Source organism: Phascolarctos cinereus, unplaced genomic scaffold (assembly GCF_003287225.1).
Source record: "Phascolarctos cinereus isolate Bilbo 61053 unplaced genomic scaffold, phaCin_HiC Scaffold_1;HRSCAF=81, whole genome shotgun sequence".
Lineage (NCBI taxonomy): Eukaryota > Metazoa > Chordata > Mammalia > Diprotodontia > Phascolarctidae > Phascolarctos > Phascolarctos cinereus.
Window position 1 is genome coordinate 275,131,863 of NW_027555514.1, and position 72,089 is coordinate 275,203,951.

The window sequence follows — 72,089 nt, forward strand, 5'->3', positions numbered from 1 at the left end:
AAATTAATCTATTTATTCAATGCCATCCAAATTAAATTACCCAAAAAAATTATTTTACTGAATTAGAAAAAAGAATAACAAAATTCATTTGGAAGAATTAAGGTCAAGAATATCAAAGGAACTAATAAAAAATATAAAGGAAGGAGGTTTAGTAGTACCAGATCTTAAACTATATTACAATGCCATAATTATCAAAAACTATCTAGTACTGGCTAGGAAATAGAAAGGTAGATCAGTGGAAGAGAGTAGACATAAAACATACAACAGCAAATGACTTTAGTAACCTTGTGTTTGACAAGCGTAAAGACTTAAGTTTTGGGGATAAGAATTCATTATTTGGTAAAAATTGTTGGGAAAGCTGGAATGCAGTCTGGCAGAAATTTGATACAGAGCAATATCTTACACCATTTACCAAGATAAAGTCAAAAGGGATATGTGACCTAGATATAAAGAGAGAGATTACAAGAAGATTAGAAAAACATGGAACATATTACCTATCGGACTTATGGATAGGTGAACAATTTATGAATAAACAAGAGAGAGAGAGCAGTGTGAGGAATAAAATCAGTAATTTCGATTAATTAAATTAAAAGTTTTTGTACAAATAAAACCAGTGTAACCAAGATCAAAAGGAAAGCAGAAAATAAGGAAAAATGCTATAGACAGTTTTTCAGATAAAGGTCTTATATTTCAAATATATAAAGAATCCTGTCAAATCTATAAGAATACAAATCATTCCCCAATTGATAAATGGTCAAAGAATATAAACAGGCAGTTTTCAGATGAAGAAATCAAAGCTATCTATAGTCATATAAAAGTGATCTAAATCACTACTGATTAGAGAAATGCAAATTAAAACAATTCTGACATACCCCCTCACAACCTATCAGATTGGCTAATATGACAGAAAAGAAAAATAATTATTGTTGGATGGGATGTGGAAAAATTGGGGGGCACTAATACACTGTTGGTGGGACAGTGAACTGATTGTTCTGTGAAGTTTGGATTCAGTCAAAGGACTGCACTCAAGGACCTACAGGGCCACACGTGGCCTCAAGGCGCCAGGTTTCCCACCCCCGGTTAGAGGCACATCCTAGCTTTGTTCCACATTGGTGATTTCATCTGATCCTCTAAAGTCCCTTCTATTTCTAGATCTTACATCCTATGATGAAGTCTTTAACATCCCCGGGCCTCAGTTTCCTCCTCTGTAAAATCAGGATATTGGACTAGATGGCTTTCGAGTTCCCTTCCAGCACTAAGTCTACGATTCCACAAAGTCAGAGTTATAAGGGTCGACACAGCCTGAGTCAGATACCGCTTTGCTGGTCGACGCCTTCTTGAATCATGCTAAGGGGTACCCCAACACTAGCTGCAAGCATTGGCCAGGTCCTCTCCAGATGGAATTTCCATCCCGCCTCTCAACTCCAAACATTCTAGTTCTGCCTTTCCAAAACACCAAAACTGGGAAACCCTGCAAATGAGGTTTGGTTCCTTAAAATTGTTTCCAGCCTGGTCAGGACTAAGCATCAGCAGGGCCTGAAAGGAGATTCCCAAAACTCAGCATGCCAGGCACCCTCCTGAAATGCAGACGTGAGCCCTAACTGGGACATGTGAGCCAGAAAAGGCTGTTCTGAGGTTTTGGCTTTTTGGGTTCAGTTAGGAAGGATAAGGCCCTGCAAAGGGAAATTGCCCATCAGCTGCCTTCTTTATTCCTGGTTTCTTCCTTATAAAGAGCTAGAGCTTCTCTGATGATCTCAGTTGACTCATATCTGAGGGTCCCCTCCAACCAGCCCTCCCTCTGACAAACAGCTTCCTTGCTCTGGCTTTTTAGTTACAGAGCTAGCAACATTTTCATCTGCTTGCTGTATCAAGGGTCCTGCAGACCGGTGGGAAGGGCCATATCAAGGGGTTCCGTAGAGTAGTGGGAAGGGCCATATTAAGGGGTCCTGCAGAGCAGTGGGAAGGGCCATGTCAGGGGTCCTGCAGAGCGGTGGGAAGGGCCATATCAAGGGTGCTGCAGAGTATTGGGAAGAGTATTTTCAGAAGCAGATGACCTGGGTTTGAATGTAGTCTTCCTAGCTGTGGTGACTTTGAGCAAGACAATGATCCTCTGAGCCTCAGTTTCCTCATCTATACAACAGAGAGACAGTGTGGCACAGTAGAAAGCACCCTGAACTTGGAGTCATACCGTCTAAGTTCCAATTTCAGCAGTAAGAGCACTAGCTCTAAAGTTAAGAGGACCTGAGTTCAAATCCCACCTTTTCCACTTCCTACTTGGGTGATTTGGGGCAAGTCACTTAACCTCACTTGGCCTCAGTTTTGTCATCTGCAGGACAGACATAATTCCAGCACTTACAATTACTACAGAGTTGTTGCGAGAATCAAATGAGACAATATATGAAACACTTTGCCAACCTCAAAGTGCTACATCTATGTGAGGTATTATTATTATATTACAATGTAGCATGCATAATGGAGGTAGTAGAATGTAACATCATTTACATTGGACAGCACAGCTCTGCCTCACTTAAAACCAAGAAGTGCACAAGCCAAGACATCGCCCTTGTGATGTCATTGGTCCTCTCCCAGAACGAAGGACAAAAACTCCGATGATAATTGAAAGACTAAAGTGAGTGAGCAGCTAGATAGCTAGGTCTCTGTCTTGGAGTCAGGAAGACCTGAGTGGAAATCCTCCCTTAAACACTTCCCAGCTGCATGAGTCTGGGCTAGTCATTCACTCACTATCTCTCAGCTTCAAGTTTCCTTATCTGCAAAATAAGGATAATGATAGCCTTTGCAACCCAGGGCTGATCCTATATGTACAGTGCTTTGAAATCGTATAGGCTATGGAGATCAAATGTTACAGTGTTGTGGGATGATATAGGTATAGTAATTTGAACTCATATATACTGAGATCATATATGTACAGTGCTTTGAGATCATATATGTAGAGCTTTGAACTCAGATATGCTGAGATCATATATGTACAGCGCTTTGAGATCATATGTAAATACTAGCTATCATTATTATTATGTTTGTAAAGCCCTTCCCCTTCAATTTAGTAGATAGGTCCAAAAGAGTTGTCTGAAGTATCAAGAGGTTATATGACAGCTGGTAGGCATCAGAGTCGGGATTTGAACCCAAGTCTTCCTGACTCCAAATCCAGCTTGGACTTTCAACCTCAGATCTACTGTCTGTGACCTTATGATCTCTCCTTCCCGCTCTGATTGTCTCCATGACCCTGTGAGTGGCACTTTAATACAATTCCATGTGCAAAAATTTCAATTTACCCAACAGACAAGTTAGGAAGAAAGAACTCATCTCCATTGTCAACTAGCATTTATTAAGCACCTACTATATGCCAAGAAATGTGCTGAGCTCATCTCATGAAAGAATTCTCCATTTAACAACGAGTTCCCCATGTCTATTTAAGAATTTGATTTACAAAAATTTTCTGGGAAGAAATGATTGCATAAAGAACCCAAGTAAACTAGTCTGCATTCCCAGATGTGGACACCAGATGGCGCCGTTTTCTCATTTCAGTTTGCAGATTAAGTATCCGTCAGTAAGTTGGAGAATTTGAGTCTTAGGTATATGTCTCCTGATGTCTTTGTCTAAAAACAACCAGATTTTAAATGGGGGCAATAGAGAGGAGAAAGACAGAATGATAGCAGCTGGCCTTCTTGTCAGGAAGACCCAGGGCAAATCAACTTAGCTCTCCATGCCCCCAAACTCCCTAAGACTAGAATGGCAATGTAGAGGAGATGTCCTTACTGGGAGTTCCCTATGCCTATTAAATCACACACCCAGACCAAAATAAAAAGGAGCCCTGATCCTGCTCCGGTGTATCCTCTTTGTATCCCTAAGCTTCTCATAATGGCTAGCCCATATTAAGTGTTTAGTACTTGTAACTATTACGTTACTAATAGTAATGCTTGTTGACTGACCATCTAACCACTAGTGCATTGGAGCAGGGTGGTACAACGTTCAGAGTCCTAGGATTTGGGTTATATTTGGTATCTAGGCAATCACCTCATCTTTCTTAGCCCAGTTAATATCCCTTTCACCTTTAAGCAATCTGTTGGTGGAGTTGTGAACTGATACAACCATTCTGGAGAACAACATGGAACTGTTCCCAAGGGGCTGCAAAACTGTGCATATCCTTTGACCCAGCAATTCCACTACTGAGGTCTGTATCACAAACAGATTTAAAAAAGGAAAAGAACCTATATGCACACAAATATTTATAGCAGCTCTTTTTGTGTTGACAAAGAATTGGAAATTGAAGGTATGCCCTTCAATTGGGAAATGGCTGGACAAGGTGTGGTATGATTGTGATGGAATACTGTTGTGCTATAAGAAACGACAGACAGAATGGTTTCAGGAAAGAAACACTGGGAAGACTTACATGAACTAATGAAAGTGAATTGAGCAGAGCCAGCAGAGCATTGTACACAATAACAGTAATATTGTACAATGATCAAATGTGAATGACTTAGCTATTCTGACCAACACAGCGATCCTAAGCAATTCAGAAAGATTTATGATGAAAAATGCTGTCTACTTCCTGAGAAAAACTGATGGAGTCTAGTGAGGATTGAAGCATAGTTTTTTCACTTTCATCATTTTTCTTGCTTTTTTTGGCAACATGGTTAATATGGAAATGTTCAGCATTATTTCACACATATAATTGATATTATAATGCTTGACTTCTCATTGTGTAGGGGGGAAAAGGAGAGAATTCAGAACTCAAAAAAAATTAATGAATGTTAAATAATATTTTTAAAAAGACATGCTGCTCCTTTTCATTTCAATATAATGTTTCCATGGATCTGTTATTTCATCAAAATGAGTCATCCTTCCACCAGAGCAGATGGTAACCAACCCATGCCTGCTCATTCTCTGTGATTTTTGTCCACGGCTTCCAAAATTCCTCTGTGGAGGATCTATCTACCCAACTTGCTGGAGGCCTTTCTATCAATTAAAAGTATATAATGTGAGGTTACCAGGGTAGCCCCCCTGACTTCTGTCATCCCTCTCTCCAGAAGCAACCTACACAGAGATCTGAGCTGGCAACTGTAGCAGACACAGACTCTGAAGCTATGCTCGACACCAAAGGCCTTGGCCCTGTTCAATGGCTCAACCTCAAAAACAGACTTGGCATCCATCCCACGGAAATGGAAAAGACACTCAGTAAGGACCACAGGCCCCTTCTAGCTGCCTTGAGGCTGACACCTCCTTCTATATATTTTTTCTCCCACATTAGAGGGGTTCTTAATCTCTGCTCTGTGAAGTTGTTTATATACATATATACATACACACATATGTATATGTATGTATGTGTATATGTATGTATGTGTATGTATGGTTGTGTGTGTGTGTGTGTGTGTGTGTGTGTGTGTGTGTATACAGTTAGCTGAATTTCAGTGGGCAGCTAGGTGGCCCAGTGGATGGAGGATTGGGCTTGTAATCAGGAAGATTCATCTTCCTAAGTTCAAATCCAGCCTCAGACACTTACTTGCTACGTGACCCTGGGCAAGTCATTTTACCCTGTTTGCCTCAGTTTCCTCATCTGTAAAATGAGCTGGAGAAGCAAATGGCAGACCACTCCAGGATCTCTGCCAAGAAAACCCCAAATGGGACTGAATAACAACAAACCAAATGTCAATATCCTGGATTTCCTTTGTAACTGCATGTATTTTATTTTATTTTGTGTATTTAAAACTTTGTTCTGAGAAGGCGCCCATTACCTTCACCCAGTTGACTGCCAAACATGGCCGTGGCCCAAAAAGAGGTTAAGAAACCCTACCCAGTTAGAGTGTAAGCTCCTGGAGATCAGGGACTGTCTTGCCCTTCAATTTACATCCTCAGCGCTTAGCATGGCACATAATAAGCACTTTAAATGCTTTTTCATTCATTCAGTAATCATAATAATAAGAAATATAAAAACAAATAATAATAAATAGATGAATAATAAAAAATAACATTTATATAATGCTTTATATATTTATAGAAGTTTATCTATAGAATATATACTATTTTATTATGTATATGTATATATAATATATTTATGTAAGTTTACGAAGTGCTTTACAAATCTTATTTAATCCTCACAACAACTCTCGGGGATAGGTGCTATTATTACCCCTACTTTACAGATGAGAAAACTGAGGCATACAGAGGTTAAGTGACTTGCTTAGGTCACACAGCTGGTAAGTATCTGAGGCTGGATTTGATCTCAGGTCTTCCCAACTCCATGTCCAGCACTCTATCCACTGCCCCATCAATGGGTAGGACCAGATGACTTCTGAGGTCATCTTCCAAGTCTGATCTCCATAAGTCAGAAAGCCTGGTCTCAAGTCTTGCGTTAGGGGGGCTATATGTCTTTGGGCAAGTCATGTCACAGACTCCCCAGCATCCATCTGTAAAATGGGCATATTTGGAGGGCCCTTGGCTCAATCAAGCTAATGGATAGTTTCCAGCTTCCTTTTGCATGTTGCCCCCCCACCTTCCATTAGACTGCAGGCTCCTTGAGGGCAGGGACTGTCTTATTATTTATATCCCTAATGCTTAGCAGAGTGCCTGGCACATAGCAGGAACTTAATAAATGTTTATTGACTTAAATTGAAAGCACCATCTGAATGGGCCTCTTTTTTTTGTAATGCTGTTTTATACTAATTAGTCACTAGGTGGAAGGTTTTAGCAAGCTAATCTTCAACTCATGGCCTGTAGTACAGATTTCCATCATAAGGGCTGGGAAGGTTTGTTTTCAAATAGGGCTGAGCCACCATGGTTAAGGAAGCAGGGTCAGGGCCATCCCTTAGAAAGACACGGAATGATAATAGTAACAATCACTAACACCACCATAGTTATAGCTAGCATTCATTTGGGCTTTAATTTTTGTGCTGCAAACACACTGTCTCATCTGATCCTCACAACAACCCTGTGTTGTAGGTACTATTATTACCCCCATTTCACAGATGAGGAAACTGAGGCAGCAGTTAAGTGACTTTTTCAGAGTCACATACCTAGTAAAATGTCTACGGTGAGATTTGAACTACTGCTTTCCTGAATCCATTACATCTTACCATGAATTTTTTTTTTAAATAGGTAAACTGTTTTTTTAACAGATAAACCCAGAATAAACTGAACATGAGGTGTGCCTTTGAAGGTCACTTGAGAGGCTGGAGCTCAAAGCCCAGTAGACCGGGCAGCAGGGGAGGAGCTCAGAGGCCAAAGCTATGGCAGAAGCCACACCTGCCAGGGAATATCTCAAAGTGCTCCATCAGAAAGCTGAGATAGCAGAACCCAAGCTCAAGCAGATGTGGGAAGAAGTCAAGGGCCAACTGATGTCACCAAATTGAGATAAGAAGTCAGGTCAAATCAGTGTGCATTTATTAAGCACCTACTGTTTCCCAGGCACCATAATAAGCAATGAGGATACAAAGAAGAGCAAAAACCGTCCCTGTCCTCAAGGGACTTACACTCTAATTTGGAAGACAGCATACAAAAAGTTATATAATACAAAATATATTCACGATAACTTAGAGATGGTGTTATCAGAGGGGAAGATGGCACCTCAAAGGGTCAATGTGACAAAAATGTTTTAGGAACCTTTGAGGACTATCTAAACATGAGCACTTAGAATGTTATTATTGTTATGAGGTCTGCATTTGTGATTTCACTGGTGTAGCGAATTCCTAGCAAGGAAATTCTCTCTACTAAGGCACAATTGCCTTATCTATATCATATCATATCATATCATATCATATCATATCATATCATATCACATTATATTACATTATTATATTATGCTATGTTATGTTATATTGTATTGTATTATATCATGTCGTGTCGTGTCATGTCATGTCATCACGTCACGTCACATCACATCATATCACAACATATCATATCATATTATATCATATCATATCATATTATATAGCATTAGCATTGCCTGAATCACTAAGAGATCAAGGGATATGTCCAGGATCACACACAGGATAAGCCAGCTTACTACCCCTTTAGAGAGGTTGCCTGGCCTTCATCCCCTCCTCTTTCTCTTTTTCTTCTTCCCTTTCTTTGTCCTTTTCTGAGGAAGATCAAAGTCTGGAAGGGACCTCGGAAACCATTTAATCCAATTCCTTCACATTAAAGTTGAGGACAGAGAGGCCCAGGGTCACACAGTGAGTAACTGTCAGGGCCCTCTGACACTAGAGGCTGTTTTCTCTTCTTTCTCTACACTGACTTTCCATTGCTATTTTTTAAAAAAGACTAGGCCTCAATTTAAAAAAAAAACAAACACAACAAACAAAAAAAGACTGGATCTTTAGCTGTGCAAGGACTCCTGGGAGGCCCCACTCTGATGGAGTATCCTGGGAGCTTCAACCTGCTCCATTTCAGATCTGAGCTAGTTTCCTCCTCCCTAGGAAATCTGGTCCTTCCCCTGGGACCAAGGGGCTTATATTAACGCCCAACTCAGTGTAGACACTTAATAAGCCTGACCCACTGCAACTCAGAACTCCCAAGCTCAAAAGACGTACCAGTTTTAGCCTTCTTATAGCAAGGATAACCCCTGGCCTCATTTGTTGTTATTAATTAATATTAATTACACTATATTATTTATTCTATTACTGTGTTGTTATAATATTAACATCATTTGTTATAGCAATGGTGTCATGATATAATAATATTGACATTGTTAGTGAGTTGGGTCTAGAGTTAGGAAGATCTGAGTTCAAATTTGGTCTCTGATGCTTACTAGCTATATGACCTTGGACAAGTCACTTAACCTTGGTTTGCCTCAGTTTCCTCATCTATAAAATGAGGATAGTAATAGCACCTAACCTCTCAAGGTTGTTGTGAGTATCAAATGAAATAATAATTATAAAACTCTTAGCACAGTGCCTGACCCATAGTAAGCACTACATAAATATTGGCTGTTATTATTATCATCTTCATTATCACTGTGATAATATTAATATTCATCATTATCATCTTCATAATTATAATGAAAGACATGGGTAGTAGAACACAGTGGTAACAAACTCAAATGGAACTAGATTCCTGCAGCCACATATTGACTTAGAAAACTGCACATTGACATCATCTATGTTGTATTATATTTCTGGTTTTTTTTTTATTTTGTTATTTCCCAATTACATTTTAATGTGGTTCCTCCAGGTAACCACACTTAGGAATTTTGGGGCCTGGACAAATTTGACACCTCCAGTATAATGAATAGAAAACTAACCTCCAGGTCAAGAAGATCCATGTGACCTTAAACAAGTCATTTGACTTCTCAATACCCAAGGCATCTCTCTAAGACTCTCAATTGCAGAAGAGGTGCTGACCTGCATTGGGAGAGAGAGTTTCCTTGCCTGTGAGTTCCCTATATCAGTGGAATCACTGATCTAGCCCCTGTCCCTAATAATAATAAAAAATCATGTCCACATGGCCCAGGGAAGAGTGGGCTATCCTTGTGGTCAAGCAAGCTGTGCGAACCCGGCCAAGTCAGAGGACTCAATAGTCTGTATCAGTGAAGAGCACTGCCACACCAGGAGTTCCCTAACACCAATGAATCACAGGTTCACACCATTACTTTTAAGATCATTGAAAATGGAAGTGATTCCATCCAATGCATGAATGATGTTCGCACTGGAAATAGAACCCAAATGGCTGATAAGCAGTTGATACACAAGAGAAGCCAGGAAGTCCCAAGGGAGCACCTAGCTGCCCTCCACAAATCCCACTCACCTGGCCCAGATGACTCCACCCCGAAGATCTTAAAGAACTGGCAGGTGTGACTGTTGAGTCACCAACACTGACATCTGAGTGTGAAAAACAGGGGAGGTACAGTAGGGCTGGAGAAGGACAAATGTCCAGATTGTCTAAAAAAAGGGAAGAAAATAGTCTGCAAAACTATAGGCCGACGATCTTCAGTCAATTGACAAGCATTTATTAAGTGCCTCCTATGTACCAGAGACTGTGTTAGGTACTAGAAATACAAAGACCAGAATACAACAGTCCCTGCCTGCCCTCAAGGAGTTTATATTCTATCAGGGGGAAAACACATACGAGTAACTTTAAAGTATAATCAAGGAAAATTCCATTTCTGTAATTGATCGTTAAAGTCTTGCCTAATGTTGCTTAGAAAGGAGATGGTGACAGCAAAGAGCCAGCCAGCATCACTTCTTCACTGAGTCATGCCTGACTAACTTTGTTTCCTTTTGGACAGAGTTACTAAAATGATACATAAAAGGAATTATGTTTATTTGATTCATCTACATTTTCAGGAAGCATCAAAGTATGTTGTGTTCTTATGGAAAAGATGGAAATATATGGCTGGGTTAGCAATATAATTACATGGATCCTTAACTATTTGAAGGACTGGGCTTAAAGTAGTCCCCACTCCATGAATTTTCATTGGCCATAATCCATACCTGGCATCCTCTCCCTCCTCACCTCAGCTTCTTAGCTTCCTTCAACTGCCAGCTAAAATGCCACCTTTGATGAGAAGCCTCTTCTCTCCCCGTTACTGTTAGTCCAGTGGTCCATTATTTCCAATTTATCATGTCTATGTCTCATTTGTACATTAGTGTTTTCATGTGGACTCCTTTATTAGACTGTGAGCTCCCTGAGAGTAGGGACTATCATTTACCTTTCTTTGTATCTCCAGCACTTAGTACCAATGCCTGGTGTATTGTAGGCATTTACTAAGTGCTTGCTGACTTGACTGGTTCAATGTCTGTAGCTAGAATTCTCTAATGGAGTGCCAAGGGATTTTTGCTTGGCCTCTTCCTGTTAAACATTTTTATCAGTTGTATAGATAAGACATAGACAGCCTGCTCATCAAATTGGCGGATGACATAAAGGTGGAAAGGATTGCTAACAAAATGGATGACAGGATTCATAAAGATCTTGACAAGGTAGGGCAGTGGTGCTCACACTTTTTGAACCCTTTATACTCTTAAAAATTGTTAGGGATCCCATAATGTGAGATAGATAGATAGATAGATAGATAGATAGATAGATAGATAGATAGATAGATAGATAGATAGATAGATAGATAGATAGATAGATAGATGGATGGATGGATGGATGGATGGATGGATGGATGGATGGATGGATGGATGGATGGATGGATGGATGGATGGATGGATGGATGGATATAGATACAGAGACAGAGAAAGAGAAAAAGAGAGATGTTCATCATTAAAACATCTTAGTATTATTACAAAAGTATTTTTGACCTTGAAGGTCCCTGAAAGCCTTTCAGGGATCCCCAGGAGTCCTTGGACCACACTTTGAGAACTAGAGCATTGGCTGAATCTAATATAATGAAATTAAATAGGGATAAATGTTAAGCTTTATACTTGATTTCAAAAAATCATCTTAACAAGTACAAGGGGAACGCATAGCTAAATAATATTTTATCTGAAAAAGACTTTGTGATTTCAGTTTAGTGCACTGAATTATTATGAATATGAAGTTTATTATGAATGATTAGGAATGGAGGATGACAGCCAAAACACTCATGTAATAGTTGGCAGCTTTGAGAGGTACTGATGCAAGAATGAGGTGCTATACTCTAGGACCATTTGGGGAGTATGTGTTCATTTCTGGATGTCGCTATTGAGGAAGGACATTGATAAGTTAGCTGAGTATTCAAAAGAGGGCAACTCTTATGGTGAAGGGCCTTGAGTCCACTTTAGAAAAGGACTAGTCAAAGGAAACAGGGGTATTTAGCCTGGAGAAGAGAGGACAGAGAGGGCATCATGGTTGTGTTCAAGCATTTGAATGGCTTGGGTGTGGAATGTATCATTAGATTTCTTCTGTTTGGGCCCTAAAGGATAGAACCAGAAATTATGGGTGGGAAATCCAAAAAGGCCAATTATTGTTTTATGTCAGGAAAAACTTTGTGGAAATGAGAGCTGTCCAAAAGTGGAGTGGACTTTCTCAAGGGTTCTGCGTCTTCAGGGATCTTCAAACAGAGGCTAAAGAACCCGTTGGCAGATGTGTTCCAATGCAGATTCCTTCTTGAGTATGGGGTAGACCACGGAGGTCCCTTCCAACTCTGAAATCCTGTGATGGTACAAGGAGGTGGGAGATGGGGTCCAGCAGTCTGATTGACTGGAACAGTGACTTTGTAAAGGATAGAACTCTGAAATAAGACTAAAAGGGCAGGTGGTTGGAAGCCAGAATATTGAAGGTCTGAAATGCCAGGCTGAGGAGTTTGTATTTTATCCTATGCTGCCTTAAGGCAATGGAGAGCCACTGATAGCTCCAGAGGGCAGACCTGTGCCTTTGGGAGAGGAAAGGACTGGAAGTTGAAGAACAATTAGGAGGTGATAATAATAGCCAAGGAAGCTGCTAGGCGGTGCTATAGTGCAGAGAGCACTGCACCTGGAAACCCCAAATTCAAAGGTGGCCTCAGACACGTATTAGTTTGTGACCCTGGGCAAGTAACGTCACCCCGTTTGCCTCAGTTTCCTCATCTGTAAAATGAACTGGAGAAGGAAATGACAAACCACTGTAGTATCTGTGGCAAGAAAACCCCGTGGACAGTATGGTCCACAGTATCACAGAGGGAGGGAAAATGCAATAATAATAGTCAAAGAGACCCGAATTCAAATCCAGGCTTTGACACTTACTAGCTGTGTGACCCTTGGCAAGTCACTTAACCTCTATCTTCCTCAGTTTCTTCAGCTGTAAAAAGGGGTAATAATAATAATAATAATACCTACCTCTCAGGATTGTTGTGAGGGTCAAATAAGATAATATTTGTAAATTGCTTAGCCCGGCATGTAGTAGGTGCTTAATAAATGCTTTTTTCCTTCTTTCCTTTCCAGGAAAAAGGTGAAGAGGATGAAGTGACTTGGACCTGTTTAGTGGAGAAAAGGAGGTGGATGGGGGAGATGGTATAGAGGTAGAACCAGTAAGGTTTGACAACTGATTACATAAGGGAGAGGGAAGCACCATCTTTGACTGGGCGACTGGGAGGATGGTGGGACATCTGGAGGACAGACAGGTTTCAAAGGGTCTATGGGATGTCCATAGCGACATCTTTTTTTTTATCCCCAGTGCTTAGCACAGTGCCTGGCACATAGTAGGTGCTTAATAAATGTTTATTGATTGATCGAGGATAGAATAGAAAGAGGAAATCCAAGGCAGCTCCCCAGCAGAGAAACTCACACTAAGCTAATGAGATAGGAAATGGATGAAGATCCAGAAAAGGAGACTAAGGAGTGGGAAGAAGGGGTGGGGGGAGGGAAAGACCTTCTTCAGGTCTGCTCAGTTGTGTCTGACTCTGTGACCCCATTTGGGGTTTTCTTGGCAAAGATACTGCAGTGGTTTTCCATTTCCTTCTCCACCTCATTTTACAAATGAGGAAATTGAAGCAAACAGGGTTAAGTGACTTGCCCAGGATCACATAGCTAGTAAGTGTCAGAAACCAGATTTGAACTCAGAAAGATGAGTCGTCCTGATTCCAGGCCCAGTGCCTTGTGCACTATGGCACCGCCTAGCTGCCCAAAATTCATCTTATGTTTGAAAAAACCAAAGAGCCTTCAGATCTAGACAGCCCATGCTTCTAGGAAGGGAAGTCCCCTGAAATGATACTGAAGGGGATACAACTAAGCACCTTCTAGCTCTAAGTCAGAGAGTGCCTGGAACAGAAGTGTTGCATCTGATGAGCAGGAAGAATTCAAAAAGTAAACAGCTTCAGGAGCTCTCTAACTGGTTGAATGCTATGGTTCACAGCTTCCCACTACCTGTAAGAAAAAAAAAACACCCTACCTGTAAGGGAAAGAGAGAGAGAGAGAGAGAGAGAGAGAGAGAGAGAGAGAGAGAGAGAGAGAGAGAGAGAGAGACAGAGACAGAGAGACAGACAGAGAGAGAGAGAGAGAGAGAGAGAGAGAGAGAGAGAGAGAGAGAGAGAGAGAGAGAGAGAGAGACAGACCACGCTCTCCCTGGGTCTCAGTCCCCTCATCTGTAAAATGAATGGATTGGATTAGATGGTCATTAAGGGTCACATACAGTTCTACATCTAAGATCCCATGATCCTCAAGGATGAGATATCCAGAAGAACAGAACAAGAAAAGTTAAAGTTAGAGAAGAGAAGAATAGACAAATTCCTGAACTTTCTTCATCTATAAACTGAGAACACTGGCTTCTCCTGTGTTTGGTTTCAGGGTTCTTATTCTTTTTTTGCACCCCGGACCCCTTTGGCAGTCGGTGAAGTCTATGGACCCCTTCTCAGAATCATATTTTAAAATAATTAGAGAAAAGGTCCTCCTTCAGTTAGAGGTTCATGAACATAAAGATGTGATCTTTTTTTATTGTTGTGTTTTGTTTTTCCCATCCAACCTTGAGATGTGCCAACAGGCTCCTTGGATGCTCGGACATTAGACAACAAGCCTGATCTAGCATCCCCTTCTCCCTCTGAAATTCTCAAATCTAGGGGGAATGTGGGAGAAGTGTCAACTTCCCACATACTTCTCAAGAGCCCTGAAGGATCACACATTTAGTGATGGGGTCCTTAAGAGCTCATTACAGTCCAACTCCTTCATTTTACAAAGGAGGAAACTCCTTGAGGACAAGGGAAGTTGTGACTTTGGGTTGAGAGATTATAGGACCATAGATGTAGAGCTGGTGGGAACCTTAGGGATGATCTACTCCAACCACTATTTTACAGATGGGGAAATGAAGTGACTTATCCCAGGCCACAGAGACAAAAAGTCAGTGAACTAGGATCACTGACTCTAAACTCAAGCTTTTTGGGGGGGCTAGGCAATGAGGTTAAGTGGCTTGCCCAGGGTCACACAGCTAGTAAGTGTCAAGTGTCTGAGGCCACATTTGAACTCAGATCCTCCTGATGCCAGAGCCAGTGCTCTATCTACTGCACCAACTAGCTGCCCCTCAAGCTTTCTTAATAATACACCTGGAGTCAGAGGGACCTGAGTTCAAATCTGAACTCAGACCCTTACTACTTATGTGACCCTGGGCAAGTCACTAACCCTGATTGCCTCCAAAATAACAAAATAATATACTCCACACCTTAGTGTTGTGAGAATCACATGATCTCACATGTGAAACATAATGTTTGCTATTATGGTAGACAGTCTACGCTACTGCATGACAGTTTGAGAGATTGGTCTCCTCATTCAGCGAGCATTTATCTTGCGCCTACTGTGTTCGTGGTGCTGTAGCGGGCTCTGAAGGGATTGGGGAAGAGGAGAAAATGTGGTCTCTGCCCTTGAGCTTCCTACAAGTATGATTAAGATCGGGCAAATGCAATGTATGTGTGTTACACACATATGTACATAAACACATAGCATATATCATACATGTTTGTAAAATGTTATATATAAACATATATAATATGCATGTTTTCTATAATGTATTTACATAGGATACATACATGTATATGTATATAAGCATATAAGCCTAAAACTAAGACTTTTGGGATGCCATATATGTACATGCTGCCTCTCTCCAGTTGATTCGTGTATGCTTGCCTGGTCATTCTCCCCTCTCCACCCCACCCCAACCCCATTAGTTGTATCCAACTCTTTGTGATCCCATTTTGGAGTTTTCTTGGCAGAGATACTGAAGTGGTTTGCTATTTCCTTCTCCAGCTCATTTTATAGATGACGAAACTGAGGCAAACAGGGTTGAGTGAGTTGCTGGGGATCACAGGCTAGTAAGTGTCCAAGGTCAGATTAGAACTCAGGTCAGAACACCATATCCACTGCACCACCTAGCTACTCCCTGGTCTTAAAGCTCAAGCACCCTATCTTCTATTCTCCCCTACCCCATTTCAGTGCCTGCTACACGCAACATAAACACAGTAGGCACATGATAAATGTTTGCTGAGTGCATTCAAGTCAATTCAAACAAACACTCCGAGAAGCAGCCTGGCCTAGTGGATAGAGCCACCCTGGGTTCAAAGTCCCAATTCTGACACACACTGGCTGGGGGACCCTGGGGAATTAGGTGTCATTGTGGATGGAGCATGGGACAGTTAGGAGGATCTGAGTTCCTATCTGGCCTCAGACACTTACAGTTATGACCCTGGGCAAGTCACATAACCTATTTCCCTTAGTTTCCTAATGTGTAAAATGGGGATAATAATAGCACTTCCTATCAGGATTGTGAGGATCAAAGGAGTAACTGGAAAGGGCTTGGCACACTATATAAATGCTAGCCATTATTATTATTATTATTATTATTATTATTATTATTATTATTATTATTAACCACTCAGTGCCCAAGAAAACTCTAAGACTTTAATGAAGAAAAGGGGGTTATCTACATTGGTGAAGTTTCCTCACCTGAAATCCCCTAAACCCATGAAATCACAGATCTCATCTACAGCCCTACTATGTCAGAGACCATACTAGGCAAGGAAGCTACAGAGCTATGCCCACAAATGGTCCCTGTTCTTAGAATTTACATGCTCCTCCGAGTGGCAGAATATAGAAGTTTACCAGCAAGTCTGAGGAGGAAAGGAGCCCTACCAGGAGAATTCCAAGGAAGATGGTTGGAACCTTGTAGGAAGCTAACGATTCTCAGAGTTGGAAATGAGGAAGGAATGAGTTCCAAGTATGGAAGGCAGCAGCCTTCAGATGCCTGGCTAAGGAGTTTGTGTTTTGGAGGAAGTGTGTGAACAATACTGGGTTCAGAGCCTGACTCAGCTCCCATTTAGGCCTCAGCTTCCTCATCTATAAAATGGGTAGGTTGGACATGATGACCTCTAAGGATCCTTATGGCTCTAAATCCATAATTCTCAGTGAGAAGGCTGGGGATAGGAATCAGACCTGTGATTTCATTGATATAGGGAGACTCCCTCTACCAGTACAGATTGGTAACTGTTCAAATTATGATCATAGACAGGGGTTCTGTGTGTGTGTGTGTGTGTGTGTGTGTGTGTGTGTGTGTGTGTGTGTGTGTGTGTGATGGACCCCTTTGGGACTCTGGTGGAAACTTGGACCCTCTTTCAGAATGTTTTTAAAAGAATAAAATAAGATACATAGAATTACAAAAGAAGCCAATTTTGGTGAAATATAATTATCAAAATGGGGCATGTAGGTGGCACAGTGCATAGATCACTGGGCCTGGAATCAGGAAGACTCATCTTTCTGAGTTAAAACCTGGCCTCAGATGCTTACCACCTGTGTGACCCTGGCCAAGTCACTTCACCTTGTCTGCCTCAGTTTCCTCATCTGTAAAATGAGCTGGAGAAGGAAATAACCACTCCGGTACCTTTCCTAAGAAAACCCCAAATGGGGTCATGGAGACCTGGACATGACTGAAATGACTCATCAACAATTATCGAAGTGTTACAGTTGGAAACAGTTCACAGAAGCCAATTTAAACCCCCCTGTCCTACATATCTGGGACATTGAGAGGTTAAAGTTGACTTAGCCAGGATCAGGCACGTGTCAGAAATGAGACTTGGAAGACAACAGGGAAGGGAAGGGGAAGGGAAGGGAAGGGGAGGGGAGGGAGGGGAGAGGGAGGGGAGGGGAGGGGAGGGGAGGGAGGGAGGGAGGGGAGGGAGGGGAAGGGAAGGGAAGGGAAGGGAAGGAAGGGAGGGAAGGAAGGGAGGGAGGGAAAGGAGGGGAGGGGAGGGAAGAAGCATTGTTTTTAAGCATCTACTATGTTTCAGGCCCTGTTCTAAGGGCTTTCCAAGTATCTCTTCTGATCCCAAATCCTCCTGGGTTTAAGACCAGCTCTCTATGCAGAAAACCACGCTTCCTCTCCGAGGAGGAAAAGAACAAATAAGTGGCAGGATCTCAGATGTCCCACGTTAAGTGGCTGAATACCCAGTGGACTAATGGTCCTTCCAAGTATCTCCACCTCTACCTTGAGCTGCTGATCGCTGAGAGGCAAAAATTGCTTTTGGCCACACCATCAAAGCCTGCTCCTCAAGCAAATAACAACTCCTACCACAGCCATAAGTACAAAGCTCCAAAGTGTTTATTAAGAATTAAAAATACTGTAAAGAAGCCATACAGTTCATTTCACAGTCAACTAAACGAACGTCTGAAATTACTCCAAATGGAGGAAAAACAAAATGGCTTTAAAGGACAGGACAGGACAGACCATCAGGAACAGGGCAGCTCGGGGACGGGACAGAGCAAACAATGACATGAAATGCAGTGCATACTTTTTGTTTTTCCACTGACAGACGGGGATCTACTGTTAGCAGATCCCCATGAGTATCACTTTTTTAAAAAAAACTTTTAAAAAAAATAGGTTATAGACATTTGGTCTGCATACCTGAGGGGACGCCCCATTCCGCTGTGCTGCTCCTGGGATATGATTCAAGAATATATCAGACCCCTGTTCTGGGCTGCTAAGTCTAAGAGTTATCTGATGACCCAACCGGAAGATTTGGCACAGATGGGCTCAGGATTACTCAGTGTGGAGGCCCCGTCTTGGCAATCAGAGCCTTCTGAGTCTTGCATAGTTACCTTGGATATCACTAGAAGATGTATAGAATGGGGGTGGGAAGAATACGGATGAAAGAGAAACTATAAGAAAGCACCTATGGGAGGGACTATGGTAAAGTAGTTTTAAAAAAAAAACTAGGAATTGGTATATTTTTTTTCCCCTAAATTGTGCTGATGTTTCTGGTTTCCAGCCAGTTTAAAAGTGGAAGACTTTAAGCGACTGACATCTCATGGAAAACTTGGGCCCTCCCCCCTCCCATCAAAAAACCAAAAAAACAAATTTATTTTCCTTAAGGACAATTTTAATTAGCATTCTTTTTCATTACTTGAGTAAAAAAATGGTGGCCAAGGTGGCCCTTGGAGGCTAATAATGCTAGTCTGTTCCTGTTTATTGTCACCTGAAATCATTCTCGCCCTTCTGTGATGTTCGAAACATCTTTTTAGAAGGAACCTCAGATTCCTGAAGATGGGGGCCCTTCAGGGAGAAAGCTGAAAGTCAATACAAAATAATGAAGCAACCATAGCCCTGTTTTCACAGGCATAGCCTAACAATGGCAAATAAATTAACTGGGTAGGCAAGGGGGCATCGGAGAATGCCCAGGCTTCCATGAGTGTATATTGCTCATTATAAAGAGGGAAGAATTTTTTTTTTTGGCCATGAGAAAAGGGATGGGGAGAGACGACTTTGAAATTCCACACCAGCATCGATAACTTGGTTAGACTTTTTCATGAATTTTCTCAACTTTCACAAACAGTCGATCCAGATCACTCCTCAGGTCGTCCAATAAACTTTTTGTGGATTCTAAATTATTCTCATTGGTTTCAATTTTCACTGAGTAGGCGACCAGACTGTCCACAGCAGTCCTAACCATTTTTAGGTCTGATTCCAGTTGGCTTAAGGAGGATTTTAAGTCATCGACAGATGCCATTTTTTCTAGATAGTCAGGAGGGAGAGCAGTGTCCCCCTGGGCATTTTCAAGCAGAGTGTGGACCTGTTTCTGCACCTTCTCGAGAGAGTCCACGGCACTGGGGAGCTCGCTTATGCTTCTCTTCAATTCCTCCACGTCATTGAATAGGGAGAGCTGAGACTCTCCCAGGCTTCTCACGGTACTCTTGAGGTCATCTTTATCCTCATCCAGTAAACCATGGGAAGCCACGATGCCTTGGAGGTGCTCCTGGAGGGTGGCCAGCTGGTGCTCATGTTCTTCATTCTTGGAAAGAAGGGATTTCAGAGTTTCCATCTGCTGAGAAGATGCTGTCTGGATGGCCTGCAGGCTGCCTTCCAGGCGCTCAAACCTGGAATCAAAATCATCACTCCTCCTCTGAAGAGAGTCTAAGGCATCTGTGTTCTTGAAAATGTCATTCTCTTCTTGTTGGTTGGAGTTTGCTTTGACCTGGCGCACGTCTTCTTCCAATCTCTTTATCTCGTTGGGGAGATGGGACAAGGAAGCCTCAGCCTGAAGGATCTTCTCCCTCAGGGATTGCAATGTCAGATGTTCATTGTCAGCAGCTTCCTTGAACTTTTCTTGCTCCTGTTTCAAGCTCACCAATTCTTTGACTTCGGTATAGACATCAGACTCCATGGTCTCCAGGGAATTTTTCAAGGATTCAATATCCTTTTCTCTAGATTTCACCGAGGTCTGAAGTCCATCCACCACATCCCTCAATGCCTTCAGGTCATCTTTGTACCAATCTGTCTCCTCCAGCGAAGAGATCTTGGCTTTCACCTCGTTGATTTCCTTCTGGCTCCTCTTCTGGACGTCAGTGAATATGGCGATGTTCTCATTGATGGACTTGGTAAGCTCCGTGAGTCTCTCTTCCACAGTGTGCTCCAGGGAGTTGAAATCCTTCTCCCTGGCATCCTTGACCACGTGGATGCCATCCGAAAGGTCCTTCAGGATCTCATTCTGCAACTTTTGCAGCACTTCACTGATACGATTGATCTCGTTCTCCCCCTGTTTGATTGCTTTCTCTGTCAGTTCTTGCTTATGTTGGGAGTTTTTCAAGATGGACTCAAAACTCACAAATGTAGACTGTAGAGATTGCACCTAAAAGAAGAAGCCAGATGTTAATCCCCGAAAGAAGCAGATGGAATTGAACGAGGGGAATTTACATCCACAGCCACCTGGTAACATCGCATCTACATTGGCTTTTGACCAATCAACTAGATGTGCTAGGATCCAGGACGGGGTAGGTTGGTCTCGGGCCCTATGAAAATAGGTTAAGACACATAACTATGTAATGAAATTTGTCATTAGTGACATAGCAAAGATACATACCCCGCCTCTCCCCATGTCCCTAGCAACATAGCAGAGAGAACTGGTTCTAGAATCAGTTCTAAGCCTAGATTATAGTCCTAATTCAAGCACTAATTAAACACCTAACAGAGAATGACTAAAGCAGGGACCCTTAACTTCTGTGTGTGTCATGGATTCCTTGAGCAGTCAGTCCCATGAAGCCTATGGACTCCTTCCCAGAATCATGTTTTTGGATGCATAAAATCCATAGAATTACAAAGGAAACCAATTAAATTGTGATAAGGGGATCAAAATATATTTTTCAAAAAGTTCACAAACCCCAGGTTGAGGACACTTGCACTAAAGGTTTCTGAATAAGGAAATGATCAGCTAGTTAGATCTATAGCGACCAATACTATGGCGATTCTCTATGTAGATTTCTGTGAAGCATTTCACAGTCTCTCCTGCTGGCCAAGAAGCTCCAAAGACCAGATCCAAACAGTAGCCATTAATAGCCCAATGTCAACTTCGAAGGAATTATCTGTTAATAGAGCATTCTACGGGGTCTGTGATGGCTAATGTATTTGATCAGAAGTTTAGATACAGGCTGGCATACTTATCAAATCTGGAGATGACACAAAGCTGGGAAGGCTAGAGAGAGAATGGATGACCAAGTCTGGATCCAAAAAGGTCTAGACCAGCGTTTCTTAAACTTCTAAAACAGTTAAAGAAGCATGGAAGGGGTCACGAGTGGAAAACGTTTAAGAAGCCCTGGTCTAGACTAGCTCAAATGAACCTAGATGGATAGGGATAGGGATGGGACCTTAAGTGTCATGGGTACAGAGAACTCCAGGTGAGGAAAACTCCCTCCACTAATGCATGTCAGTACCTTCTTGGTAACTTATAGTCTGGGGAGATTTGCCTAAGGTAAATCAGAAGCACCTGTCCATGCGGCCAATGTATCAAACACAGGTCTTCCTAGCTCTCTATCCACTACATAACACACTACCCTCCAACCCAATAAGGTGAAATTATCTATCTCTGTTAAGAGATAAATGTAAAGTCCTACACTTTGGTTCAAAGAATCATCTTTATACATACAAGATTGGCAAGGTATGACCAGATAGCAGTTAACATTTAAAAAAAAAGACCTGAGGATTTTAGTTGACTCCACACTCAAGGGAATTAACACAACCAGGCAGCCAAAAAAAATCCAATGAGATCATCGATGCCCAATATCCAAGACTAGGGAGACAGTACGTCCACTGTACTGTGCCCTAAGATTGCTACTAAAGTACCGATGTCCCAAAAGTCAGTGCAGTTTAGGCTATTAGCTTAAATAACAGTTTTTAAGCTAACAGCATAAAACCGCATGAAGACTTTGGGGGACATGATGTATTGCATGCCGTACTATAGGTATGGGTGCGCTGGAGCTCAGATGGAACCTGAACCAACTAGAAATATTCAGAGACAGCATTTGTTGTTTATCCTTCATTTTGACAGATGACATCAGGAGGGGGATGGCTTGACTTGTACGTGAATTGGATTTAAATGAGGCAGAGCTGCACAGCCATCTGCCTCACTCTCTCTCCTCCAGAGTCATCAGAGTCCAGATTTCAGAAATCAGCAAATGCTCTAAATCAAAGTTTGATTCATTGTCTGGTGGATTGTTGAGACCAGGGGTGGGGAACATGCAGCCTCAAGGCCACATGTGGCCCTCTAGGTCCTCAAGTGGGGCCCTTTGACTAAATCCAAACTTCACAGAATAAAACCCCTTAATAAAAGGATTTGGTCTGTAAAACTTGGACTCAGTCAAAAAGTCACACCCAAGAACCTAGGAAGCCACATGGGGCCTTGAGGCTGCAGATTCCCCACCCCTGGGACTTAAGAAAATCCAGGCATCGCTTTAGAAATGGACATTCACTTTAGAAACCACTGATGATTTCACTTAAGAAAGTGATTGCATTTTCCTTAATAATAAAACTTAAACGTGTGTTACACATACATTTTTTTTCTTGGAAAATCAGTTGTTAAACATTTACCATCACATCCTTGGTTATGGGCCCCACATTGTAGAAAGGACTTTGATAAACTGAGCAACGTCCAAAGAGGGGCAACCAGGATTTAGAAGGGCCTCTGCATCATGTTGTATAAGATCAGTTGAAGGAAATAAGGGTATTTACCCTGTAGAAAAGAAAATCTGGGAGGTAAGGGGACACAATGTCAAGTCTTCAAATATCGAAAGAGAATTTCAGGGACAAGGAATGATTAGCGTAGTTCTGCTTGGTCCTACAGGGCAACACATGGAATGGATGGGTAGAGGTTGCAGAGACATTTCCTGACAGCACTCTTGGGCTAGAGCAGTCTGGAAGACATGGCTAGATGACTACATAACGAGAATGTCAAAAGGGACTTCGCATCCTGCTCAGGTTAGACTGTGAGGGCCTTTCCATTCCACACTCTTGAATCCCAACTACGCTGTGTACTAGCTGTATGATCTCAGGCGAGTGATGGTGCTTCAATGTCCTCATCAGTAAAATGGGAATACCCATAGAACCAACTATACACGATTGTTGTGAGAATCAAATAAGATAATGGATAGAAAATGCTTTGAAAACTGTAAAATGTCATGCTGTTGATTCATTTTCACACATGTCTGACTCTTCACGACCCCATTTGGGATTTTCTTAACAAAGCTACTGGAGCAGTTTGCCATTTCCTTCATCATTTAACAGATGAGGAAACTGAAGCAAACAGGGTTGAATGAGTTGCCCAGGGTCACACTGCTGGTAAATGTCTGAGGCTGGATTTGAACTCAAGAAGATGAATCTTGCTGACTCCTAGGCCTGGTACTCTATCCACCGCACTACCTAGCTATCCCAAAATGTCATATAAAGAGCTATTTTTATTATTCCATGAGGAAATGGCAACCCAGTGGTCACAGTGCTAGCTAGCAGCAGAGTCAGGATAAGAAGCCAGGACTTCTGGTCTCTCACTACCCTTATACTCAGCCTCCGCTTGAGATGTATAACCTCACAGCATCCGAGACAACTGTTAATGATACCCTACGTTCTCTCTTCCCCTTTTCCCATCTCCTACGTTCATACATTGGGCCTATAATAACTCAGACATTGCTAAGCCACATCAGAGCTAACGATGTCTGACTTCAAGTTCATGCTTGGTCCCCGAACTTGACTGATATGGGGGGGAGGGGGAGGAAGAAAAAGTATAAACAAAAAAATCCTCTGGTTGAAGCTACTCATGGTCAGGTGGTTAGATCAGCTTAACACACTTAAGGTCCCTTTCATCTCTAAATTTACGATCTCATGACCTGGGTTCAAATCTTGGGTATGTTCCTACCACTCATAATGCCTGGTTAATTCAGTTAATTAAAACATCACGACTCCAAAGAAGAAATATGAAAATGAGCCTTCTTCCCTTTTTTTGCACAGGTAGGGAACTCTGGGTATGGAATACTCTATTTAATGTCAGACTTTTCCCATATGTTGGTTAGTTTTACTGAAATGTTTTTTTTAATTTTGCTTCATAAGGAATAACTGTCTGAGAGCACCAAGAGGGGGAGGAGAGCTATATTGGGAAGCGAGCGTGATATAAGAACAAAAGTTAGTGATATATATATATTTTAAGGAATACTATGGTGGAGTGGACAGAATGGCAGTTTTGGAGTCAGGCAGCCTGAGTTCAAATCCTGGGCTAAGCTACCTATGTAACCTGGACCAAGACAATTTCTTGGAATGGGCCTTGATTTTCTCATCCGTAAAACAAGGGGGTTGAATGAGACGAGCTCTCAGGTCTCAGAAGGGATGGAGGGATCAGGGCCAGAGTGTCCCTACTACAAGCTCTCAGTAACCGTGGGCCTTCCCAATGGGAGATGGAGGGCAGTTAAGGGCATATCCTCGTAGGCCAAAGATAAATTACTATTATTAAGTTGTGAGAGCATTAATAGATTGCCTAAATATTGAACCATATGGAGAAATAGGGTGATGATATTGAAAAAGGACTGTATTTGTAATCCATGGGCCTGTTTGAATTCAGTTTTTGACACTTACTCGCTGTGTGACCTTAGGCAAGTCACTTCATCATTCTCAGACTCAGTTTCCTCAATCAGTAAAATGAGGGGAAGGGAGAGGTTGAGCCCTTTGCAGTTCTAAGTCTACGATCCTATGACCTGGGCTTAAATATTGAGCCTATTACTTACTACCTATGTGATAATGAACAAGTCACCTCCCCTGTCTCAGCCTCAGTTTCTCACTCTGTAAAAGAGAAGAGGGTGTATGATATATAGTACATAGAGTTCTGGATTTTAAGTCAGAAAAACCTGAATTTAAATTCAGTCTTTGACATTTATCAGGAGCGATCATGGGCCACTTAGTCTCTTTCAGCCTCGGTTTTCTCATCCGTAAAATGGGGATGATTGTCAGGGAAACACTCTGGAAATTGTAGAGTGTGTGTGTGTGTGTGTGTATACAACATAAGGACAATTCCTGTAGTTCTAACCTCACAGGGTTCATAGCATCATACCCTTTAGAGCTAGAAGGGCCCTTAGAAGTCATTTAGTGCAACCCTCTTATTTTACAGATGAGGAAATTGAAGCCCAGAGGCAATCCTAGGGTCATAGATCTGATGCTGGAAGAGGTGGCAAGTCCAACCCCTTCATCTTACAGATGAGGAAACTGAAGAGAGTTTAACAGTGAGAGTGAAAGGCAGAAGGGAGATTCAAACCCAAGTCTTCTGACTCCAAATTCAGTGTTCTTTCCACTATACTGCCACTATCTCCCCAAAGGGTCTCGTGCAGAAAGTGGCTCTGAAGGAAGACTCCTCCTTGGTATCATCAATTAATCAATAAACATTTATTAAAATGCCAGGCACTGTGCTAAGCAATGGATGGTCAGAAACATCCCCCTCTCCAAACTCAGATGTTATGTGTCTTATGCACCAACTTAGGATATAAACTCCTTAAGGTAGGGACTACCCCCTATTTTTATTCTAACTCACATTTTGATAATTTTTTTCTCATAATTGTTATTGGCCACTGAGTCATTTCAGTTATTTCTGACTCTGTGATCCCATTTGAGGTTTTCTTGGCAAAGATAATGGAGTGGTTTGTCATTTCCTTCTCCAGCTCATTTTGCAAATAAGAAATGGAGACAAACTGGGATAAGTGACTTGCCCAGGGTCACACAGCTATTAAGTATCTGAGGCCATATTTAAATTCAGGAAGATGGGTCTTCCTGACTCCAGGACTGGCACTCTTTGCACTATGGTGCCACCTAACTGCCTCATATGCTAAGTATTATAATGCCCATTTTACAGATGAGGTTTAAAGATGACCAGCTCAGAATCACATCCATAGCTAATGTCAGAGCAAAAGTTGAAAACCAAGGTTCTCTGGCCTCAGACACTTACTAGCTGTATGACCCTGGATAAATCACTTAACCCCGATTGCCAAAGGGAGGGGGAGAGAAAGAAAGAAAACCAAGGTTCTTCTGATTGAAAATCCAATGCTCTTTCCAAAAAAACCACAAAGTCTAAATTAATTCTATTTCCTAGTACCCAACACTAGAGGCATGTTTGCTTCTGTTAATGGACAGAACAGTGGCTTCTCACTGACCTCCTGATCCCCCTGATGACCTTCCATTTTACATACTGAGCCAAATGAGAAATCCCCATCTAGAACCTGGATCTGTAGATACAATCAGAGCATATCTGAAGAACTAAGTTATGTCCTGAGCATCGCAGTGAAGGAAGGACATTGACAACACCAGGTGGCGTCTGTGGGCTCTTCACTGGCCCCTCCACCTCAAAGCGCCTGTGATTTCAAATGTCCCCAACATTCTGGCTATACAAGAGCCTCCACCTCAGCCATAGCCAGATCTGAAGCTGCTCTGAGCTCCATCAGGGCTTCCCTTTATTTCAAGGCTGGAATGTCCGCTGTTGAGGGGGGCACTGGGGCTATTTTTAGCCTCAGGGGGCTGGGAGTCAGAGCAGAACAGGAAACATCCCTGGCAGCTAAATGCTCCATGTCAAACAGCTGTGTAACTGGCTGGATTCCCTGAAGCTAGCCTAGTCCTGGGCTGGTCCCGAGGGCACCAGGAGGCTACCAAAGTAGTGTTCCTTCTCCCACCCCATCCATTCATTCAACCAGCATTTATTAAGTACCTAATATAGGTAACACACACTCCTAGGCACTGGAGGGAGATAACAGACAGAAAGCGAAATGGTCAGACCTGGGGTCTAGCCTTGGCCCTGAAACAGGGTCTAATCCCCTAACACAGGGGTTCTTAACTTTGTTATCCCAGGTAACTACCTTCCAGTTAGAAGTCTGTGATCCCATGTCCAAAATTCAAATTCTTCTTCTGCCATTTACAAGTTACATGATTTGAGGTATAAGGTCTTTGGGCCTCAGTTTCCTCAACTGTATAAATTGGCACAGTTAGACTTAGTCCCTAGGACCCTTTCCAGCTCTTAATCTATAATGTTTATCATCGCTCCAAACCCTTGAGAGGAAAGAGAGTAGCACCAATCCCACCCAGGCAGAGTCTGGAAGAGAGCAGAGCACTGGATTTCAATCAGAAGACCAGCCTGGGTTGGAACCCTAAATCTGCCATGACATATCATTTCAGGTAAATCACTTCCCTTTTGTGTCTCAGCTTCTGCATCTATCAAATGAAGGCCTTGAACTAGATACTGTTACAGTATTATCATTACCATTATTATTCATCTGGGTACCTCCCTCCCTGGGAAATTCTGGGCTAAATCAACATCACTTAAATTCAAGTAGACATTTACTAAGTAACTCGGTCTTCTTTCCCTTGCCAGGCCTCTAATTCCACTCCCTGGCCATCTCCTCCCCTCCTTGCCTGTACTACTCGCCATCAAACTCATCTTCCCCCTCCCTCAACCTTGGCCCCCGTCCCTGGGGCTCCTGCTCGGATAGGGGAGCTTTTGCCTCATCTTGCTGGAAAGTAGACCTCCACACCCTTTCCTGACTATCTCCCCACCTAGAGTACAGCTCTCCCTGTACAGTCTTCCTTTATGTGTGTCTTCCCCCATTAGAATGTAAGCTCCCTGACAACAATGATTTGCTTGCTTGCATTAGGGCTTAGCAAGCTCTCTGGCATAAGCAAGTAGTTAATGCTTTCTCTATTCATCCATCTATCTATCTATCTACCTTTGTATCCATTTATCTATCCATCTACCCATCCATCCATCTACCTCTCTATTCATTTGTCTATTCATCCATCCACCTCTCTATCTATCCCTGCATCCATCCATCTACTTCTCCATCCATCTATCCATCTATCCATCTACTTCTCTATCAACTATCTACCTCTATCCATCCATCCACCTGTCCATTTGTCCGTCCGTCCATCCATCCATCCATCCAATCTACCTATCCACCCATGTCTCTATCTACCTATCCATCCACCTATCTACCTATTATGTACAGAATACTATGCAAGGTGTCATTGGAGATACAAAGTTAAAAGACAAAACAGGGTCCCTGCAGGGCACAAATAACCAATACATAATAGCTAAATGATATACAAAATACCCCAGCAGGACTTGAGGCTGGAGGGGGGTGCTCAGGGAGAAGAGATCGCTGAATATGGAAAGGTGTGGGTGAAAGGTGAAGGATGATTAGAGAAGGCTTCATGGAGGAGATGGCAAATGAGCTGGGCTTTAAGAGATGAGTAGGATTTCAATGAAAAACGAGAAGGCTATGTGATATGGTGGAAAGAACCTGGCTCTGGAGTCAAAGAACCTGGGTTCAAATTCTCCTCTGATGCTTAAGACTTGTGAGATCCAACATGACCAATATGGGAATATGTTTTACATGACTGAACACATACAACCTATATCAAATTGCTTACCATCTCAGGGAGGGAAGAGGGAGAGAAAAAAATTTGGAACTCAAATTTTTTAAAAATGAATGTTAAAAATTATCCTTACATATAACTAGGAAAAAAAATATTATTTAAAAAATAATAGAAATTTTAAAAAAACTTTGTGTGATCTTGGGGTAGAAGCTTACCTGCCTGGAACTCAGTTTCCCCACCCGTCAAATGAAGGAGTTGCCTTTCAGCTCTGGATGCATGCTCCTATGATCATGGAATGGTATGAACAGGGCAGGAAGACCACAGAATCTCAACACCAGAAGGAAACTCAGGCATCATCTAGCCCAGTCCTTCCTTGGCCACTAATCCCTTCCCCAACATTCCTGAGAAGAGGCCATCCAACTGAGCCTACCAGTCTCACTAGCTGAGAGGGCCACTAAGAAGAGGTCCAGGCTAATGATAGCTAATGTTTGGAGAGCTCTTAAGTAACCTATATTATTGCCTTTGAACCCCTCAACCACCCCAGGATGTAGGCATTATAGGTAGGGATGGCAGTTAGGTGGTACAATGGGCAAAACATTGGACATAGAGTCAGAAGGACCTGAGTTAAATCCTACCTCAGACACTTACTAACTGTGCGACCCTGGGCAAGTCACTTAACCTTGCCGTGCCTCAGTTTCCTCATCTGTAAAATGGGAATAATAATAATGGCACCCATTTCACAGGGCTGTCACGAGAACCAAAGGAGACTATCTGTAAAGTGTTTTGCAAACCTTAAAGTGTTGTGCATAAATGCTCACTATTACTATAATATCCATTCTACAGAAGGAAAAACTGAGAGATTGGATGACTTAGCACAGTGAGGGCCAGATGTGGGATTCCAACCCAGCTCTTCCTGCCTCCGAGTCCAGTACTCTAGCCGCTGTAAATGCTGCCTCCCGAGTTGGTTTTAAAGAATAGAAGGAAAAGGGATGGGAGAAGATGGTCTAGGAAAGGATAACATAAGCCAAGGTAAAGAAATCTGTCTGCACTCAGCACATGGGGCCATCAGGAGGGAACAAAATGTTGGTGTTAGGGCACAGTGAGATCAGTGGACGAGATAATCGCTTTGTTGCCAGACTGAGCTAACTCAGGAAAAGGGACTTCCGAAGGCTGAGGGGGCCAGGGGGCAGGGGCATCCGACGTTAATGAAAGGAGTAAAGAATGATCACTGAATCACAATTCAAGGACTTCTTGAAAGGGAATTTGGAAGCAATCTAGGCAATTCTACTAGAGAACTCTGGACGAGAAGGAAAGGATGGGGCTGTGATTTACACCAGTGGAGGGGATGCCCGTGTCTATGACACCCCAGAGCCATGAAAACAGCAAAGCCAGCATTAGTAGTGAGGAAGTGTAGAATAACGCATGGAGCACTGGGCTCGGGGTTTAGTTATGTGGCCCTGGGGCCAGTCCCTTCCCCTTCCTGGGGCTCAGTTTCCTCATCTGTAAAATAAGCAGCTTAGAACTCTAAGGTCCCTTCCAGTTCTAAAATCTATGATCCTGTGAATTTACCTCAGTTTCCTCATCTGTAAAAAATGAGCTGGAGAAGGAAATGGCAAACTGCTCCAGTATCTTTACTCATTTTACAGATGAGGAAACTGAGGTAAATAGGGTTAAATGACTCACCTGTGGTCTGAGGCCAGATTTGAACTCAGGAAGATGAGTCACTCTATCCACTAGGGCACCACCTAGCTGCCACAAGTTAAAATCTTGCCTATCTGCATTAGAACAGGGAGTTGAACATTGGGAATTCCCTATGCCAAAATGTGCCTGGCAACAGTCCTAGGTGCCAATTAGTCACACATCTCCTCCCCTCACAGTGTTATTTACCACCTTTCTCAGTATAGATCTAGCATCCCCAGGGACACTACAAATTCCCGAGAGCCAAGGAAAGAGCGGGAGCTAGCGATAGGTTCCAACTATGTTCTTCATTTTGTTAGTCATTCAACGCTCTGAACGGGCAGAGCAGCACTGCCTGTAAATCACTGGGAGCTCTTTGGTCAGATTCACTGGAAGCTGTCAAGTAGGGGGAGGAGGCAGCAAAAAGGAGCTGGTGGGATTTTTGCTGTGGGTCTCACAAGGAACTCACTTAACAATGGATTTAGTGTAGGGGAAGGGGAGGAGCAAAGTAGATCACTGAAGGCTGGCTTCATGTCAGGACAGAGCAAAAGGGGTGGAGAGGCAAATCAGCTTCCTAGAGGGTGGGAGGTTTATTTCTATGGATATCCAAAATATGGACCTGCCTTTCTCCTCCTCCTCAGATGCAGATAGGCACCTTGGGTCTGGAGATTCCCCAGGGATGCACAGCAAGCATCTATCAGAGGCAGGTCTTCAACCCAGATTTCCTCTGAGACTGGCTCTCTAGCCACTGCTATCATCTCTCTGGATTCACCATCTCCCTAAGGTGAAGTGTATATCAGCATGCTATTCAAGCTGGAAAAGCTTAATGGGCTGAACACACCTCTCTTCGGTGTGGTGAAAAGAGCCTTGGGTCATTCAAATCCCATCTCTACCTCTCACTCTGGGGTTTCCTTCCCAGCTCCAGCTCATACTGCCTGCATGACACTGGAAGAGTAACCTAACCTCTTTGGGCCTCAGTTTCCTCATCTGTAAAGTGAAAAGATTGACCTAGATTAGAGGTGTCAAACATGCCACCTGCAGGATACATAGGCCCGGAACCAGATTAAAATGTAATTGGGAAATATTTAACAAAATAAATAAAAATACAATAGAATAGAGGGAATACTACATTTTTAAAATTAAGTCCTACAGGGATCCTCATATACAGTTTGGTTTCTATTGGAGTTTAAAGCTTCCTTCCATTCTATGCAAACCTTAAAACATCTAGAAATAGCTATGGAGTATAAAATAAAATAAGTATTATTGATTATATTGCTACTTTTATTGTTGTTGTTTGGTTATTTTTCAGTTATGTCTGACTCTCCTTGCCCCATTTGGGGTTTTCTTGGCAGAGATACCGGAGCGGTTTGCCTTTCCTTCTCCAGCTTATTTTACAAATGAGGAAACTGAGGCTAACAAGGTTAAGACTTGCCCAGGGTCACCCAGCTTGTAAGTGTCCGAGGTCGGATTTGCCAAAGTGGATACAGTGCTGGGCCTGGAGTCAGGAAAACTCATTTTCCTGAGTGCACATCCCCTTAATTATATTATAATAACATGTCATTTTATTATGTTATTCATAATAAACATTATTTACGGTTTACTATATAAATGAACTATTCTTATCTATATGAAGGATGAAAGGGCTGAACTGGAAGAACTCTATAGTTTATCTCAGCTCTAAATTTTCAGAACCTATGTGAGGGAAGAGGTCCCTCTGACCACAAAGTCAAAGGACCTACGTGCAAATATACTTCCGACATTTACAATCTGTGAAACCTTGGGCAAATCAATCTTGGGTCACAGTTTCCTCATCTGAAAAATGAAAAGACTGGACTAGATGGTCTGTGAGGTCCTTCCAAGTCACATCCCTCCTCCAGCCTCAGTTTCCCCATACAAAAACGAGGGAGTTAGACGAAATGGCCTCTGAGATTCCTTTCAGCTTTTGATCAATAAGCTTTCCAATCCTGGATCCCCAAGCACATTTAGGATGCCAAGAGAGGACAAGAACTGGACAAGAACATCTTACTACTCTGTCTGGGACAGCTTGGGTGGGGCCCGGGCTGAAGGCAAGCTGGGCCACCTCTCCCCAGCCCTCCTGGGCTGTTCTGCAGACTCAGCTGTTCCAAGGCATTGAAGAATCAGTGCAAAGAGCCTGGGAGTTTCCTTCCAGGTCAAGGCTAATGTTTTGTGACAGGTTCCCTTTGCTAATCAACCCTCCGGCTGACAGAATACTACTGCAGCCCCATTCGATACTTGGGGGAAGGCAGAGAAATCCTTTTGGAGATGTATTTTTCCCCCTGCTGTTTAAACAAAGACAAAGAGGGACTCAATTTGGAGGGGGAAGATTGGGTACCCTTGCCCCCTAGCCTGGGGCTGCCCAAAGAGGCTCTAGAGAGCATCCACTTGGCTGGATCCCCATCCAACCCAAGCTCCCCCCTTCCCCAAAGGGCCAGGATGATCCGATCAGCATCAGGGACACTCCCAGACAGAGAAAGATGCCAACTTCTGGCTCACTCTTTAAAGCAGACCCTGGAAACAAGCAGGCATGGTGGATTGGAAAGGAGTCAGGAACAGAGTTCAGACCACTCACATTTATTAGCAATATGACCATGGACAACTCCCTTTCTCTCTCTGTGGCACAGGGGATAGTGCACTGGGCCTGGAATCAGATAAAACTGACCTGAGCTCAAATCAGGTCTCAGACACTTACTAGCTGTGTGATTTTGAGCAAGTCACTTAACCTCTGTGGCTGCCTCACCTTCCTCATCTGTAAAATGGGGATAATAATAGCCGCCGCACCCCCCCCCCGGCCAAGGTTGCTGAGAAGATCAAATAAGCCAATATTTGTAAATCACTTTTGCAAACTTTAAAGCACTACATAAAAGTTAGATATCATAATTATAATCTGTCCTCCAGACTGGTGCCAAAAAGAAATTCCTATAGCACAGTTTTAAACCAAATCATCCCAGCTCACAGAGGGAGAGAGAAGGCTGGGGTCTTATTCTAGGATAAAATACAAACTTTTCTATAGGGTATTCAAAACTGTTCAAAATGGTTTTTATTACACATTACTCCTCTTTCTAGACTCTACAATTCAGCCAAAGTAGGCCACGTGCTCTTCCTCACATACTACATTCCATCCTATAGCCATGCCTTGGCACATGCTGTTTCCTATACCAGGAACGCCCTCCTTTCCTTACCTCTCTCAGACTCCTTAGAGCCTTCTTCAAAGCTCAGCTCCCATGCTACATGAGGCCCTTCCCCATCCCCCTCCATTACCTGTTATTTACATCCTATATTACTTTGCTATTAACTGATACGTACCAGTTGCTCAGTTGCCCTCCATTATCTTTCATTTTCTTTGTATGTGATTTGTATCCGTTTTTGTCACCATGCAGTTTCCCCAGATAGAATGTAAACTCCATGAAGGCAGGGACTATTCTCTTTGTCTTTGAACCCCTACTATAATGTCTGGCACATACGGATCTAAATAAATGTTTGTTGTTTTCTAATCTGTAAAATAAGGGTAATAATACCTAAAGAATGAGGAGCTCAAATGAGTTTTAACATATACACGTGCTTAGGATAACAACTATCAGTGGGTAGAGCACTAGAAGACTCATCTTCCCGAGTTTGACTAGCTGTGTAACCTTGGACAAGTCACTTCACCCATTTGCCTCAGCTTCCTCATCTGTAAAATGAACTGAACATGAAGGAAATGGCAAACCATTCCAGTATCTCTGCCAAGAAAACTCCAAATGGGGTCATGAAGAGTCAGACACAGCTGAAAAAAATGACTCAACAATTAAGGTTTACAAAGCATCTTAGAAATATCATCTCATTTGATCCTTACAACAACCCTCGGAGGTACGTACTATTATTATCCCTATCCTACAGTTGAGGAAACTGAGGCAGATTTAAGTGATTTACCCAGGGTCACACAGTCAGTGAGTATCTAATGCCAGATTTAAACTCATGTCTTGCTGACTCCATCCACTGCCCCCTAGAGCAGGAAGGGTACTCAGAGCCCTTCTGGTCTAACCTCCTCATTTTACAGATAAGGCAACTGAAACCTAGAGAGATTAAATGGCTTGCCCCAGGTCCAAAAAGTTTCTTAAGATCATAGATCTGGAGCTGAAAGAGGTGTCAGAGGCATTCTAGTCCAACTCCTCGTTTTAAAGAAAGGAGAACTGAGGTAGAGAGGTTTAGAAAGAATTCATAAGGTCATAGAGCTGGAGAGTAGTACCTTAGAAGCCCAGGAAAGTGAGATGACTTCCCCAAGGTCACACTGCTGCTGAGCCCCCCTGGCAAACTGGAACTCGCTAAGTCAGCTCTACTGTTGACTTGGGATTTAGAGGAAAGAGGACATGGATGATGCCGTGCCGGGCTCGCTGCCCTATTTGGAAGGAGGAACAGGGGCCGTTACCTTGTGCATGACGCCTTGCAAGCCCTGGCCCAGCTCCTCTCTCTGCCTGGTGAAGCCCTCATTCCGGAGCCGGATCTGATGGACTTCCTCCAAAACGTTATGGACGCACCAGCCGGAGAAGCCGGCCCCAGCGATGAGGGTGAGGTAGAAGAGAAAGTTGAGAACCTTCGCCAGCTTGCCAAAGAAGGAGGAAGAGGAGGAGGCAGCGGAGGCCGCTGAGGATTTCCCACCGCCTCCGCCTCCCCCTCCCCCTCTGCTGCCTTTGGGGTGGGACGGCTGGTTCTGCTGCTGTTTTGGGGGCTGCTTGGGCTGCTGGTTCTGCTGCTGCTGCTGTTTGGGCTGTTGGTTCTGCTGCTGCTGCTGCTGCTGCTGTTTGGGTTGATTCTGCTGCTGTTTGGGCTGCTGGTTCTGCTGCTGCTGCTGCTGCTGCTGTTGTTTGGGTTGATTCTGCTGCTGTTTGGGTTGATTCTGCTGCTGTTTGGGTTGTTGGTTCTGCTGCTGGCTCTGCTGCTGCTGTTTGGGTTGTTGGTTCTGCTGCTGCTTGGGCTGCTGGTTCTGCTGCTGCTTGGGCTGCTGGTTCTGCTGCTGCTGCTGTTTGGGTTGATTCTGCTGCTGCTTGGACTGCTGGTTCTGCTGCTGCTGTTTGGGTTGATTCTGCTGCTGTTTGGGCTGCTGGTTCTGCTGCTGATTCTGCTGCTGCTTGGACTGCTGGTTCTGCTGCTGCTGTTTGGGTTGATTCTGCTGCTGTTTGGGCTGCTGGTTCTGCTGCTGATTCTGCTGCTGCTTGGGCTGCTGGTTCTGCTGCTGCTGCTTGGGTTGTTGGTTCTGCTGCTGCTGTTTGGGTTGATTCTGCTGCTGCTTGGGCTGCTGGTTCTGCTGCTGGGCTGACTGCTTGGCTGGCTGGGGGGACTGCCTGGGTTGCTGCTGCTGCTGCCTGGGCTGCTGCTCGGACTGCGGCGGCTGCTGCCTCTTTGCCACGTCATCGGGGCCGCCCGCCGGGTGGGCGCCCTTCTCGGAGGGGGCGGACGAGCCGGGGCCGCCCTTGGAGCCTCGCTGCTTGGCCGAGGACATGGCCGAGCCGGGGCCGGGAGTGGGTGGTTGGGTGGGTGAATGAGTGGGGGGAGCCGCCGCTGCCCGGAGCCCGAGCGCGCCTGCCTGTCCGTCCGCCCGCCCGTCCGCCTACCCGCCGGTCCGCGGGTCCGCGGGTCCGCGGGTCCGCCTGGCCGCCTGTGCGCCCGCCTGGCCGCCTCCTCCCTCCTTCCTCCCGGGGCGCTGGGGGCACCGAGGCGCACGGGGACCTCCTGGCCGCGCTGGAGGAGGACGCCGCCGCCGAGAGGAAGAGAGGAGAGAGAGAGGGAGAGTGCGCGGAGAGAGGGAGAGAGAGAAGAGAGAGAAGAGGAAGGAGGATGGGCAGGGAAGAAGGAGGGGGCGAGAGAAGCCGCCGGCCCCGCCCCTGCCGAGTGGGGAGAGACTGCCACGCACGCTAACCGGAGCCGGCAACCCCTCCCCTGCCCGGAGGCCCGCCCGCCCCCCGGCACGCCCGCCTCCACTCTCCTCCTGGCCCGCCTGCGCTCCTCCCTTCCCTGCGCTCCGGCCCCGCCCCGGCCGCCACGACCCCAAAACGGGGAGGGGGCAAAGGAGGGGGAGAGCAGCGGCGCCCGGGGGAAGGGCTTCCTGCCCGACGCGGGGGAAAGCGGGAAAGAAAAGTCTGGCTCCCTTCCCATCCGGGCGTGTTCCTGGCCAGGGGAGACTTACTCCGGCATGCCTGCGCCCCCGGCCTTGGGCAGGAGAGAAAATGAGAGGCCCGGCGCCGCCGCTCACGTGGCACGACCCACCCCACCCCCACCCCCGCCACCTCCTTGGGGGACCCTGGGGCTGAGATCGGAGATCCGGGACTGCCAGGGACCTCCTGGGCCAGCCATGCCCACCCCTGCCCCCCGCATTTTGCAGAAGAGCAGACAGAGCCCGATAGGAGAAATGATTTAGAGATCATGGATCACAGATTGGGGGACCTGAGGCCATTTAGCCGGACGCCCTTATGGGATCTATCCCACTCTAACCCCCCAATGGTTAGAGTGCAGGGCCTGGAGTCAGGAAGACTCGTCTCCCTGGGTTCACATCCAGCCTCAGACACTTACTAGCTGGGTGACCCTGGACAAGTCACCTCACCCTACTTGCCTCGGTTTCCTCATCTGTAAAATGAGCTATAGAAGGACATGGCAAACAGCTCCAGTGTCTTTGCCAAGAAAACCCCAAATGGAGTCACGAAGAGTCAAACAGAACTGAACAACAACGAGCTGAGTCCCTGGGAGGGAAATTGACTTGGGATCCTAGAACCATAGATTAAAGATCTGAAAGGCCATTGAATCCAACCACTTAAGGGGAAGTATCATAAATCCATGGCTGGAAGGGAGCAAAGGGGCATCTAGTCCAACTCCCACATTTTCCACAGGAGGAAACTGAGGCCCAGAGAAGGGAGTGATCGTAGGAGCATTCAAAACTGGAAGGAATTCTGTAGCCATGTAGTCAAACCCCTGAGTTTCACTGATTCCCCACAAGGTAAGATAGCCACTGGCACGTCTCTAGGAGACTTTTAGAGGCAGGATTTAAATCTAGAATTTAGGACTCTCAGACCAGTGATCCTTTGACCAAGTGGTCTTGGATTTAGAAGGGACCATTGAGGCTATCAGGTCCCTTTCCCTCCCCCATCGCAGAGGAGGAAAGGAGCGGTGGTAATTCAGGGGAATTGGTTTGGAATCCCGGCTTTGCCTATCTTCCCAACCTTGGGCAGCAGTAGGCCCTTCACTCCTCTGGCCTAAGGGAGACCCTTCACTTTTCCAGCCTGTTTCCTCATCTGTGAAATGTTGGGTTTATACCATCTCTAAGACTTTTTTCTGGCTCTAAATCTGTCATCTACTGCAGGATAGAGGAGGGCAAGTGACTTACCCACAGTCACACAGGCATTAATTAGCAGGGTCAGAATTTGAACCCTGGATCTTCTGTTTTCAAAGTCGATCTACTTTCCACCATATCACCTTTCTTGATTACTCACTGGAATTAAATCCCTTGGTCTCAGCAGGGTTGACTACTAGGGGGGAGATATGTGGCTACTCTTTCCTCCCAGCAAGGTAACCATTATAAAATAGTGTTGTTTTGGAACAAAAGATGCTCTTGATCCCAGCTGAGAGACCGAAGCCTGCTAGCCTGATTAGGCAGGTATTCCTAGAGTCATAAAACCACAGACTTAGAACTAAGAGGGACTTTTGAGGTCATCTAATCCAACTGAGGAAACCGAGGCCTAGAGAGGGAAATGACTTGGCCAAGGTCAAACAGGGAGTGACTGAATTGGGATTAGAACCTGGGTCCTTTGATTCTAAATCCAGGATACTTTCCTTTGTTCCCCTCTGTTTCTCTTTTCTTCTGGGAAAGAAACGAGCCCTTTCGGATACTTTGAGATGGGAGCAGGAGGTTGTGAGGGCCCCCTCAATGAGACAACTTATTTTACAATTATGTGCCAGACCTGGGAGCTACTGCTCCCACTACCTATATATCCTCATTAATAGTATTTGAGGAGAGTGTTAAGAGATCACAAGTCACGTCAATCAACAAGGATTTATTTATAATGCAGAGTTGTAGTTCTGGAGTGGAAGAACTGAATTCAAATCCTGCCTTGGACAGCAACAGTCTCCCTCGGGGCAACAACTAGCAAGCATAGCTAGTGTTTCTGTATTGGCTTTCAAGTTTGCAATGCACTTCCCTTATTATTTCATTTGATCTTTACAACAACCCAGTGAAATCACTTAACCTCTGCACACCCCAATTTCCTCTTCTGCAAAAGGAGCGAGTAGGACTAGATGGACTCTGAGGTCTAGATCCCAGTTCTAGATCTATAATGTTTAGAGTCAGGAAATCCTAGGGGTACAAATCCTGCTTTAGACCCTTAGCAGCCCCTGGAACCACGAGCAAGTCACAGCCTTCCTCTAGCTCAGCCTTTTATTAGTTGGGTGGCCTTGGGCAAAGTGGTTTCACTTCTGAGAGCCTCAGTTTTATCGTGTAGAAAATGGGGCTAATGATGCCTGCCATGCCTACCTCACAGAGCTATTAAGATTTAAATGAGCTAATGTAAGTGAAAGTACTATGGAAAATATTAAGCAATATAAATGGACAGTATTTGTGTGTGAAGGCAACTGGTGAAAGAGAAAGATGATTGGTCACAGGGGTGAGTCTGGCCTTTGCCTCCTACTGCCCATGTAGGGCCTGACTGAGTTGTTTTCTTTCACTGAGATTCAGTTTCCTCATCTGTAAGTGAGGTTGGCAATATTTGAGTAATGCCCTCTCTCCACCCCAAGTGAGTACTATAGGTTTGGGGGAAGAGGAGGAAGTGGCCAAATTTAACTGGAGGTATCAGAGAAACTGTGATATAGCTCTTGGCCCCTGCAAACATGAGCGAAAAGGTTCAAGTCAGAAACATAAAGAAGGAAAAAAGAGGCATAATGGTAGAGACAGTATCTCTCCACATCTGGCCTGCCTTCTCCCACAGCCTCACTCTCTACAGCTGATGGGATATATGCTTGGAAGTACAGTCAAAGTCACTGCCAGCAACAGTGCACTCATGCTCTCTCCCTCCCTCCCTCCCTCCCTCCCTCCCTCCTCTCCTCTCTCTCTCTCTCTCTCTCTCTCTCTCTCTCTCTCTCTCTCTCTCTCTTTCTCTCTCTCTTTCTCTCTCTCTCTCCCCCCTTCTCTGTCTCGTCTCCGCTCCCTTCCTCTCTCTCCTCATCCCTCCTCCCTCCTCTCTCTCTCTCTCTCTCTCTCTCTCTCTCTCTCTCTCTCTCTCTCTCTCTCTCTCTCTCCCTCCCGTTCCTTTTCTCTTTCTCTTTCCCCCCTCTGTCACTCTGTGTGTGTGTGTGTGTCTTCTTCCAGAACCTCCAGAACCATATCAGAAGGGTGTTTGGGCACCCTCAAGCCAGCCGCATCTCATTCCTCTGTATGCTGCATTTCAGACTTTCTGTGCCATGCCCTATCCTCCTGTCATTCAGCTTCCTTTTTTGTATTACCTTCTACCCATTAGAATGTAATTTCCTTGAGGATAGAAATTGTCTTTCTGCTTGTATTTGTATTTGCAACACTTAGCAGAGTGCCTAGTACTTAGTAAATGTTTGTTGACTGACTGGCTGGCTCTGTTACTCTGTTATGAGTCCAATATCTGTTGGGAATTGTGTTGGACTGTCTATATATGCCTTTCGTATATTCAAAGAGGAAGGCTCAGCAGACTAAATTGTAGCCTTTCATAGCACTATGGGTTCAGTGTAGCTTAAATATACTGTCTAGAGACTACCTGGAACTAAAGGAAGAAGCAGCCAGTATTATTTTGTTGTTTTTATTGATTTCTTGTCAAGAGTAAAACACTGTATAGAGTGTCCAGCCATACTTAGTTGGACCTATGGTGAGTTGATTTCAGTATGCCAAAGGTATTGTGACAAGGTTTGGTGACATATACCGAGTTGAGGGAAGAAACAGGATTTGGCTAGTAGGATAAGGGCTCAGAACTTATTCAAACTGGATAAATCCATACTAACCACTCCCTGTAGACTAGGTGTCATGTGCCCTCTTGACAGACTAGTGAAGCCTATGGACCCTTCCTGAGAATCATATTTTTAAATGCATAAAATACATAGGATTATTTAAAAAATCATATTGAAATATAGTTACCAAAAATATATTACAAATAAGATTTGTGGACTCCAGGTTAAGACCCCTGGCCCTAGAATGACAAGTAGGCAAAGAGAGGCAGAGGCAGGAGACAGATATTTGCCCATTCTGAGAAACAAGGGGAACATGGAACTTCCCAGAGCTTTTTCGAAGTGAAGGTGAGACATGGGATATGAAAATCTTCTGAGCTTTCCTGTTGAACAGGATCAGGTTAGTGGTTAACAGCATCACCTAATAGTTAAATTTGCACTACATACTTCACAAAATTATCTTGAAGAATTAATATAAAAATGGGAGTTTTTATTACTGTTAAATATTCAGCACTGTGGTAGACTCAATGAAGGACAGAAAATGGAACTTGAAGAGGTTAAACAAATTGGCCAGAGTTTCACAGGTCTCAAATGCATTTTTGCTGAGGGGTCCAGAATGAGCCTTAAAACAACTTAATGAAAAAAAAAATGAATCTAACCTGAGAGTGAGGTCAACCTTAGCCACTCTTCTCCCCCCCCCTCAGTCTGCTCATCTCTGAAATGGGAAGAATGGCACTTGCATTACCAATCTCATAGGGCTATTTGCAGGGAGGTAGCTTTTGACTCAATGTAAGGAAAACTTCCTGACCATGAGTCACTGTTCCAAGATGTGATGGGCTGCCTAAGTAAGTGGTGAGTTCTCCATCAATGAAGATCTCAAACAAGGTCACTTATAGAGAGTACCATAAAGAAAATTCCTATTCAGGTATGGGTTGGACTAAATGACCTCCAATGTCCCTTCCAATTCTGTGCTTCTGTGGTTATGAATGAGTTTTTTAAAGTTGATACACATAGTGGATACAGCACTGGCCCTGAAGGCAGGAGAACCTGAGTTCAAATCAGGCCTCAGACCAAACACTTGACACTTATTAGCTATGTGATCCTGGGCAAGTCACTTAACCCTAATTGCCACCCCCAAAAAAAAGAGTTAATACACAATGCAAGGTATTATTATCAGGGCAGAAAAGGTCATTTAAAAAAAGGATTCTTAGCTCTATCAGGCTGTCTTGGCACTATTACTATTTTTAAATTTCTTCTCATTGCTTTTTTATTTTGTCACTAATCAGATTAGGAATATATTGTCAATCATTCAATCATACATTTATTAAGAAATGCTATGTTCAATACATTGGTGAAGGAAAGTTGAGTTTCCAAGTTAAGTAAAAGGAAGACCCATGGTCTCTAGGAGTTTATAATCTAATTAGTGTGATAAGACATATACTCAGATTAAACAGAATACAAATTAGAATGAGATCTCCAGCTCTACCCAGCTCCCTTCAGTCTATCTCCTAGGGTGATAGCACATGGACCACAATTGGCATGATAAAAGCTGAAAGGAATTATTTGGGCATCCTGAGTGAAATTGTAGACTGAACTCATGGAGTAGCATCTCAAATAACTTCAAAAACATTGAAAAAAGAGATTTCATTTGAACCTGAGGCTTTCTGCTGTCTGGCTCTGGGGATTAAAATAGGAAAGGCTGAGATAGTTCCTGGGGCTATGTGCTAAAAGAGCTGAGCCCCCTTCCTTATGGTTGTAGAAAAAAAGCCATACAGTAGCTCTCATTCGGCAGAAGACTAGCAACTGACAACAGATGACCCACAACTTCAGAGGGCAGTTCAGTGGAAACACTAGCCAACAGCCCTGGTTAGTAGCCATAGGTCAATGGCATCACATGACTAGAAGATGATGCCAGAAACTCTGAATGGTGTAAGGGGCAAAACAGCACTGTTAGAGGTGGACAGGGAGTCCACCAGGGCTACAGACCTCCAAACACAAATCCTTAGCTCTGTGTGTTCTTTCATGGAATATAAATTCCCTGACCATATTTGGCCATATATGTTCTTTCACCCAAGATACAGAAAGCTTTGGAAGGGACTATCCTTGTGTGGGGAATAGGGCCAGGATGAGGATTTTCCTCATCACTTAGTCTGTTGTCTAAATGTCTTTTGTTTCAACTAATGGGTCTTCATGTTTATCCAATGGAAGAAACTTTTGTGGGGGCTTGAGGACTATGGTTTGAGTAAAGACTGACCTAAAATGAATCTGGGTTAGTTTTTAGGTTGGGGTTGGGGTGGGTGGGGAGGGAATGTGTGAGGAGCTACCGGGTGACATGATAAGTGCATAAGAAATATAAAGCTTGGGGAAATCCAATAAACAGAAAGATTACTCCGCCCTCTGACCTGTGATGATAAAAACAGCATATCTTCCCTTCACCCTCTGCCATGGGCTGATGTTTTCCTGTTCTTGCTTCAGCCTTTGATAAGGATTCCTACTTTGAATAAGTGTGTTTAGATATTTTTTTCATTAAGACATTAAAAAGAAAAATAGGGAAAATAGTAAGGTAAAAAGGGTCTTAGTCACAGGACCTAAATTCAAATATCACCTCTACAATTTACTGCTGGACAAATCACTTAACCTCCCTGGGCCTCAAGTTTTCTCATTTGGAAGGATTTATTAAACACCTACTGTGTGCCAGGCATGGTGTTAAGTGCTTTAGAAATATTGCCTTTGGTCTTCACAACAACCCTGAGTACTATTATTATTCACATTTCACAGGTGAGAAAATTGAGGCAGACTGAAGTTAAGTGACTTACCCAGGATTACACATGAATTAAGTGTCTGAGGTTGGATTCAAAATCAGGTCTTTCTGGTTCCATACCCAATGCTGTATCCACTTTGCTATCTGGCTGTCTCCCAGTTCTGGGTCTTCAACTTGACTATCTGACCTTGGGCAATTCAAAATATCTTCAAGTTTCATTTTCCTCATCTATAAAATGAAGATAATAATGCTCTGCATACCTCATGGGATATACTACCTCACAGGATTGTTAGGAGTACCAAAGGAGAGAAAAAACATATGTGAAAGTGCCTCATCTGTAAAAAGAAGATGGCAGGACAACATCTGTAAGGTCTCTACCAGCTCAAAATTCTGTGAAGCTAAGGACTGGCCCAAAGTGACCCAGCTACACAACAGTAGACTCAATCCTAGATCTCCAGATTTTAAGCCTGGGGCTCTTTTTGACGCTTACTAGTCGTATGACCTGGACAACTTACTTAATCTCTGTTTGCCTCTGTTTTCTCATCTGTAAAATGAGGATAATAGTGCCTACCTCCCAGTATTGTTGTGAGGATCAAATGAGGTAATATTTGTGAAGAGCTTAGCACAGTGCCTGGTACGTAGTATGTGGGATATAAGTGCCACTGATGATGATGATGATGGTGATGGTGATGTTGCTTCCATATGGTCCTACTTCTCATCATCTGAGACCATCAACTCGATCATTTTAATCGTAATACTTTGTATTCATATAATGTTTTACAATGAACAACACACTTTCGCACATATTATTATCTCATTTAATTCTTATAATAACTCTATGAGGTAGGTAGAACAGAGTATTATTATCTCCACTTTACAGATGAAGAAAATGAGACTCATTGAGGTTACAACTTGCCCAAGGCCAGGTAGTCAAGTGGAAGAGCTAGAAGTGGGAGAAAGTTCCGTGCAGTGGAAAGATTGCTCAAGGTAGAATCAGAGGGGCCTAAGTATGAATCCGAGCTCAGCCACTCACTAGCTATGAACTTGAGCATTTCATACCCTCTGTGGGTCTTGGTTTACTCCTCTATAACATGGGGGGGGGGGGAATGACTTCTTGTGCTAGGTGCAGGAGATACAAAGATAAAAACCAGCAGTGCCTGACCTCAGGTTGCTCAGATGCTATCTCTAACGTCCCTCCAGCTCCAAATGGATGATACCATAATCCTAGAACCTAGATCTTCCAAATCCTGACCCAGAATGTCCCACTGCCTTTCCTGAGCCATAGCAGGACCACCTGGTGGTGAAGCAGGTAGCTGACCATGCCTGTCTGGATTCATAAATGTGGTCACATCCCCTCCTTGCCATCCCCAAGGACTGGGAACCATCTTGTTTCCAAACAGCTTAGACAAAACTAATGCCTTTTATATTTGCACACCAATGCTATCTGAAGGCAATCCATCATAAAATGAGCCAGATGAGATGGCTAGAAATCAAGCCACAAGAATGCCTCCTCCCTAGCTGTCAGGGGATGGGGATTATCTAGGTCAATAGCAGCCTGGTTGGGAAGGGCCAGTGACCTAGAAGGGGAGAAGGAAGAGGTGAGTTGGAGTCTTCAGTTCTCCTGGGGGAGAGGGGAAGGAGTACACTTCAGAATAACAGGACCCTGCTTCCAGCCCAGCCCCCACAGCTGTTGGCCAGGGGAGCGACTCTGGCAGAGTAGAAGCCTGTCATGCTCCCCAGCAGCACCACCAACCAACAGGCAGGTGCCCCCCCTCCCAAGATCACTGACCCAGCTTCTAGCCTGGGCCTCCAGCCGGTGTCCACAGGAGCAAGCCACACAGAGATGCAATAGGTTCGATGAATAACAATTCATAAGAATTCTTCCCAAGTTTCTCTGAATTCTTCCTTTGCAGTTCAGGATGAAAATTTTGCCCCCACCCCCACTGAAGACCCAGAAAAGAAAGTTGTTTGCAACCAAGTCCTTGGCCTTGCTAAATGTTTCAACAATTGATTACATTTTGCCTTGATATAAAAACAAACAAACAAAGAAACAAAAAAACTTCCCTACTGTTATTTACTATTCCAGAGGGTAATGGTCCGCCTCTGGACATAGCAAGTTCCCCATCAATGGACATCTTCCACAAGGCTAGAGAGCATTTTGTCTTGGGGAAAATGACACTAAAAAAGATACATTGCCATCTGTTTTGCCTCTATGCCCTGAGGAGCTTTCCATCCGCCGTGTAGTTCATGCAGTTCTGGTCTTCTGTATGTGTTGTCCCCTCCTATTAAAATGAGATCTCCTTCAGAGCATGGTGTCTGTCTTTTCTGTTTGTTCCCCCAAGTACAAAATAAGGGTTTCATGGATATTTTTCATTTATTTATTCATTTATCCTGTTATTCACCCCCAGCCATTTCCCACCCCCCTCTAGGGTTGAGTAGTGGGGATGGGGGCAGGGGGCAAAGTTTTCATTCTGAGTTGTAGGAACTAAGGCAAAGGAAGAATTCAGAGAAGCTTGGGAAGACTTCTATGAACTGGTGTAAAGGAAGAAGAACCCAGAGCACAATATGCATGATGAGTCCAGTAAAGTCCAGGAAACCAGATGAACTCTGACTGATGCAGTGACCGAGCATGACTTCAGAGTGAAGTATGCTTTGCCTCCTTTTGGCAGAGAGGTGGTGGACAGCAGGGACAGAATGTGGTGTACATTTTCAGAAATGGCCAAGTGCTGATTTGGTTTCTTTACCTTTACTTATTTATTATGAGGGAAGATTCCATGGGAGGATGGGAGAAGGGAGTCGGTGACTGTGGTTGGGTGATAGGATGTATTTTTTTAAAACCCAAGAATATCAATAAAACATTTTTTAAAGTGTTCATACTGAAAAAATGCAGACCTCAGGGCATAGAATTCTCCTTCAGGTCTAGGCTGGAGCCTGCAGGGCAGCCTCAGTGGTAGTGTTTAGTTGTTGACTCTTTCTGATCTCATTGGATTTCCTTGGCAAAGATGCTGGTGTAGTTTGCCATTTTCTTTCCAGCTCATTTTACAGGTAAGGAACTGAGGCAAACAGGGTTAAATGACTTGCCCAAGGTCACAGAGCTAGTAAGTGTCTGAATCTGCATTTGAATTCAGGTCTTCCTGACTCCAGGCTCAGCACTCTATCCACTTCACCACCTAGCTTCCCCTAGTCTTGGTGTAGCTTTATAGGTCCTTTATAGGCTGGAATGACTAGTTAGAACAGGGTGCTAATGAGGTTAGGCAAGGTCGTGGGTTCTGTACCCAAATGGACCAGTTAGCTTAGCTCTGTTCTGGGGTCATGGACCCTTACTGCTGCTCTCTCTCACCCGTTCATACCTTTGTCCCTCACAAAGAATCCCCGCAGAATTTTGGAGGGGTCAGTGTAAGCGCATCCCTCAGGAATGGAAAAACCCAGTTCTGGGTACATTCCTGATGGTGGCTCCGCCACCTTCTCTTTGTATTTGAAAGTATCAAGAGAGTGAGACTTAGCATCAAAAGATCTGGGTTCAAGTCCCACCCCTCACACTGACCAGCTGTGTGACCCCGGGCAAGTACTTACTGAACTTCACAGCCTCATGTGCCCAGTAGAGATAATAATCAACTACATAGCCCATAAGACTATTGGGAGGAATGTCAGAGATGGAAGCAGCCATCTGATCCTAATCCTCCCATTTAAAGATGAGGACACCAAGGCAGAGAGAGGCTGGACGGTGAAGTGAGAAGAGCCCTGGATCTGGAGTCAAAAGACAGTGGGTTCAAATCCTGCCTGCTTACTGACTGAGACCTTGGGCAAGTCCCTTCCTTTCTCTGGGCCATGCGTTCCTTCCCTATAAAATGAAGGAATTGGACTGGAATCAGAAGTGTCAAACCCTCTGCCTGCAAAACTCCTGAGTGCTTCGGGAACCAGCTTTAAATGGATTCAGGAGATGTTTAGCAAAATAAATAAAAATATAATGCAACATAGATAATGTTAATTTGTGGTCTGTGTTCTATGAGCAGCTTTGACACACCTTTAGACTAGATGAGCTCTAAGGTCTCTTGCAGTGTTTAAGCCTGTGAGCCTATGAAGTGACTTTCCTAGAGTCACATAGCTGGCCAGAAAGAGTCAGGGATAGAGATGTCCTGGATCATCTGACTCCCGGTCAATATAGGCAGCTTTCCACCATCCACTCTTCTTATTAGAATGGGTCTTGATGCTTTTGGAAAGAAGAAAGACAGAAATGAAGGAAGGAAAGAAGGAAAAGAGAGGGAGAAAGAAGGATAGAAATAGAAAGTAAGCGAGAAGGAAAGGAAGAGGAAGAAAGAAAGGAAAAAAGAAAAAGAGAAAGGAAGAAGGAGGAAGAGAGAAAGAAAAAGAGTTTGATTAAGCTCTTATTATGTACCAATCACCGTACTAAGCAAGTCTCTGCTCTCAAAGAACAAGAGATAATAATACTATCTTCTCTAGTGTTTCTGGATGTGACGACTAAGACCCACTGTAACACTGAGCTTACCTGGATGGTATTAGTACCAGAAGATGAAGGGAGGAAAAAAAGGAGGAGGCAGCTGACCTGGGCCTCTGACCCCTGCTGGCTGTCTCTTATCTCTCCACGTATTTAGCTGTGTGCCTTTAGGCATTCTCCAGGTCTCTATTGCTCAGCTATCAAAGGAGGGGGCTGGCTGACCTCTAAAGTCCCTTAAAGCTCCAGCATTCTTCAGTGACAGTGACAAAGGTTTGTCATCCTGCTTTTCTAGTCTCTGCCTCAATACGTTCCCATATTGCACAGAGGACTTGAGTTGGAGTCAGAAGATTGAGAGCCGGAGAGACCTACCTTAACGGTCCTGTAGTCCAACCCATTCACTTTATAGATGAGGAAACTGAGGTCTAAACTGTCCAGAGACATACAAGTGGCAGAATCTGAATTCAAACCCAGGTCCTCTGATCCCAGAGGAAGTCTTTTCATGGCACCATACTTTCTTTTTCTGAACCTCAGTTTCCCCCTCTCTAAATAGGAGAGAATTGGTCTCAAAAGACCTCTTCACTCTTAAGCTTTTACAAATCTGTGGATATTGTTTGGACCTTCCCCATACATACTAGAGCCACTGTAATAGGCTTTGACTAACCAAGTTCCTCATATTCAGGATAATAATTAGTATAGTTATACACTGTTTATTAATTAGCATTTACATTAGTAGTAGTAATGATAAGAAGATCTGTGACTGCAAGCCATCTACCAGGTAGCAGACAGGCATACCAAGTTTCTGTCAATGGAAAAACTTATCCACAGAGACAGAGGAAAAGATCTCATGTACACAAATATTCATAGCAGCATTTTTTGGTAGTAGCAAAAATCTGGAAGGAAGATTGGGGGTATCAGTTGGGGAACAATTGAATCAATTGTGTTCTATGAGCTGGGATGTGTCCAAGGAGACCCCCTTAGGAGGGCTGATTGTTAAATTTTCAGCGTGAGCATTTTTACGCTTCAGAAGTCAGCCAACATTCTACATGACCACTTGATTTATCATTTTGGTGGTTGTCCAGACTTAAGAAAGTGAGAGGAGAAAGTGTTAAAAATCAATCAATAAATATTTATTAAGTGCCGACTATGTATCCCGCACTGTGCTAAGCCCTGGGGCTACAAAGAGACAGAGACTGCCCTGAAGGAGCTTATCATCTTATGAGGAAGACAACATGCAAACAACTATATATAAGGCAAGTTATATACAGGATAAATAGGAATAATTAAGAGAGGGAAGGCACTGGAGTTAAAGGGGTCTGGGAAAGCCTTCCTGTGGAGGGTGGGGTTTTAGCTGGGACTTAAAGGAAGCCAGGGAGGTAAGCAGTAGGATTGGAGGAGTGAGAGCTTTCTAGCCATGGGGAACAGCCAGAGAGAATGCCTAGAGCTGAAAGATGGAGTATCTTGTTTGTGGACCAGCCACAAAGCCACAGCCAGGAGACCAGTGTCACTCGATCGAAGAGTTAGTGTTGGGGAATAGGGCATAAGAAGACTGGAATGGTAGTACGGGACCAGGTTATGAAGGGCTTTGAATGCCAAACAGAAGATTTTCTATATGATCCTGGAAGCGAGAGGTAGGGCCTGAGTTTACGGAGTGGAAGGCAGGGATGTGGTCAGACAAGGAAATCACTTAATGACTGAATGGAAGATGAGTTGGATAGAGAGAGACTTGAGGCAGGCAGATGCCACCCCCAACCCTGGCAGACAGATTAAACTTAAAAATGTTTCCTGTGGACATTTTTTAGTTAAATGGTTAAACATTTACCAGAACGCTCTCCATAAACACAGTGGAATCTTATTAATATCGTATATTATTATTCTTATTGGTGGTAAAAATAATTATAGCTAGCATTTTTATAGGATATCCCAATAGTCTTAGTTAGTTTTAAGCTTTAATAAGCACTTGTATATAACACTTTAAGGTTTGAAAAGACTTTTAAACATGCTATTTCTTTTGAGCCTGACAAAAATCCTGTGAAGTTAGTGTCATTATTATGCTCATTTTACAGATGGAGAAACTGAGGCAGAAAGTGATTAAGTGACTTGCCCAGGGTCACACAACTAGTAAGTGTCTGCAGGATTTGAACTCAGGTCTTACTGACTCCAGGTCCACCACATTGTCCACTACTCTAGGCTGAATATAAGAAGTAGTCACCCATTTCTCAAGCAAAGTAACTGACTCAGAGAGATTAAGGGATTTGTCCATGGTAACACAAGGGATAAAGCCACATAAATGGTTAACTCCTCCAAGTTAAATTTATCTGTGGTTAGGATTGTATGGAAGGGGCATGTCTTCAAGCAGCTTGCAGGTGTCTGATAATGCTATAAATATCTTTAGTGAAATGAAAAGAACTTTCATGCTTGGGAGTTTCTATGTCTGTGACAGTCCCACGCTATTCCTTCAAAGCTGGTCTCTTATACGCTACTTTCTTTCAGTCGCTGGACCCCCAATTTTGTAGAGACTGTTTGAAGGTCATCACTAGCCTATGTTCCTTCAACAAACAAATTCAATTCAATTCAACAAACATTAATTAAGTACCTCTCAATCAATCAGTCCAATAAGCATTTATAAAGTACCTACTATGTGCCAGGTACTGTGCTAGGCACTGGGAAAAAAAACAAAGAAAGGGAAAGGGAAAGAAAGGGAAAAAACCACAAGTCTAATGGAAGAGACAACATGCAAACAACTATATATGAACAATCTATAGACAGGAGAAATTAGAGATAGTTAACCGACGAAAGGTATTAACATTAAAGGTAAAGGAAAAAGCAATACATAAATAAGAATTTCTCCTGAGTGCTTACTATGTGCCAGGCATTGGGGTTACAAGCACAAAGCTTGAAACAATACTTGCTTGCAATGAACTAGTTTTGAAGGAAGCTATGGAGGATTCTAAGAGGGAGGGCATTCCAGGCCGGGGGATACAACCCAAGCCCATGCAAAGGTGCTGACATGGAAAATGGAAAGTCATATAAGTAGGTCACTTGGCTGGAACATGGAGGGCCTAATGAGCAGGAATCACAAAATAGGAGTGGAAAAGTAGGTGGGAGACAGATTACAGAAGGCTTTAAATGTCAGACTGAGGATTTTGCCTCTCCCCCCCCAAAAAAATTGGAAATTATTTAACTTTTTTCCCCCTTTTTTGTATTGGAAAGATATTTTAGAAATCAGATTATTTACTCTGCCTCTCCTCATTTTGTTTGTTAAAAAGTTCCTGGGATATTGACTACTCTATTGTTCTAACCAATCATTCCAGTCTCGATGGGACCCTAGCTAAGACAAGGCTGCTCTGCAGGCTCCAGCCTAGATCTGAATGAGAATTCCCAACACATTAGCTCGGCATTTCTTCAGTATGAACACTTAAAAATATTTTATTGATATTCTCAGTTTTTAAAAATATCCCTATCCCTTAACCACAGTCACTGCCTCTCCCCTCCCATCCTCCCATGGAATCTTCCTTTATATAATAAATAAGTAAAGGCAAAGAAACCGAATCAACACTTGGCCATTTCTGAAAATCACACCACATTTTGCTCCTGTTGTCCACCACCTCTCTGCCAAAAGGAGGCAAAGCATACTTCACTCTGAAGTCATGCTCGGTCACTGCATCAGTCAGAGTTCGTCTGGTTTCCTGGACTTTGCTGGACTCATCGTGCATATTGTGCTCTGGGTTCTTCTTTCTTCACACCAGTCCATAGAACTCTTCCCAGGTTTCTCTGAATTCTTCCTTTGCCTTAGTTCCTACAACTCAGGATGAAAATTTTGCAAGTTTAACAACCCTCCATGAATAATCCCCAGAGCAGGATGAGAAATGGCTGAGCATAGGTAAGGGACTGAATGAATAAATGAATAATTGAAGGAATAAACATATTTATTAAGCACTGCTATATACAAAGGACTGGGAAATAAAATAATAAAGCCACCGTCCCTGCACTGAAGGGGCTCACATTTTAATAGGAGGGAACAACATATAGAGAGTTCAACTGCCTATCAGATGGAAAGATCACGTGGTCCTTAGAATGCAGGGGCAAAGCACAGGCTGACGCCCCTTCTCTACCGGCGTTTCCGCCTGATAAAACCATATCCCTTTCTGACGCTGAACCATTTGATGATGCTAAAGCTGTCGGGGTAAGAAGCGTCTTTTCTGGGTCTTCCACAGCTGTGGCTGCTGAGAGGGTGGGGGCTGTGCCACATGCAGAGAAAGCTGCTGCTCTGTATGAAGGTTCCAGGGGCTGGTCTGGGAGCAGGGTCGCTGCTGCTCTAGGGTGCTGCCGTTCTTGGGCGTGTGAGGGGGTGCAGTGGATGAGGCGTTGGTAGGGGTTTGACTCACCTGGCATGTGACACCTTATTTGCCTTTTCCTCTGACTCCTTGCTGTAGTAAGAAAGATTCTTTACTGCCAAAATTTGTTTAGGAGTAGTCTTTTGTTAAAAGCTATTATTGCATGATTATTTTTCTAGCTGACCTTCTGGATATCTCAGCTAAACTTCCCGGAAGCTGGGATTATCTTCATGCCCAAACCCAAAGGTGGGACACAGGTGCAGGGGACCAAGCCACCATTTGACTACTAAATCAGCAGCTGAGATCTAAGGGAGGCTTCATGCTTGTCTCTCTGTCCCAGGGACTGCCCCAGAAATTAAGGCTTCTCTGACAATTTTTTAAACCAAAAAATTGGTCTTAAATTGGGATGGATTCTGAGACGTAGTGGTAAGGAGGGAGGGAGGAGGGAGTATAGTACAGCAGGGTAAAATGAAAACTTGAAGGTCTTTCTGTTTGTCTTCTAAACTAGAATTTACATATTCATTACAGGGAGGGAGAATGTTATTTGTACTGTCTTCCAACCATACTGATCCACTTGCTACTCCTCACATACATTTTTCAATTTCCCATCTCCATGTCTTTGCACTGGCTGTGCCCCTTGCCTGGAATGCTCCTCCTCCTGACCTCCACCTCTTAGAATCTTAGACTCGCTTCATGATTCAGCTTAAATGGAACCTTCTGGAAAAGGCTATTTTCCCTCCACTCCACATACTCACCCACCGAGCTTCAAGTGCTTTCCTTTCCAGTTTTTCCTGTCAGAGCTGGGAGGAACCTTAGAGCCAAGACCATCAGAGTTGCAGAGAATCTTAGAACACAGAACATCAGAGCTGAGAGGGACTCCAGAACAGAGAATGTCAGAGACCAGAAGGTCCTTAGGGCAGAGATAGAGATGGAGAGAACCTTAGAACACAGAATGTCAGGGCTGGGAAGGACCCTAGAACCTTGTATGTGTTCTCCGTATCTCATACATGCCTATCTACAAATATGTCACCTCCCCCATAAAATTATAAACTCCTTGAAGGCAGAATCAGTTTTTGCTATTTTTTGCTGTCTTCCATACTTAGCGTGTATTAAGAACTTAATAGATGTTTGTTGATTGATCGACTTTCTTTCTCTATTTCCCATTGTTTACATAGTCCTTTGAACTCTTCAAATACTGAAAACTATCAGCCAGGCACCCCTCTAGTGTGGAAACACCGTAGGCCTCAACATTACCCGAAACTGCTCCACCCTCCACATCTCGAAATCTGAAATGCCCTTCTCTGATCACAATCTCCTGTTCTTCCACTCCTTCCATTCACTTGCTCCGCCCATACTAGGCCTTAGATCTCAAGTGTGGAAGGGTATGGTATTCATAGGATCACAGAGGGAGAACTGGGAGGGGCACTAGAACAGAGAATGTCAGAGACCAGAAGGATTTTAGAGTAGAGACAAATCAGAGCTGGAGAGAACCTTAGAACACAGAATGTCAGACCTGGGAGGGGCCCTAGAACAGGGACTATCAGAGCCAGGAAGGACCTTAGAGCCAAAACAGTCAGATCTGGAAAGAACCTGAGAACTCAGAATGTCAGAGCTGGGAGGGACCCTAGAACAGGGACTATCAGAGCCAGGAAGGACCTTAGAACTGAGACAGTCAGAGCTTCAGAGAACCTTAGAACACAGAATATCAGGGCTAGGAGGGACTGGAAAGGCTATCTGAGGTATTTTGACCTCTTCCTATTCTGCCAGTCCCTCAGACCTGTTCTGTCCTCATTTCCTGCCCTACCAGCCTTGACCCTATGATCAGCCTCTTACATAATGCCCTTGGCCAGAGACTGCTGAGTAATTCACCAAACTGTACCAACGCTGTCCACGGCATGTCTGAGTTGTCAGACTTCAAATAGGTCCTCCCTACCGCACCTAGGGCTATTATTCTATTATTCTCTTGTTTTCCCTGAAAAACAACAACTCCAAACCTTCTCTTCTCTCATTGATCCTCCAATTCTCCCTTCTCCCCTTCACCCTCAGTACAGATGAGCTCACCTTCTACTGAGTGGAAATTTGAGGCTATCAAACAACTTTGCTCAACCTGTCTCCCTTACTCAGTGAATCACAGAACCTCACAGCTGCCAGATGTCTTCAGAGGCTGTCCAATGTGACCTACGGATGAGCAGGAAACTGATTACAACATGCCCCGCAAGTGGATATTCATCTTTGCTTGAAGACCTCCAATGAGAGAGAGCCCACCACCTTGAGCCCCTCTGCTCCCCCCCCCTTTCTTTTGAGTGATTCTAATTGTAGATGTTTTTCCTAGATTAAGCCTCACTTTACAACGTTCCCACGCCTTGCTCCTGGTTCTTCCTTACAGGCCGAGCAGACCAAGTCTAATACCTTTTCCTTCAAAAAAAAAAAATCAAAGACACTTGTCACCAACCCTGACAAGTCTTCTTTTCCAGGCAAAACATCCTCAGTTCCAAATAGGAAGGCATCCCCAAGGCTATCAGATCTACCTCCTCTTGATGCCTATCAATTGGGGAATGGCTGAACAAGTTGTGGTATATAATTGTGATGGAATACCTCATGCCTAGAATACACTTTCTCCTCACTTCATTCTACTAGAAACGCCTGCTTTCTTCAAGCTCAGCTCAAACACCCCTCTCCAACACAGAGCTTTTCCTAATCCCTTCCCCTGTGTTAATGCCTTAATCTATTTCATGTATATGTTGTATATACTTACATATGTATGCATTTTATCCCCTAATACAATATAAGCTACTAGAGAGGCATTGTGGTACAGTGGTTAACCTGCTGGTATTGAAGTTTTAAAATCTAGGTTCAAATCCCATCTCTGGCACTTAGGAGCTCTGGGATACTTCCTTTCTATGCCTCAGTTTCCCCCTCTATAAAATGACCCAAAGGACAGTAAACATGTCCCTAGGGTCCTAGGAAAGCCCTCTCTTGCTAATCACCAACTCTCTTCACTGTCCCCCTCCCATGCCACCATTTAGCCCCATTGTGCCTGAGGGTGTCTCTGCAGTCCAGATTGATTTGACTTGTATCCCCAGTTTGGGAAGTTACAAATATAAAAATCAATGTCTCTCTTTCTTTTAGCCCCAGAACCCCTAGCTATGGCCTGACCCCAACACTTGCAGCAGAATCTATTTTCGCTGTCCCTGCTCCCTCTTTATCTGTCCTTGGACTCTCCATTCCCAAGGTGAAATATATATGTAACAGGACACTGGCCCATAAGCCCAGTCCTTAGGAGAGCGTGCAGTGTGCTTGGCTGATGCAATCCCCACAACAGCTTTCATGCACAGACATTTTATTTCAAGGTCTGTTCGGCCAATCTTTGATTGGCTGCATAGCCAGAACTAGGGTACATTTAAAAGAAACTAGTTGACCCAAACTCGTCCTCCTTTTAGTCTGATTCCTTCTTAACTGGGAGGTGTTCCAGGAAGAGAAGAGAGACAGTACTGTACAAAGAGAGGCCTCGGGCCCTATGCATCTGAAGCCAACATGTGGCTGATGAATAGGGCCTTGATTCTTTGCCACATCATCTGGTCCTTTGCTTTAGGTGAAGGGGAATGGAGACGGGGGTCCAGGAACCCAAGCCGGGTTTGTAGCCAGAACTGATGCCCCGAGGAGGAAAGAGTAGCCATCAGGAGGACCCCAGCCATCGGTAGCTGAGATAAAGTCATTCAGCGGTCGCGCCAGAATCACTCAGTGGGACCAATGCTAGGCAGAAACTGAGGGGATTAGAGTGTGCCCCACAGAGGTGTTGGAGGCAGGTTTGTACTCAAGTTCTGTCTTTATCATTCAAGTAAATAGCCCTATGTGAAAGCTAATTAATGTTAATTGGTTAAATGGGACTAGGGCACTAAAGGGCTGATGATTAACAGTGGGGGAACCACATTGGAATACTGTATAGCATTAGAGAAGGGATACCCAGATTCCTCAACAGTGCTACTAGGGCCCTGAGGGTATAATGGAGCTAGGCTGGAATGGCATACTGCACATACAAATAAGAAATTGTTCCAATCGGTCATACTTTTGCTATTATGCTGGCAGCTCAATACTAACTAAACAGATATGTAAATAACCATTAAAGAACGGAGAAGCTTTGGATTGAGCCTGTTTGGATACAAGCTCTCCCAGTGGGAGAAAGCGAAGCAGAGGGAGCCTGGGACCTGCAGCCCCACACAGGTCCCCTCTGCCCCGCCTCCCTCAGTCTCCATCCAGTACCTCTTACTCCCTCTCCTCTCTGCCAAATGTCCCCACTCAGCTCCCAGCACAACTCCCCCACACATCTCATCTCCAGGGCAAGAGGAAGGTAGTGCTGTTTCTTTAAATAATAGTAATAACAACTAGTATATGTATGAAGCTTTTCATGGTATCTCTTTTGATCCCTACAACACCTTTGTGAGGTAGACAAGTCAACAAACATTTATTAAGTGCCTGTTGTGTACCAAGCACTAAGAATACAAAACAAAGTGGATTAACAGTCGCTGCCCTCAAGGAGCTCACAATCTAATGGGAGAGACAATATGCAAATGACTATGTACAGATTATATATATATGGCAGGAAAATGGGAGATAATTTCAGGTAGAAAGTTAAGTGTGATGATATTATCCCCATTTTATGGAGAAGGAATCTGAGGATGAGAAAGTTTAAGTGACCTTATATACAGTTCTTAAAGTGTCTGAGGCAGGATTTGAAATGAGGTGGTCCGGCCTCAAATCTTGTGGCCTATCCCTCACTAGTCCATAGGTCATAACAAGGTAAAGATTTCTGTTTAGACTCTGAAGAATTCATCCTCAGTGTCTATATTTCCATGGCAGAGAGAGAAATGACTTTCATTTGTATCTTTATATCTCCTACCTCAGCGCCTGGCACATTTTTTTGTTGATATTTATTTAGCCATTTTTTGGTTGCATCTTACTTTTTGTGACTCCATTTGGGGTTTTCTTGGCAAAGATACTGGAGTCATTTGCCATTTCCCTCTCCATCTCATTTTACAGATGAGGAAACTGAGGTAAATATGGTTAAGCAACATGGCCAGGGTCACATAGCTAGTAAATGTCTACGGCCAGATTTTAACTCATGAAGATGAGCCTTCCTTATTCCAAGCTCAGTGCTCTATCCATCTGCCATTTAGCTGCTCTGCCTGGCACATATTAGTATTTAATAAATGATTGTTGTTTGGTCAGCTGATAAATACTTAATGGCAATCGAGGCATAAGCTTTATTTTGAGAAAATTTTCCCAGAGTCCAGTTGTGAACAAAATAACAAACCAATCTGTGACCAAATTTAAAAATATTGTATGCAAATAATTTGTTTCATATCTTAAACCCTAGTCTAAATTTAGAGGAGTGACTAAAGTGGAGGACAGGGGAGGAAAAAGTGGCAGATGTCTGATCTAATTGGGACCACTTCTTAAACTACCTCTAGCATGAGCTCTTGACTCATGAAGAGTGTCCCCAACCCTCATGCTCTACATATGCTAACCCTTAGGCAGTCCTCCCAAAGTTGACATACACTCTACCACTCTGTTCATGGAGATCGTGGACCTCCTTTCATGAACTATGAGGGTGGAAGGTCATTATCAACCAGGGCGAGCAGGGAAAGCTTCCTGGATGACCTGGCACTTGAATTCGGGTTTTACAAATGGACAGGAATTCAGTAGTCATCGAGGAGGAAGGGAGAGTGGTACAAGAACAGGGAAGAATGTGACCAGAACCCCAGAGGCAAGAGGGTTTATGGATCGTTTGAGATATAGAAAATAAACTACTTTGTTTTGGAGTGTTGGGTGCTTAGAGGGGAATGATATGAAATGTTTGTAGGGTTGTAGGGAACCTTGTTTGTCCTTTGTTCTCAAAGAGGACCATGATATCAGGAAAGTGATGCCATGACTTGCAAGTGAATTGGATTTAAGTGAGGCAGGGTTATGCAAAATCACCTGCCTCACTTCCTCCTGTGGAGCCATCTGGGTCCAGTGGCCAGATATAGATCAGGACACCTGGAGGAGCTAAACATTTTCTCTATTGGCAACGGGAAGCTGCTGAAGAATTTTTCAACAGAGAAAAGGCATGACTAGAGATCTATGATCTGGGAGAGATTTTCAGGTAGTGGGGAGAATGGAAGCTGGAATACCAGTTAGGAGGCTACTGCTGTATTCTAAGCAGCTGGTTCTACAGCGCCAGAAATGGAGTCTTGGCAGTGATAGCGCAGAGGAAAGTATAGACTGGAAGAGTTGGAATGAGCAAGATTTCCTAACCAATTGGATGGAGTTAGAGGAGGAGTCAAAGATAGCCAGCCCCAGGACAGCAAGCAAGGGAGACCAGGCAAGAGTTGGTATCATCGTGAGAAAGAATGGAGCCAGCAGTCTTAGCGGGGTAGGTCAGGTGTGGCTCAGACTAGGCTGGTAGCTTGCGTCGGAACTTGGAATAAAAAAAAACACTCTCAGCCCATCTAACAGTTAGTGAAAAAGAGCTTTCCTTAGTCATAGCAGGGGAAGGGACGTTCATTGCAGGGAAAGGATACAGCATTGATTCAGCTGAGGGCAGCTTTTCCAAACTGGTCATGCTACTGCTCTGCTGGTAAGAGCCAGAGAGGGAGGAGCCAGGTGATTAATGATGCCTTGGCTTTTGTACCCAGGGCACCAAGAAGCCATTTCAACAGCAGAGCCTTCAGGCTCCAGAACCAATTCACTATATAGGACACTTTCAATGCCACCAAAGGGGAAGAATTAGCTCAGCTCACATGGAGGTGGATTCTGGCCAATATCCTTCCCACCCAACTTGGTTGGAGACATCACTGTAATAGTAAGAGCTACCTAGAATTTATGTAGCATTTTAAGGATTGCAAAGTGCTTTACAAATATCATTTCATTTTATTCTCACAACCTGGATAGGTAATGGCTCTTGCTGATGACGATGATGATGATGATGATGGTATTAGGTAGCATTTACGTAGCACATTAAGATTTGCAACATGCTCAACAAATATTATCTCATTTTATCCTCATAATCTGAGGAGGTAGCCCCTCTTATTATTGATGATGATGATGATGGTGATACACAATAAATAATAATAAAAATAAAATAATAGCTAGTACTTATGTAGCATTTTAAGATTTGCAAAGTGCTTTACAAGCATCGTGTAATCCTCCCAACAACTTGGGAGGTAGGTGCTATTATTCTCCCCATTTTACAGATGAGGAAACTGAGGCAGACAGACGTGATGGGATCTGGGTTAAGAGCTAATCAGTGTGTTGAGTTTGATTTTGAATTCAGATCCAACGTTCTATCCATTGCGCCACCTAGCTGCCTCACAGTATTATAGGTTTAGAAAGCAGCACAAAAGGCCTTTGTAATCCATACTCTTTTTTTTTTTATTAATGAGGAAACTGAGATCCAAGGAGATTAACTGACTTGCCCAGGGCCACATGGGTGGTAAACATCAAAGGCAGGATTTGAACCCACGTCTTCTGGACCCCGGTGCTCTTGCCACTGTACCACGTAGGCTGCATTTTAAGTTTTAGCAGAATATTGATTTTGAGGCATCTTGTGATCAACAAAGGGAAATAGTATTCGTGGCAAGATTTGAAAGTGTTGAGACTCGAGGAGTGAAGATAAGGCAGGGAACACTCAACAGGCTTGAGACTGATTAGCAGGCTCACACACACACACCTTTCAGGCACTGCCAGTCAGGTAGTACTTCAGGAGACACCACCACCCACTTATATAGTAGCGGCTGAAAGGCAACGAGTGTGGAAGAGTAGAAAGAATTTGGGATTTGGAGTCAGAGGTTCTGGGTTCAAATTTCACCTCTTACTAGCTTAGCTGTGTGACCTTGGGTAAGTTTCTTAACATCTTTGGGCCTCAGTTTCCTTATCTGTAAAGTGACTAGATCATCTCTAAGGTCCTGTCCAGTCTATGAGCCTATGTGTTGGCAGTAACGAGTGCCATTGCCATACACCATCAGGGTTATCATACCAACCAGTGGTGCCACTCTGTTAATGAAAAGGGAATGATGCCTTCCCACACATATGGCAGCAAACAAACACTGTAAAAGCCTTCAGAATGTTCTCATCTCTGCTTTTCCTGAGGCCTTGACTGTGGGTCGCAACCTTGGACAGCACCTGACACAGAGTAGGTGCTTACTAAATGGTACTGTGGAAAGCTTGGGAGTCTGGGGATCTGGGTTCAGATCCTGCCTCAGACATTTACTATCTGCATGACTTTAGGCAAGTCATTTTTAGCTTCCTTAAACCCGGAGCCAAGGGAACTTCACTTCTTTTTGAGAGGAGGATCTTGGAATAGATGGCCTCTGTGGTTTCTTCCAGATCTCGATCTGTGATCTTATGAGAGGCAGTATTTTATAGTGGGAGGGAAGGGGGAAGAGAAAAGGCATTTGTATAACACCTACTGTGTGTCAGGCACTGCGCTAAGCAGTTTTTTTGTTTTGTTTTTTTCTACAAATATGATCTGATTTGATCCTCACAACAACCCTTCGAATTAAATGCTACTATTATCCCCATTTTACAGATGAGGAAACTGAGGCAGGCAGAGGCTACCTGACTTGCCCAGGGTCATATAGCTAGAAAGTGGCTGCAGCAAGATTTGAATTTAGGTCTTCCTGACTCCAGGTCCAGTGTTTTAGTCACTGTGCCATCTATCTGCCCCCAGCACTGGCTTTGGAGTCAGATATCTTGGGATCATATCCTGCCTCTGTCACTTATCATTCTTACATCCCCGGGGTTAAGTCACTTAATCTTATCTGTAAAATGAAGGGGGATGAACCAGAAGGCATCTGAGGTTTCCTCTCTCTCTAAATCTGGGAGCCTGTAAATACTCTCTTGCTTATGTTCTTCTTTTGGAGAAACACAACCTGGATTGTTTTGACCGAATGGCATTATGACAAGAATATTGAAAGAAAATGAGTTACTTCTTGCATCTGCTCAGTGATCAGATTCTAATTAGGTGCATGCTGTAGGGAAGGCTCTGTGTTAGGTTAGCATACCAAGAAAAGAAGAAACAGGAGCTTATACTCTGTAGGGGTAAAGGTGCATACAAAATGAACACAGACATAAAATATGGTTGTATACTTTAGGATAAACGATCACTAGCAATTTTGGGTCCTGGGGCAAACAGGAAGAACAAGACGCGGTGCCTGAAAAGAGGAACGTTAAAAGTGCCTTTAAATCAGCTTTTAATGACACATTCAGTTGGTGGAAGAAGGAGTAGGAAGGGACCTGAGATCTTAGGACACAAGGTCCTGTGACAGGAGAGTCTCTGGGACTTTTCCCCAAAGGGAAGAGAACAAAATATTAGTATGTCTGGCCCTATATCCAGCAGATGCTGCTGCTAGTAGGACTAAAACCCTGGAGAGAACAAAGTTTGGCTGAGCTAAGAAAGAGTTCACTTGGGGGTGGAAAACCTTGAGATATTGTAGGAGGAGAGAATGAAGTCGGCCATCTGGAAGTTTCCTTTAATTAATTATTTATTACTACCTAATCTCCGTTGTTTCTAGCTGTTGAAGGAGTATTTGTTCTATCAGCGTCCTCTTAATTTCGGCCACCCTGGAACAAAGCCCTGACCACCCCACCCTAGTTACATCTATGACTATAAAGCAAGGAAGAAGGAGAGATCTAACAAAGAACTGTAGAAAAGTTTGAGGTGGGAGACATTAGTAACAATTGGGGAGATAAGGGGAGACTTTCTGTAGGAGGTGGCACCTGGTATAAAGTGGTACCTTGAAAGAAGATAAGGATTCTGAAAGGCAGAGTTGAGGAGGAAGTTCATTCCAGACATGAGGTATGTCCTATGGGAATGCTCAGAGGTTGGGGATGGAATGCCAGTTGGCTAACAGCCACTAGTCTAGTCTGACTAGATGGAAAAGTGCATGAAGGGAAGCAGAGTGAAATAAGACTAGAGAACTGTATTAAAGCCAAATTGCAGGAGTCATTAAATTCGCAGCTGAAGAGGATGCATTTTATCTTGAAGAAAATAGGGAGCTACTGTAGATCTTTGAGCAGAGGAGTGACATAGACCTGTGTCTTATGAAGATTTTTTTTTTTTGCATTTGTGTCTGTGTCTCCCAATGCTCTATCTTGGTCCCTCCTCTCTTCTCTTTCTCCTCTCTCTCCATTGGTGAAAATTACCATGATTTTCATTATAATTTCTCTGCAGATGACTCCCAAGTCTATGCATCTAGCCCTAATCTCTTTCTTGGACGTCAGCCTGCTGGACATTGCTGGCAGTGTTCCAGAGATCAGTGCTTGGCTCTATGTTGCTTAACATTTTTTGTTTGTTTGTTTTTTGTTTGTTTTTTGGCTAGGCAATGGGGTTAAGTGACTTGCCCAGGGTCACACAGCTAGTAAGTGTTATGTGTCTGAGGTCGGATTTGAACTCAGGTCCTTCTGAATTCAGGGCCGGTGCTCTATCCACTGCGCCACCTAGCTGCCCCGTTGCTTAATATTTTTACCAGTGACATGGATAAAGTCGTAGACAGTGTGCTCAGCCCATTTGAAAATGGCACAATGCTGTGAGAGATAGCTTAATATATTGGATGACAGATTCAGGACCCAAAGGGATCTTGACAGGCTTCAGCATTGTGCTAAATCTAAGAAGGAAAAGAAAAAAGCATTTATTAAGCACCTAATGTGTGCCAGGTACCATGCTAAGTGCTTTGATAAATATGATTTCATTTGATATTCATAATCCTGTGAGGGAGGGATAGAATTTGGAAATCAAACTTTTAAAAAAATTTTAAAATTTTAACATTTAATTGGGAAAAATGAAATATTATATATTAAACATTTTGTTTTAAAATCCTGTGAAGTAGGTATTATTATTATCCCCATTTTACAGTTCACATTTTACAGCTTGCCCAGAGTCACGTAACTAGTAAATATCTAAGACCAAATTTGAACTCAGATCTTCCTGACTCTATAGAATCTTACTGGTCTATCTGTTGTGCCTATTTGAATAAATCTGATAGGGATAGATGGATGGGCTTACACTTGGGCTCAAAAAACAACCTTACACACATGTATAACCTCTATCAAGTTGCTTGCCTTCTCAATGAGGGTGGGTGGGGAGAGAGGAAGGGAGAAAATTTGGAACCCAAAAATTTTTTAAAATTGTTTTCACATGCAACTGGGAAATAAGATATACAGGAAATGGGGTATAGAAATCTATCCTGCCCTACAGGAAATTGAAGGGGAAGGGGATAAGAGAAGAGGGGGGGGAGATAGAAGAGAGGGCAGACTAGGAGAAGGGGTATTCAGAATGCATGACATCTTGGGGTGGGGGGAGGGACGAGATGGGGAGAAAATTTGGAACTCAAAACCTTGCAGAAGTGAATGTTGAAAACTAAAAATAAATAAATTAATTTTTAAAAAATCAACTTTACAAAGTGTAGGAAATATGTTTAGATGGTAGCTTATAGTCTGAAAAAGATCTGAGGGTTTTAGTGGACTACAAGTCCAATATGAGTGAAGAGCATAGCATAGCAACCAAAAAAATCTACTGAAATTTAATTGAGAGGCAAATCTTCACAGAATAAGGAAATGCTAGTCCCTTGGTAGTCTGCCCTTGTAAGACATATTCAAAGGTTTGCGTACAGTTTAGGAAGGACATTGATAAGCTGTAGAGAGTCCAAAAATGGCAACCAGGATAATTGTCAAAGGAAGATCTGTTGAAGGAATCAGGCGTGTTTATCACGATGGATAGAACACTCTGGGGGACAGAATAGCGGTGTTCAAATATTTAAAGACTATCATGTAAAGAAAGGATTAGAGGTATTCTGTGTGGCCCCAGGAAGGAGACGAAAGAACAGTGGAAGGAAGTTACAAAGAGTCCAATTTAAGCTGTATGTCAGGATTAAAACCGTCCATAAGTGCAGTGGGTTGCCTCCAGAGATAGTGGGTTCCTCTTCAGTAGAGGGCCAACCAGAGACTGGACGACCACTTGGATATATTATACTGAAGATTCTTTGGGGGTATGTGTACCGCCCCCTCTGTGCTATTCCCCCAAATGGGCATTCATACTCACAGACCAAGTACCCAAAAGGTTTCTGATTACTACTACCTTCAGGATTCTAGAGCTAAACTGGAAAGGATGTATAGTATTATAGCTTTGAAGTCCCCACTGGTGTGCTTCCATTATCAATCAACCAGTTGGTATCAATTAGCTTTTTTCCAAAAGGGTATTTACTAAGAGAGTATAGCAAGAGTAATTGTTATAAAAACATCTTTCCATAATTCTGGGTGCACATTCCCTTTGTTCATACTAGGTCTTAGGGGAGAATGGACACAAACTACCAAGGTAGTGAAGTATACATATGGAAAACAAATGAGGCTCAGGGGTACCTTAAAATCCTTGACTCTGGAAGTCCTTTTCTCCCTTTGGAGTGACTTTATAAGTTCCTCTTAGGTATAGCTCTCTTCTGGGCTTTATGGATAGGTTTCTTTCTAGAATCCATAGCCTGCATTTCTCTCCATCACAAAAGATCATGCCATCCTCAGGTGGTAATTTTTTCACATCTGTCTTATAAACATTTCTTCTATCACCAATTGTTACCACTTCAGTGTTCACTGATACTGACTATTGTAGACTCTGCATTATTTCCAGTTGCTGGTAGGACCTCTCATGGCTCCCCTGAACTCACACAAATTCTGCCTGGACAATTCCATCATCTAAGTTCACCTAAGAACAGGAAAAAATAAACGCAAAAGAAACAGACACCATGTGCTCATGGACACATGGTGACTGGGAGGAGAATAGAGCAACCACTTTCCCCCCCTACCCAGCAGCTCACAGCAGGTCTGCCTCATTCACTACCAGGAAAGAAAAAGATTGAGTGATCATCTCATGATCCCTTTGGTATGCAAACTCAGTTCTGACTCAATACCAACTGAGTCATATTTAAAAGACTTTTCATTATCACATAATAGCAGCTTCTTAGTCACACACCACTGGAAACAGGCTTCCATATGATGGATCAGAACCAGCTGAGGAGTATCTGAGCATACTCGGTGTAACCCATCAAGAAGGGCAAATCTGGACATGCTCTAAGGGCCCTCATTGGCCAATCCCACATTACAATGGTTTGAACTAGACAGCAGTGGAGATCTCTTCCAATCCTTAATTATTCCAATTCTTTGATGTCTTCCTGGAGGTCCAGTAGATAGTTCAAACTCAATAGGTCCAAAATGGATTCCATATTCCATCCAAAATGCACCCCTTTGGACAAACAAGTATAGTAAGGTCTTACATAGATCCATTTGAATTTATATTTCTGTATATGAGTGTGATTATAGATATCTAAGCATATGTATGTGTATGTAAGTGAATGTATGTGTGTGTATATGTATATACATATGTGTGTGTTTGTGTGTATCTGCTTAATTGGGAGGGGGAGGGAAGAAGAGGGGGGGAAAGAACAAAGTAAAAACTACAGAGAGCGAAAGAAAACTTATAAGGAAGCAAAGAAAAGATGGACAGGTGAAACACAATGTGTAGTATTTATTATATTGTTTTCTTGAAATGGGAACATATTGCTGCATATCTCGCATCCTCTCTTTAGGTCTACAGCACACCTGGCAATGCTTTTTTCTTTTCTTATTTTGTATTTAAGTTTTAATATTTATGTTTATAATATGTTTCTTTTTCTTTTCTTTATTGTATATTTGTTTTAGTATTTAAGTTTAAAATAAATTCATAAAAAAGAATAATAAAAAAACCAAACAAAAACCAAAATGCACCCTTTCTTCAGATTTCCTTCTTTCTGCTGATGAGAACGCCCTTATTTCAGTCACTCAGGTCCACAACTCTAGAATCATCCTTGCCTCTGCCTTCTCCCTCAATCATCCCATGCAATAGTCTTGTTGGTCTTACCTCCCCAACACCTTTCTCATTTGTCTACTTGTCTCCATTTTAGTTTAGGACCTCATTTCCCGTTATCCAGTCTATAGTCTCCTGGCTGATCTCCTTGTTTCCAATTCTTCTTCTGAATAGCTGCCAAATGGATAGTCCTAAAACACAGATCTGACCATTTCATCCCCCTCCTCAAAAATCTTCAATAGCTCCCTATTGGTTCAATATCCTCTTCCTACAATCAGATCCTACCTACTTTTCAGTTATTATTTTCTATTCCTCTGCTTCATTTATTCTCTACGACAGTCAGCCTTACTGCTAGCTGTTCCCCACACACAGTATTCCATTTGTGCCATTGTACCAGCTGTTCCCTCATTCTTGGAATATATACACTCTCTCCTCACTTCTGCTTCTTAGAATCCCTCCCAATCCTCAGAGCATAACCATTTACATGGGACTATTTCTGAGGTATTCCGTTATTGACGCTCTCTCCCTCCTGAAATGTCTTAATTTTGTACAATATTTTGTACATACTTACTTGTGTGCATGGGGAATCTCCCCTGCTGCCAGTAGAATATAAGTGCCTTGAGGACAGGTACTAGTTGGCTTTTGTCCTTGTATCTCCGGAACCTAGGACAGCGCCTGGCACAGAGTGGTGCTTGTTCAATTGAACTAATGAATTGGAGGCTGTAGATGAAGAGGTCAATTACAAAGCTGTTTTAATAGTCCAGGAGAGGTCATAATGAGGGTCTGAATTCGGGTAGTAGTTGTGGGAGTGGAGAAGAGATGGATGCAAGAGATGTGAAGACACAACCAACCAGATTTGAAACTTGATTGAATAAGGGAGCAAGAGAAATGGAAGAGTTTCTTCAACTTTAGTTTCATCAACTGAAGGTTGCTGCTAAAGTTATGGACCTGGCTGTCTAGTAGGATGGTGCCAACCTTGACAGAGACAAGGAAATTGGGAGTAGGAGTTTAGGGAGGAAGATGTGTGCCAGGTACTATGACAGATGCTGAGGATGGAAAGACAAGAATGAAACAGTCCTGTCACTTTCAAAGCTGTCTTGATTGTGTTTCCTTCTATTCTCTGAATTTTTTAGAAAAGATGCTTCAACAATATCTTTTCTTTTTCTCTTTCCTTCTTCATTCCTTTATTTTTTATTTTCTTTCATTCCTCTCTCTCCCTCTTTCCTCCCTCCTCTCTCCCTCATTCTCTCTATCTCTCTATATGTCTTTGTCCTCTCTCTCTCTCTCTCTCTCTCTCTCTCTCTCTCTCTCTCTCATTCACTGTCCTACCCTATCCCATCTATCTCCCCTCACTTTCTCACCTCACCCCTTGAAAAAAACAAAAGAACAAAGTCCTTGAAACAACTATGCATAGTCAAGCAAAGCAAATTCCCACATTTGACCCATCTAAAATATATTTAACAAACATCTTTCTTTTCCAATCTTCTGTGGTTTAGCTCCTTCATTACTATTCTTCCTCTCACGTATGCCTGCCATCTTCTGTATGTCTAAGTAATAGACAGGAGAGTGGCTGGATCTGGACTCAGCAAGGTAAGTTCTAATTCTAACTAGCCACATGACCTCAGAACAAGTCACTTAACCTCTCACAGTTTCAGTTTTCTTATCTATAAAATGGGGATAATAAAACCAACTACTTCACAGGGTTCTTGTGAGATCAACTGAGAACATGTTTTGTGACCTTAATGCACTAGATAAATGTTGGTTGCTGTATCAGCTATAGCATTCTTCTCCTTTCCCCTTTCCTTCTTAATTAAAAACACTCTTAATCAGATTGGCTACCCTCTGGACAACTGAATCCCTGGACGAGAGCCAGCCATTACTGTATTTCATGATGTAATTGGGGTTTGGTGCATGAAAAAGAGAATCTCTCCTCATGGAGAACTGTGAGGGGTGGAAAGGTCACTGCCTAAGGTGCTCCAGGGATGTGCCAGACCACCCCCCTACTCCAGGCAGTACCCCTTCCCCCAATACTGGCATGACCCAGAGAGGCAAATCCTGTTCCCTGATACCATCTTCTTAGCCCATCTGGCTTTTTCCCATGTCCTACTTTCTCCTGCATGGTTCTTATTCTTAATTGGCAGGTAGAGACTTGCTCAGGTCAATCAATCAATCAATCAGCATTTATAAAGTGCCTACAATATGCTAGGGATACAGAGACAAGAATGAAATAGTCCCTGCCCTCGGGGAGCTTACATTCTACTGGGGGAATAGAAAAAATTATGCGTATATGTAAACACACATATTGGAGAAATACACACGCAAGTATTTATATAATGTGTTGGGTTGTTTGGGAGGTTTTGTTTTGTTTTTTATAGGAATGGGATTTGAACCTGTGATTTCATTGGTAAAAGAATTCCCAGTTGAGGAAAACTTCTCTACCAATGTTGTGTGGAACCTTCTCTACCACTTGGGTACTGAAGTCCAAGGTTACACAGTCAGTATTTGTCAGAGGCAGGATTTAAAGTCAAGTCTGCTGGACGTTGAGGCCAGTCCTGAGCCACACTGCTTCTAAATCAAAAGCCCATGCAAAGTAAGTGCAAGATAATTTGGGGCAACATCACCGTTGGATGAGAGATCAGGAAAAGCCTCATGGAGGGAGTGGTACTTGAGCTTCAAAGGAGGATTCTAAGAGGCAGAGGAGAGGAGTGAGGGCATTCCAGGCATGTGGAACAGCCAAGGTAAAGGCAAGGAAGATGGGAAATGGGATTGGATATGTAAGGAACAGCAAGAAAGAAAGAGAGCTTGTGAAAGGAAGTAATGTTCTCCACAGTTGTGAAAGGATCCTTTAAGGTCTGTTTTAGCAGGAGGCTTTCACTCTCAGCCATGAATGGTGGTTTTCCTGTTTGGGAGGGAACTTAACACAGCAGAAAGACCACTGTATTTGGAGTCGGCCCTAGGTTTGAACCTGGACTTCCTAGATTTGTGACTATGGGCAATAATTTAACCTCTCTGGGCCTCAGTTTATATTAACTATAAAAATAAAGGAGTTGGATTGCAGTATAGTGGGAAGTGCACAGGAATCAGTCAGGAAGACCTGGGCTCAAATCTTGCCTCAGAAACTTACTACCTTTGTGACCCTGGTCCAATCACTTCATCATTCGGTGTTTGTTCTTCTGTAAAATGAGAGGATTGGACTTGTTGGCCTCTCAGGGCCTTCCCTTTGCCACCTTCCACTCCCCCACCCCTGTCCGGCTCCAAATTTATGATCTTCTAATCCTATGATTGAGAAGTCTCAAGCTTTCCATCACTGTCATGCTCAACAAACATCTATCAGGTCACAGATGGGTTTCAAGTTGTGTCCATAGAGTACTTATGTTCAAATTCTAATTTTGTTACCTATGAGACTGCCTAAGGACTCCCTGTGGCAAAGTCAAAGTCATAAGGAGAAAGGGTTCTAACCCACATATGCTTTTTTTAAAAAGTGAGAGAAAAAGAGAACAAGGAATGAATGGGGAGAGTACCCCCTATCAAGCTGCACCATCCGTTCTCACTATCCCCACCCTCTCCTTCTCTCTCTCTCCCTCTCCCTCTCTCTTTGTCTATCTTTTTGTCTCTCTCTCTCTCTCTCTGTTTCTCTCTGTGTGTCTCTGTCTTTCTCCTCTCTGTCTGTCTCTCCCTCCCCATTTGTCTCTTCTCTCTCTCTCCCTCTGTCTCCTCTCTCTTTCTCTTTGTCTCTCTCCATCTCTCTCTCTCCTCTCTCTGTCTCTTTCTGTCTCTCTGCTTCTGTGTGTCTCTGTGTGTGTCTGTCTCTCTCTGTCTCTCTGTCTCTCTGTGTCTCTCTGTCTCTGTCTCTCTCCTCCTTCCCCCCAATAGAAAATTCTGTCACAGTCAATTCCAGTCTGTATATTTAAAATCCCTGTTCAAGGTGACTGCAAGCGACCCTACTCCTTCACCATTCTAGTTATTTCTGCTCAACTTCCCATTTCCACTTCTTAGAGAGATCAGAAACAGGGGAAGGGATGTGAAGAGACCTGGGGTTTGCTCGCTTCATCTGGCACCTCTCGAATGCACTTTTAATGTAATCTCATGTGCTGTTTAAGTTATCTGTGTTTGGGTCATGTTATCCACTAACCTGTAAGCCCTAGGAGGGCACAACATTTGTCTTGTCAAAAGTTGGTGTACCCCCCAGCAATGAGCACAGTGCCCTAAATATGGTGAGGACTTAATAAAAGTGTGTGCCATAAATGAATAATCTACTTATTTACAGAGTAGTCTTTCCAACTATCTACTCTGGTCGTTGCAGGGGGTTGGGGAATAAGGTGAAGCTAGCAGGATCTAAGGGTGGAAGGGATGATAAAGCAGAATGTGGCACCTTGGAGAAGGATGTGACATGGTCCTTGCCTTCCATGAACTTACAGTCAAAACATCTTGGGTAGAAGGAATCTTTTATGCCAAACAAATCTGTACACGTGTGTACAGATATACACGTGTGCGCATATTGTGCATTATTTATGTCTTGTATGCCTGTATGTTGATATGATATGTGTTGATTTTGTTGTTCAATCATTTCAGTAACGTCCAACTCTTCATGACCCCATTTGGAGTTTTCTTGGCAAATATACTGGAGTGGTTCGCCATTTTCCTGTCCAGCTCATTTTACAGAAGAAGGAACGAGGCAAAGAGAGTTAAGTGACTTGCCCAGGGTCACACAGCTAGTGAGTGTCTGAGGCCAGATTTGAAATCAGGAAGATGAGTCTTCCTAACTCCAGGTCTCCTAACTGCCACTACATATAATATATACAAATATTAGATTATATATGCTATAATATATACATGCCACACATGTATATATGTATACACATGTATACAATATAAGCATAAGAATATATTATCTAAAGCATGTAACACATATGTAGAATACATGTATACTATCTGTATATAATATATGCGTGCATGTAATGTGTGTGTATTATTACACACTATACATATGTAATAACGTAGTGTGTATATATTAGTAATGTAGTATGCATATATAATATGTAGTATTATGTATCATGCCTATGTAATATATATAGAATATTTATGTATATAATGTGTATTATATGCACTCTGTATATACACAACTATGTGGGACATTTCACATACACATATGCATACATGTCTGTAGTGAATATCATATTGCATACAAGTATGTGCAATATAATATGCACATGTATATTATATATACATATTGTATATATGTTTAGAAGTGTGTATACATGCACACACATGGGGGGGGCTGACCAATGAGCCCAATCTTTATGAATACGAAATGCTCTGCTGTTGTATCCCCATGTGGACTTCAAACAATGTGCAGGTATTTTTTTCTGGTCTCCTTACCCCATGAAGAAGAACTTTTTAATCAGCCACCAGTGGAGAACTGAGGATGCATACAGAGGCCATTAGCCAGATGATCCCATCTCTGGGATACATGGTTGCATCCAAGTGAGGAAGAGTGCTGTAAGATTCCTGGTGGGAAGGGAAGCTTTCGGCCTTGACCTCCCACTCCGGGTTGCTGACACCTGGCCAGGCGTGTGGGGTGGCTATTTTTTGTCCATCTTGTTCTTTCCTGTTCTTGGGTGAAACAGTATCAGACTAGGCTGTAACCTTGTTAGCTTCAAAAGATAAGAAGAATAGGCCAGAAGCTTGGGAGCTGAAATTCATGTCAGATTTTGCAGATGGCAGAATCCAGTGAGCAGCTGAGTCCCTTACAGACCTCCTTGACTGAACACAGAACTGCATGGAAAGCAACTAATATGGTGCTGGTAGGGTCCTTAGACCATGAAACACGAGAGCTAGGAGAGAGAGAACCTAGGAACCAGTCTCCTTATTTTATAGATGAGGAAACCATGGCCCAAATGGGAGAAATGATTTTGGAATCCAGGTCATTTCACCCCCCATAGTCAGAGCTCTTTCCACCCCAAAATACATACAGCAGGATTGGGACCTTTCTGTTTTGCATTACTCAGTCATTCATGTGTCCCAGCTCTTGTCCACCAAGCATGCCTTCCATCATTCCCACACTGATGTCCCTCCCGTTGACCTTTGGACTCCCCTAGCATTTCAACATTGTGCCCAAATGTGGAACAGGCTGGCTAACCCTGCAGTCCTTCCTTACCCAATCCTACGTCACCGCTTCAGAATCTGCTACTGCTCAGTTTAGATGCTGTTAGTTAGTTGAGCAACAGGGGACTTGACCCAGAAGAGTCAGTTGCTGTTAAAGTGCTTTCTAGAAAGGCCCTTTTTAGGCTATATTTTATGGGATTGTAGAGGTAGCGCTGGAAGGACCTCGGAGATTATTGAGTCCAATGCCCTCATTTTAGAGATTTAAAAACCCCAGAAGGCCCAAAGAACAGCACTTCGCTCAAGGGGCGCCTAAGTTCTAAATCTCAGACATAGAATCTTAAACCTGAGTTCTCTTACTCCAGAGTTAATTTATTTTCTTTAATTTTTAGCAAAAAGATTTTATCAACA

General features: G+C 43.3%; 1 protein-coding gene across 1 annotated transcript; it reads right to left on the reverse strand.

Moving 5' to 3' along the window:
* Window positions 1–17,964: 17,964 nt before the first annotated feature.
* On the reverse strand, window positions 17,965–36,070 carry CKAP4 (cytoskeleton associated protein 4). The gene is made up of 2 exons (XM_078146978.1): window positions 34,640–36,070; window positions 17,965–20,506 (listed from the first exon to the last, which is right to left on the reverse strand). The coding sequence occupies exons 1-2, from the start codon at window positions 35,708–35,710 to the stop codon at window positions 19,175–19,177; spliced, it is 2,403 nt and encodes an 800-aa protein (XP_078003104.1). The 5' UTR covers window positions 35,711–36,070; the 3' UTR covers window positions 17,965–19,174.
* Between the last annotated feature and the right edge of the window lie 36,019 nt (window positions 36,071–72,089).

What these genes read in the sequence shown, in the direction of transcription:
- CKAP4 (XM_078146978.1), bottom strand. Translation starts at nt 35,710, where the DNA reads ATGTCCTCGGCCAAGCAGCGAGGCTCCAAGGGCGGCCCCGGCTCGTCC. An exon ending in TGCAAGGCGTCATGCACAAG is followed by an intron (nt 20,507 to 34,639) that starts GTAACGGCCCCT and finishes TTCTTCTTTTAG; the next exon opens with GTGCAATCTCTACAGTCTAC.